The following is a 72,089-nucleotide window of genomic DNA, read 5'->3' on the forward strand; positions in this document are numbered from 1 at the left end:
AGTAAATCAGCTCCTGAACTGAAGCAACTTCCAGATGATATGACCATCACACCTTGGAGGGCGATGCAAGGAGTGAAAGATGAAAAAATTGTCAAAACAATATTATCTCGTGTGAGGTCAGGGGAATTATCATTGGAAGAAATGTCTGAAGAATTTCAAAAGTAAGTTTGCTGAATTATTTTTATTTATTTCTAGGATTATAGTTATCTTTTAAATAAAACATGTTTTTCTTGGTACTATTTGTTATACATATCATTATATTAACTTTTTGTTACTTTATCTATGCAGTCACAAAGTTTACATGAAAATTCAGGAACAAATGGTTAGATTGTTGAATGAAGATAGTTGGGGTGATGTTGTACGCAACTATCCAGATTCAAGTTCTACATCAACATTAAAAGCTTTTTATCTTGCATTTAAAAATGTATCTTGATTTATACATTCAGTTTTATTCATCTGTGTACTATTTTTAATTTAAAACTTACACATATATTCGTTTATTTGATAAAAGATGAGGAAGGAAGATAATGGAGCACCAAACAGTTTCAAGACTTTTATTGAAAAGATAAAGATTGAAAGACTGAGGAAGCAACATATTAAGAATGTTGAACTTGATCCAACTCTTAATCATTTCATTTGGAATGGGCTAAACACTATTCAATATCAAGTAATACATGGCGACTGTGAAGACATTGCTAAACTCATACCAAAAAGGGATTATGCCCTAGTTATTGCAGATATTCCCCATGGTTTCAATATTCCAAACATTTACTATGATAGTGACCCTTATACTTATCAAGCTTTTAATAAAGTGGTTGCGGGATTTGTAGAAGTGACGTCATCACCATTATGGAGATTTGTGACATTTCATTCAGACACACAATTGGAAATGATATTGCCAAGCTTCAAGGGGAAAACAAATTCAAGGATGCAGCTTACATGGTAAGATGTTTAATAGGTATATTTGATTAGTGTTGAAAAATTCATTTATGTACAAGTTAACTGAACTTTTACTATTTCATGTTACAGGCAAAAGTCAAATCTTCTTAACTATGAAGATCAACAATTTATAAATGACTGTGAGTTCATTCATATTGATAGTTGGGAAAAAGATGATAGCCATATGTCTATGATTTTTAATCGGGTGGATGGAAAGAGTCATAGCCAAATACTGACTTATGATGCTGTTGTGAGAAAACTAACATATGAAGACAAAGAAACGAAAGGAGAGATAGTTAACATTTATCAAAAACCACAATTATTGATTAACTATCTTATAGACATATGTTCAAATGAAGGAGATTGGGTTCTGGATTTATTTTCTGGCTCAGGTAGGTTTTGCTATATGGAATTGAATTTCAATATGTTCTTTTTTTAATTAATATGTCACTGTGCTAATTTACTTCATTATTTTTTTTGTGCTTGATAATTAGGTACAACACTAGCATGCTGCCTTCAAAAAGGAAGAAATTGCATTGCAATTGAGAAAGATCCATTACAATGCAATTTCATTCAGCAAAGAATTAATGCTCTTCAATTTCTTCCAGATGCAATGCAAGAAATTGGGTTGAAGAAAGGGGACTTTAGTGAATCACGTGTGGCAAAAAAGGCAAAGGAACCCCAACCACCATTACATGGTATGTTTGGAAAGACATACATTGGGAGATTCGCAGACATCAAAGACCCATTAGAAGAGGAAAATGCGCAAGATGAAGCAGAAAATATTATGGAAGAAGACAATGATGAAACTCTAGAGGACGAAGAGTTTGGATTACGTGACATTGTTGATTAAATTGAAGTTATTCTTGGAAATCAAGTTTTGCAATGTTTTGACTCTGACATTTTATGAAAAGAATAATCAATCGATTAAATTTGTTATGTGTTCAATATTTGTAATTTGTGATTTTTGCATTGATTTTTAAGTTAATTATTATTTTTTGAAAAAAAAGTGATTATTGTTATTTTTTTGACATGAAATTCATTAAAAAAACTATTATTTGACCATTTTTAGTTAAAATTTTGTATAAAAATTGTGATTTTGACATGTTAATTCTAGCAAAAATTTATCAAAACTTGTAGTTTTTTTGTTATTTTTATGTTAAAAATGGTTATTTTTATGTCCATTGTTAAAAAATATTGCTTTTTAGAAACAATTATTTCATGTGGATTGAAAAATTAATTAAGGATGTATAAATATGTAGATTATCTAAAATTCAAACTATCGACTTTCTAATTTAAAAATGCAAAACAATAAAAACCCCACTACAAAAAAAATTAAAATTAAAATAGAAAACAAGAAAATATGAAGAAAACAACCACTTCAAAAACTATCAAATTTAGAAAATAATTATTTACATTTCATACACTAGAAAATTTAAAGTCAAAAAATAGGTCTTTTAAAAAAATGGTGTGATGCGGAATACTCACTTTTTTAAATCAGCATGAAAATCACTACCATTCTAAAATGTAATGCACATGAAAAAAATTAAAGTTCCAAAAACTATGCTCTAAAAAAAACATGTGTGTTATGCATCACCCCTTTTCAAAATCAGGTCATTTTTTTGCTATCTCTACGAAACGGGTAACAGTATCAGTTCCCGTTTCAAAGTTTACATTGTTAATGGTAAAAAGGGTGAAGTATCATCATGAGCTAGCTAGGTTGTTTGTTCTTCATCTTCACAATGACCAAGTGAACCTAGCTGGTGTCTCTTTCACCTTGACACCTGAAACAATTGCAACAGCAACAGGTATCGCTAATGTAGGTGAACAGTGGAATAAGGGGCAACATGTGGGTAGAAAGCATTATGAGCCTTACATCAAGGCTGGTTATCAGAGGTAAATCAGCAGGGTTTTTCCTTTCAAATACTTGTAGGACACTTATGTTCCTCTCATGAAACTCATCATCAAGTATTTCACATGTGAAGGAAGTTTTTCTCGTCTCTATACCTACCATGTCAGATTGTTGATGCATTTCACAAGAGTGAGGATGATGAACCTCCCATACTGTATCTGCAAGAATATTGAGAAGATGGCTCTATATGTGCAAAGGAAACCTTTTCCTCAGCAGTTCTACAGCATTTACCACTTCTCTCTGATCAAAATTGTTGTTTTGCATCAGCTTAGCTTGCTGAACATGCCATAGGATACCTTCTTTGCACGTGAGATTTTCAAAGGCCCTCATGTGATTCCATCGGTGCTTCAAGAAGAAGGAGGGCCTTTTAGACAGCCAGATGCTCATGAGACTGAAACTACAGCTGTGCCAGTGTTTGTCACTTATCAAAAAGGCACCAGGAGACCTTTTGCTACTGCCAAATGAGTATTATCTTCACCAGTGTTAGAAAATTATATATTATGGAGCAATGGAACACATAAAATATTGCAGAAATGTAAACACAGAAAACGCACAAAACAAGAGAGACACAGATATACGTGGTTCACCCAGTTTGGGCTACGTCCACCCCGAACAGCCAGTCCTTCCTTTCTATTATCCAGCAAAATGAAGAGATACAACCTACAACAAAACCGCTGTAATATCCTCTGTTTTCTCTCACAGTCTTACCTCTATGTTTCTCGCTCACCGAATACACATCTATCTCACAGCCTCAAATACAATGCCCTCATATAAAGAGAGGGGTTGCCTTCTAGGGCAAAAAAACCTTAAACTAAACATAAGTTCTACCGTCAGATCATCCGCCTAATGAACAGCCTAGATTGACTAGAAATTACTATACTTTTACAAGGCAATTTTTACAGTTGTTTTTAGCTTCGGGGGCACTGCCCCCGAAACCCCCCGCCAGGGGGGGGCTCCCAAAAGTGACCCCCCACGGCAGCGATTATTTTACGAGCAGCGTTGCCGCCCCATTTTTGAACTGGGGTCCAATATGCCGGTACTATAGAAGATAATCACGCTCCACACCCAACAATCTCCCACTTGGAGACTGATTGTAGCAACTCCACCGCTACTCCATTTGCTGGACAATGACTCCTCTTTGGACCTGGCTGTTTCTCATCTTCATCGTCATCCTTGAAGACCAACTGAAACTGAGCATATTCTCAGTTTCTCCCTGGTTACAACTTTTGTTAGCATATCTGCAGGGTTCTGGCTAGTGTGTATCTTTTCCAGCTTCAACTCTCCATCTTCTAACACTAATCGTATGAAATGGTACTTGAGCTATATGTGTTTTGTCCTGGAATGAAATGCTGAGTTCTTTGCAAGATGAATGGCACTTTGACTATCACTGTATAACGTGCCCATATCATGCTCCTTACCCAATTCACCCATAAACCTTTGTAACCAAATCATTTCTTTACTAGCCTCTGTAGCAGCAACATACTCTGCTTCTGTTGTTGAGAGTGCAACAACACTTTGGATTTTTGAAACCCAACTGACAGTTGTTCCTCCGACAGTAAATACATATCCTGTAGTGCTCCTCCTATTATCTCTGTCACCTGCCATATCTGCATCAACATATCCTTGTAGGGATATGTTTGAACCACCAAAGCATAATGCCTGATTTGTGGTACCTCTCAAATATCTGAGAATCCATTTCACTGCCATCCAATGTTCCTTTCCTGGATTGTTCATGTACCTGCTTACAACTCCCACTGCATGTGAAATATCAAGCCTTGTGCAGACCATTGCATACATTAAACTTCCAACTGCTGATGCATATGGAACTTTAGACATATAATCCATGTCTTCTTGGGTCTGTGGGCACATTTCTTTGCTAAGTTTGAAATGACTAGCAAAAGGTGTACTAACTGGTTTTGCATTTTGCATGTTAAATCTTTTCAACACCTTTTGTATGTACTCATTCTGAGACAATGTTAATTTTCTATTTTTCCTGTCTCTAGTTATTCTCATACCAAGGATTTGTTTTGCAGCACCCAAATCCTTCATTGCAAATGAATTTGCCAATTTTCTTTTGAGAACATTTATTTCCTGCATGTTAGATCCTGCAACAAGCATGTCATCTACATACAATAACAATATAATATAGTTGCCATCATTTTGCTTTTTCAGATAAACACAATGATTAGAGTGACATCTAGTATAACCTTGTTCAGACATAAACTTGTCAAATTTTAGATACCACTGCCTTGGAGCCTGTTTTAAACCATACAAGCTCTTCTTCAACCTGCACACAAGTTTCTCCTTCCCTTTCACCTCATATCCTTGTGGCTGCTGCATATATATCTCTTCCTCCAAATCCCCATGGAGAAAGGTTGTCTTTACATCTAACTGCTCAAGATGCAAATCTTCAGCTGCTACAAGACTTAAAATAGCTTTGATTGAAGTCATTTTAACAACAGGATAAAATATTTCATCAAAATCAATACCTTTCTTCTGTGCAAACCCCTTCACCACAAGTCTAGCTTTGTACCTTTGCTTTCCTCCATCTTCTTCCTTCAGCCTGTAAACCCATTTATTCTTCAATGTAGTTTTTCCTGCAGGCAACCTGACTAAATCCCAAGTCTGGTTATGCATTAAGGAGTCCATCTCTTCTTCCATGGCTACCTCCCACTTCTTCTTGCTTTCAACCTGCATTGCTTCTTCATAACATTCAGGTTCACCGGAATCAGTCAACAATAAATAATATAATGAAGGAGAGTATCGTTCAGGTTGTCTACTTGTCCTGGTAGATCTTCTAACACCACTTTCAGGTGTTTGGGGTGCCTGTTGTTGTTGTGATGGTTGCTATTGTTGTGGTTGTTGATTATTATTATTTTCAGGCACCTTTACTTTTTCAGTAATTTCATCAAGAACTGCGTATTCCTTGTTTTCTTTTTTGTGTTTCTTTTCCTGCAATTGATTCTTATACAAGACCTTTTCATTGAATATTACATCTCTGCTCCTAATGATTTTGTGATTTTCATAATCATATAAGCGATAACCAAAATCATTAACACCATATCCAATAAAGGTACATTTCTTTGACTTTGCCTCAAGCTTTGTTCTATTTTCTTTATCAATATGGACAAAGGTCTCACAACCAAAAGGTTTTAAAATAGAGTAGTTTACCTTTTTCCCTGTCCATGCTTCCTCTGGAACACCACCATCCAAGGAACTTGAAGGTCCTCTGTTTATTAAATAAACAGCAGTATCTACAGCATCTGCCCAAAACTGTAAAGGCAATCCTGCATGCAATCTCATGCACCTTGCACGCTCCATGATTGTTCTGTTCATCCTTTCTGACACACCATTTTCTTGTGGTGTTCTTGGAACTGTGTTCTCTCTGCGAATTCCATGCTCTGAATAGTACCTATCAAACTCTTTGCTGCAATATTCACCTCCATTGTCTGATCTAAGACACTTCAATTTCTTTCCTGTCTCAATCTCAACCAAAGCTTTCAATTTCTTGAAAGTATCAAATACATCAGATTTATTCTTAATACAATAAATCCAAGTTTTTCTAGTTGCATCATCAATAAAAGTAACATAATAACGAGAGCCACCGAGAGATGATACCTGAGCAGGTCCCCATACGTCTGTATGCACAAGCTCTAATTTTTTGTTCTTCTTTTCTTTCCCAACTCTGAGAAATCTGACTCTCTTCTGCTTTCCATAAATGCAGTTCTCACAGAAATCCAAATCAACATTCTTCAAACCTGGCAACAAATTCCTTGAGTGAAGAATCTTCATCCCTTTTTCACTCATGTGTCCAAGCCTATGATGCCATAATGCTGCATCTGCTCCTCTGGAAGTTAAAGCATTAACAGAGTTAGAAATACCATTGCATAAATACAATGTACCAACCTTTTCACCTTTTGCTATTACCAGGGCTCCTTTAGTGACCTTCCAAGCTTTATCTGTGAAAGTTGTCACACAACCTTCACTGCCTAACTGCCCTGTTGAAATCAGATTTTTCTTTAGATCTGGAACATGCCTTACCTCCTTTAGTAGCCATTGGTTTCCATTCTGCTGTTTTACAAGAACCTTACCCATTCCAACGATTTTACAGGGTTTATCATCACCTAGACGAACTTGTCCAAAATCTCCTTGAACATAGTCATGAAAGTATTTCTTATCAGGTGTGGCATGGAATGAAGCCCCTGAATCTACCACCCAGGAATCAGTAATATTTTCGAAAGAAAGAATCAAAGCATCTTGTAACACCTCACCTGTCACATTTGCTTCATGATTGTTTTCTTGTTGTGCATCTCCTTCTTTTCCCTTCCGAGATCTACAGTCTTTCTTTAGGTGTCCTTTCTTTCCACATTTCCAGCACACTATCCCCGATCTGGACTTGGATCTACCTTTCCTTGATTTACTACGATATCCTGAGCTCTTTCCTCTTTCCATTTTTCTTCCTCTAGACTCTGCACTCAAAGCATTTCCCGATGTCTCACCGGAGCTTTTCCGTCGCATTTCCTCGCTAAGGATAGCACCGACAACATCATCAAACTTTAAAGTACTAGATCCAGAAACAGAGTTACTGATGGCCATTACCAAACCATTCCAGCTTTCTGGTAATGAGCATAAGAATAACAGAGCTCTAATTTCATCATCAAAGTTTACCCCTACAGAACTTAACTGACTTGTAATTGTATTAAAATCATTTAAATGGTCTGCAACAGATCCACCTTCCGACATCTTCATATTAAATAACCGTTTCATAAGAAATACCTTGTTCGAGGCTGAGGGTTTTTCATATAGTTTCGACAACGCCTCCATCAAACCTGCTGTCATGGTTTCCTTCGAAATGTTGAAAGCGACTGACGCAGCAAGGCACAGCCGTATTGTTCCGAGTGCCTTTCTATCGAGAAGGTTCCATTCTTCGTCTTTCATACCCGTCGGCATCTTTGTTTTTCCGCCCAATGGTAGGTATAGATCTTTCTGATACAGATAATCTTCCATCTGCATCTTCCACAGCGAGAAGTTTTGGCCGTTAAATTTCTCGACCCTAAACTTACCATCTTCCGCCATTGCTCCCACTCGAACCAGGAACCCTTCTTTCCTGCGAGTTTATCAGCCAAATAGACCTTCGGCTCTGATACCAGTTGTTAGAAAATGATATATTACGGAGCAATGGAACACATAAAATATTGCAGAAATGTAAACACAGAAAACGCACAAAACAAGAGAGACACAGATATACGTGGTTCACCCAGTTTGGGCTACGTCCACCCCTAACAGCCAGTCCTTCCTTTCTATTATCCAGCAAAATGAAGAGATACAACCTACAGCAAAACCGCTGTAATATCCTCTGTTTTCTCTCACAGTCTCACCTCTATGTTTCTCGCTCACCGAATACACATCTATCTCACAGCCTCAAATACAATGCCCTCATATAAAGAGAGGGGTTGCCTTCTATGGCAAAAAACCCTAAACTAAACATAAGTTCTACCGTTAGATCATCTGCCTAATGAACGGCCCAGATTGACTAGAAATTACTATACTTTTAGAAGGTAATTTTTACAGCTGTTTTTAGCTTCGGGGGCGCTGCCCCCGAAACCCCCCGCCAGGGGGGGCCTCCCAAAAGTGACCCCCCACGGCAGCGATTATTTTACGGGTGGCGTTGTCGCCCCATTTTTGAACTGGTGTCCAATATGCCGGTACTATAGAAGATAATCAGGCTCCACACCCAACAACCAGGTGTGGAAGGGGTCTCGTTTTCTTTACTGGATCACAGGCAAATGCTATCTTCACTAGGGGTGAAAGGGGATTTGCCTTCTTCTCCAGCTGAACAAGTACGGGACAAAGACAAAGGAAAGCAAAAGGTGCATGATGAAGGCCCTATTAAGGGGCAAGACAGAGATTTTGTCTTGATTCAGGAGGATGACATTGATTTGGGCCCTCAAAGCTCAAGACTCAAAGATATGATCATCAAGGAGAAGGAGGCTCAAATTCAGAACTTATCACTTGACCTTGAGAGGGATAAATGGATTATTAACTTCCTTGAACAAGAGAATAAGCAACTAGAGGACAAACAAGCAATCATGGAGCTGCACACAATTAGAGAAAACCTGCAAGTGGCAAAAAGAAGAAAAACCAAAATGACACTCCTTGAGCAAGAAATTGAGGCCAACCGGGAATCATGGTTAGAGAGGACAAACATTCACCTGGAGAAATTTCTCGAGAAAGCAAACAAAGAGAAGAAAATGTTGCGTCATATGGCCTATCACTACTTAACCCGAATAAAATTTGCAAAACAAGGGTGAAGAGGTTAAAGGCGAAGCTAAAGAGAGCTTTGAGAAGCAAAAAAGACCAAGATAAGCTCAAGATCTTGGTTGAAGCATCATTGGCCTAGTATAGCACATAAAATGGATCACTCATGCCAAATTTCAAGAAATTTGGTGAAGTTTTTGTCATTTTTGAAATTTTTGAAGCAAAAAACAGGTTTTTTTCAACAGGTGCATAGCGCCACCGGCACTACGCTTTTGATGGGGGCCTCCATTTGCAAAAAAGTTTACATTTTTGGAGTTAGCATGAAAAGTTATGCTTGCTCAGAAATGGATGAGAAATTTTGACAAGTTATGGACCTCCAAAAGGGCTAAAAACACCCAAAAGGTGCCCTCTCTGCCACTTTTTTGCCACATAGGAAGCGGTCTTCGGAGATTCCATTTTTTGAGGGTCAAATGGACTCCAAATCGAAAAGTTCAAGTTGTCCCAGAAATTAAACTCACCAAGATTTCCAATGACCTATTCTACACTTGATTTTGACTTCGAGAAGCCTTCCAAAGCTAGCCTGGAAAAAGCACTATGCATAGGATCAGTGGCACGGTGCATAGGGGGGGAATTTGCCAGTTTTGCCTGTTTGTTCATAATTTCAGACAGTTTGCTGTCAGTTTGAATTTTTCTTCTCTCTTGGTCAATTAATGATGTAATTTGATGTCAATTGATGTACCATGATGTAAATATGATGAAAAATTACTTAAGGAGGTAGATACATTAGCTAGAGTTGGTTTGAGGATGAATGAATCAGTTTCCATAGTTTTAGAGGCAAGCTATTCCACTGCCTATTTTTCAGTTCCTAGTTTAGATCTTGTTGAAACAACTCCTTGACTCATGGATTTGACCCTTGATGGCTAGCATAGGTGGTTTGATGCCTATATCTTGTACTTTCTTAGTCATTTGTCAAGGTTGTACTCTTGTGGATGCATTGAGCTACTTTGTAAATCACTTCTGCAGTTTGGCAAAGAAATGAACCAGGGCTTTGCAGCATTTTGTGGGATTCTTGTGGTAATGTGAATTAGCATTCTTTTATCCTATGTTATTCAGTTTATCTTATGTGTATATGTGCCATCATCTCTCTTTTTTTGCATAACTAAATGAATCAAGAGTAAAGGGTGGAATCCATTGGTGTTTCAGTTCTCTACCTTGGGGTTTATTTAGTTTTAAATGTTTTCTACTGATTGAAGAGGAATCATGAAACTTGCATGCTCTCTCCAACTCCTCATCAGTCTTTAGACTCACCATCACATTCATTTCAAAGTGCTAAAACACTTTCCTACCTCGCCCCACAGAAACCTCTGCAAATATGAGTTGATTTCCTGGACCCAAAGCTGCCTCCCTCATCTAATCCAGCAACCAACCATTAAAATCAATCAAATCCCTCTGAGCATATACATAACCTAAAATTAGTATTCATATCAGTCATCTCTAGCATTACTTGCCATATTTTCTTTGAGATTGACAAGGAGAGATCCCTCTCCTGACCTAGTAGGGCTAGCTACCAGGTTAAGTGTGGCTTGATGTTACCCTAGACCTGCCTTTCTCAGCCTGAGATAGATTTAGGCTATAAAATTTGCATTAAATCTCTTTTGCGGTGCAAAATTTTCTTTCCCATCTGCATGTTGAGGCCTTGTCCTCTTAGGCTGCCATTTACCTCTACCTTTGTCTTTTCCCTTCCATCAATGCTGAGGTTCATTCTTACACTTTGATTTCTCATAGCGATACTTCAATTTTCCAATAACTTCCTCAAGTGACTGAGGATCATCATACTCATTCCAATCTCTAAATTCTAATGGAAAACCACTAACAAATCTTTGAAATTTAGCCTTCTCATCAGTAAGATATAGTACATACCTCAATATTTCCAAAAAATTGGTCGTGTACTCTTCATCTGTCATTGATCCTATCTTTAACTCATAGAAATCTTTAACCTTACTGTCGTAGTACCTTTCTTACAAGTACTTCTTCCTGAAAATCCTCTTGAATTTCCTCCATTTGCAATCATCTATCGTGATGTCTCTAACCCACTTAACATCTTCCCACCAGATGGCTGCTTTACCTTTCAAGCTAAAGATAGCTATTCTAGCCTTCATGTTATCTGTGTACTCATGCAACTCAAATAATTTGTTCATCCCAAATATTCGAGCCTCTACATCTTCTGGCTTCTTCACATCTCCTTCAAAAGTAGGTTATTTTTCTTTCTTGAATTCATCTGGTAAGTATCCCCTATCAGTCCTCATGTAAGTATGATAGTGATGATGATCATGATGTCTATCATAGCCAAAACTAGAATAATACCTTAACTCATTGCCCCTCCATTCCAGAGTGTCCAACAACCTGCCATTTCTCACAATGTTAGATCTATCCAAACTGTGTCTACCAAGAGATCTACTACCATATGCTCCATTAGTCCCATCCTCATGTGCATGGTTGATCCGAAGTGGCCCTTGTCGCTGTAGTTCTGACAAACTCTGAAGAAGGATAGCATTGACCTCTTCTTGCTTCTCTTGTGCTTATATGACTTGATCATTGTCTGCCTTACAACTCCTTATCTCTTCCTTCAAGCTTCTCAATGTGTCAGCCAAATCATAAGTATGCCCCACACCACATTGCTCATCTGACGCATAGGGAGATTCTACGAAATCTACCACCTTGCTAGGCATTTGATCTTTCTCTTCCTGCAATGCATAATATGTAATATAAACTAAATCACAATAAATCAACGTACCTCGGTATAGCTCGAGGAGGATACCTTTTCTGCAAGATCAACAAATCAGCGTGATACATGTATAACATAATCATAACAACATATCGACATACATAAGTAAATGTATCAACACATAAACATCATTGTAACTAGGATCGAGTCATCAATGCAAGGCCATATCAACAATGCATGTTATGACCTCATGCATGACAACAACCATTACTCCATTATACACATTGCTACATGCAACAGACAATATGCATGTGCAATGCCTAGCCAACTACAAATGCACATAAACGCATGTAGTCAAACATAATCGATCAGTTCTTACAATCAACCTACAAGACCAATGCATGTAATCAAAACATTCAAAATGTAACCTACCATATACGGATGTAAGTGATAAATAACCATATATAGTCTGTCACATACTCATGTCAAATATTCTTCACAAAATCAACATCAAATTCTCCATGATAACCATACTACAACCCTAATTCAACAACAATCAAATGCAACAATTATATAAGTGTAAGAGACACACATGCAACTGACATGTATGCATGACTAACACATTCAACCCAATCCAGTCCAAGAGTTGAACCATGCTCTGATACCACTATTTAACACCTGCCTCACACATCCACCCACGTAACCATGCCAACCAAGGTAAACATAAGACGAGAGGTTACTATGATCAGATTCGACCTCCTAGGTAACCTTAAAGAAGTGGAATCAATGGAACATCACACACAATCATTTAACATCATCAACAAAACCCCCAAGAGATAAGTCAACCACTTAGACAGCATGTCCCCAGGTCCCACTATTGTTTTGGACCTCTTAGGCCATAGTCGCTCTCATGCTCTAGGAAAAATGGTGACCAGAGACCTAAAGCCACCCTCATAGAATTACCTGTCAGCAGCTATGGACCAAACTTGCTAGTTCTATGCCAGCGACCCTGGGAATTAAGCCATTTTTTCAAGCCCAGAGCCCAGGCCACTGCCCAGAATAGAATGAAATCTCATAATCAAGTAAAGTACAGGGAAACAATGATGCAAAAGTAAATAGTTGATCAAGACCGTAACCAGACCTCTACTAGCCATGACAAGAATTTCATCAAACGTATTGTCAACATGCAGGTGTAAACAAAAGAATTAAGTGTAGGGATCTCATACTTATCTAAAAATCACCATGAATCATTGTTTCCTTGTGTCTTTTGTTGCCTTATCACTTATTAGGTCATAGATATAATATACATTCAAATACAAGTAAAAACATGCTGAGAGCCAAACATAGCAACTGCCATAAAATGTACATATAACCAACATAATAGGAACATAAATACAATAAACATATCAGCGATCAAAATCCATATATACAACAGTACATTTACACATGAAAATCATTGGAATGAATTTCTCATTAATCAATGAAATGAACGAACCGGAGATGGGACTACCACGTTCCACCCGATCATAGATTGGTTGAGCCAAGTCTCTCTTCATCCAATCACCCCTATGCCATATTCCAAGCAAGAATGTGGGACTCATAGAACACATCAAAAACACTAATCGATGTTGATGCCACCGAAGGTCTCTGCCTACATCGTGAGGAATTTGAGTGCCTCTTAGTCTCTCAGGCTTTACCATACATCCGTAGTCCAATTCAGCGATCACTAGGCCATACACCGAGAGATACTCTCCAAGCTTTACCGTGCATTCCATCTCGAAATCACTAGGCCCAACGGAGAGAAAATGCACCTCTTGGCTTTACTATATATCTTGTCATTCATCGAAAAGGATTCCTAGGCCCACCGAGGTACACAACTTGGATTTACCGTAACCCGCAGTCTACTTCGGGGGATACTAGGTTAGTGGCTTCATGCATCTTTAGTCTAGTTCAAGGACCACTACCACCATGTGTTTGTCAATTTGGATATCCATGCCACTCAGCTTCGAATCCAATCTGGCCATCCCACATAAAAAAAATTAGAGAACACATCTGATCAAAGCTATTAGGAAATGGCAAGTCTAGGTTGAAAATAATTTCACACCTGGAAAAACCCATGCCATGGTAGAAAAGAAACACATGCAATCCCATGCATGACAAATCTAGGAAGGAAAATACACATGAAATTCGATACCTACAATGAAGCCTGTTGTAGCTGCTTGATACTGTATTTCCCTACTTGATATTGACTTCCTCTTGCCTTCTTTTCCTTTCTTGCTCCAATGCCAAAGCGCTCCAAGAAAAATCTAAGTGTCCAAGAGTATGAGAGAGAGAGAATAATGAAAGGGTTCCAACACTAAATTGACAAAAGGTTACCAACTAATCCTCAGAAGCCTTTTTATGAATGAGACCTCTATTTTCTTCATTTTCCATTATTTTCCTTCATTTTCCTTCTAACATGCAACCTGTGACCTTTCACTTCCTTTTTCTCCTAATTTCCAATATTTTCATAAATGATTGTGCCAAAAATTCCATTTTTCCTTTTCAAAGCCTTAGTCATTGCCCTTGCTAATTTCCTTAGCCATAAACAACCAAATGAACACCCACTAGCATGTCTTCCCCAACATTCAGCTTGGAATAAGTGTCCCATTCCCTCGTGGTTATTGTTTTTAACTTTTATTACATGACATTTTCACCAGGTCCATTACAGTGCCCTTGATTCTTTGGATTTACATGACCAAGATCCAATCCAATATCGGAAGCCCCCTCCATCAAAAAATTTCAATAACCATCTTTTCTAGAGTACTGATATCTTAATCCTATGATATGACGTCATTAATCCATGTGGCATCTTTATAGCAATGACACGTGTCACCTTGATCTGGCACACTAGGGAAACCAATATCGTTGAATTAGCCGGCCACGTGTCCTCATGTTGAAGTCAAATAACACTGTATCTTATCGGAACCAATATCATGGTGCCATATTCCCTACTTGGAGGAGAGAGAAGAGGGTCCGCCAACCCTAGGATTTGCAACAAAATCCTTTGTTAATATTATTTGGCTATCGAAACTTCTTAGTGTACCACAATTGATAAGTTCTGATACCGTGATGTCACTGTTCTCCGATGTATAGATGGAGTTGTGTAAATCGGTTTTATGCAGTGCTATTTACATATGTTGTTGTGTATATGTTTTTTATGCAATGCTATGTATAGATGGTGTTGTGTACATGTTGTTTATGCAGTGTTGTGCATAGATGGTTTTGTGTGCATGTTGGATATGCGGTGCTATGTACATATGGTGTTGTGCGCATGCTGGATATGCAATGTTCTATACATATGGTGTTTTGTGCATGTTACATATGTGGTGTTGTGTACCTATGCCATGGTGTGCATATTGTACATATGGTGCTATGTACATGTGATGTTGTGCATATGATTGTACATGTGGTGTTGTGTGCATGTGGCTCCATGTACATGTTGTATATGGGGTGATGTGTGTAGGTGGTGTTGTGTAGAAGTGGTGTTATGTACATGTGGTGTTGTGTACATATTGTATAGGTGGTGCTATGTACTGGGTATTTTGTACATGTTGTACATGTGGTACTATTGTACATGTCCTATTGTGTGCATGTCGTACATGTTGTGTTGTGCCCATGTTGTATTTTGTGCATGTTGTACATGTTGTTTCGTGTATGCATGGTACTATGTATGTGCATTCCATATTCATGGTATCGTGACATGTGTATTTGTTGTGTTGTACGTTGTGTATATATATGTATTGTATTGTACATTGGGTGTAGGTGTATGTATTATGTTCTGTTGTACACCAGGTGTAGGTGTATGTGTTGTGTCATACACCAGATGCAGGTGTATGTGTTGTACACCAGATGTAGGTGTATGTTTTGTATGTCACGTGTAGGTGCATCTATTGCATGGTGTTGGGTTTATGTGTGTGATGCACACTATGTGTATGTGTACATGGTTGAAAAGAAGGCATTGGGTGTTTGTCGGGTGTGGCAACTGATCTGGTGTGCATACATAAATGTTCGATTAAAGGATAAGTATCAGTATTTTATTTCATTTTTATTATGCATGTGATCTATCATTCTGGTTTATGATGATTACATGTGATCTATGATTCTAGTTTATGATGATTACATGTGATCTATGATTTTTATTATGATTGTTTCTTTTTGAGCTATCTGGATGTGATATGTTTATACATGATGATCTTATCAAACAACTAGTTTGACTTGTTTTGACAGGAAGTAAACATAATTGTAAGTGTACCTTATTGACATGTCACTGATGAGGTATGATGTGAATTATTTCATTTTGTTTTGAATCTAATGGAAGATATGTGTTTGGTACAGGACAGCATGAACATGCCCAGTTGGGTGGCTAGAATTGATTGCAAGAAAGAATTAGAAACAAAAGTGAAGGGAAATGGAACATGCAGCACTATGATGGTATAGCACTTTAGGATCAGGGCCATTGTGGGACATTTTTACCTAATATACCTTTGTTGTTTGACTTTCTGATGTGAGGAATCCTTGCCAAGGGATGGATCACCCAGGATAGGGGATGTCAATGAACTTGAAAGGTGAGTGACTGCATGAAAGGTGATGACTGAATTACCCGAGGGACTATGTAGTAGAGAAGGGAAGGTCGGGGGATTGGATTTTTTTTTTGTCTTTAGCACTTCCATATGGAATCAAATGCGCATTGGGAGTGTTCCCTCGAACAATGAGTTAGTAATTGTTCACTGAGAGGACAATGATGCAAGACTGTAGTGCTAGACATGGGATGCAGAAATTGACTTTGGCAATGGATTCTGGACTTCCTGGGAAAGAGGTTATTCCTGCTACAACTTTTGAGCCTGGAGGTGTGAACCTCTGGATTCCCTTGTTGCAGATACAAAAATTGTATCCTTTTATTTGTTGGTTAGAGAAAATGTGTATATGTGTATATTTTTGTAAACACTGTATCGAGTTGTATTTATAAACCTCCATAGACACTACAGTTATTTTCCGGTTGAAGCAAATGTGCATGAGCATATATGTGGTTACTATTATGAATATTGTAATGAGTTGGTTTATAAAGCTCCAGTAAACGGTATGATTGTCATGTTCTCAGCAGGTTGATGATTGTAAATATTGCAACAAGCTCTGTTATAAAGCTCCATGAGCAGTATGCTTTGTTTTTTCAACAATCTTGTTGGTTATAGTTTTCATTGAACACCGTAAAAAGTGTTCTCCCAAGGGGGAAGCTTTTATAACAGCCCTAGTAAAAAATCCATGTAAAAAAAATATAAGACCAAGGTCATGGGACACGTATTCCAAGCTTAATGTTGGGAAAAACATCCTAGTGTGGGTGTCCATTTGGTTTATTATGGCTAAGGAAATTGGAAAAATCATTGGCAAAGTCTTTGGAAAGGCAAGAGGCATTAATTGTCATTTTATTTGAAAACAATGGAAATTAGGAGAAAAAGAAGGTGAAAGTTCACATGTTGCATGTGAGAAGGAAAATAATGGAAAATTGAAGAAATTAGATGCCTCATTTATGAAAAGGATTCTGAGGATCAGTTGGTAGATTTTTCAATACACCTTTTTGTTAGTTCAATTTTGGAGCCCTCTCTTTCTACTACCCCTCTCTCTCACTCTCTCACACTTAGATCATTTTTGGAGCATTCTAGCATTGGATCAAGGAAAATTAAAGGAAGGAGAAATAAGGCAAAGGGAAGAAAAGATCAAGCAAGGAAGAGTAGGATCAAGCAACTACAACAAGATTACTTGCAGGTATCGATTTGCATGTGTGATTTTTTTGCTAGATGTGGCATGCATGGTACATGCATGTGTGTTCTTGGTTCTCTTATTGTCATTCGCATGGGCTTTGCCAAGTGTGACAATTTTCTTCATTCTTTCCTTTCCATTTTCGGATAACCATGGTGTGGTGGGTTCTATTTTATTTGGTTGAGTTGGATTGTCAGATGGACTCGAAGCTGAGTGGTGTGGGATACACAGTAAATCATGGTTGTCACTAGTACAAAATGGCTAATTAGTTACTAAAAAACAACTAAAATTTGCATACAAATGACCATTTTTTAGTGGATGACCAATAGTAGCTAATTTATAGTATCGTATAATGCGACCAACTTTTACCCATATTTAGCTTAATCATTAGTTGGTTGTCTTAATTTTATCATCTAGTAGTATATTTAATCATAAATTTGGTCATTAGTTTAGTTAATGATTTAGTCATTAATTGCCACAATTAATGGCCAAATACACAACAAAATATATTACTACACGATCACTCGAGAAAACCAATTAATGACAAAAGAAACATGACTAAAATATTTGTCATATTATAAGATACTATAAATCAGCTACTAATAGTCATATATATGCAAATTTTAGTCATCGTTTGAAACCAATTAACGACCAAAAAAATATGACCAAATTTTAGTTGTGTTATAAGATACTATAAATTAGCTACTAGTAGTCATATGTTTGCAAAATTAAGCCTTCATTTATAATCACAAATTTATCATTTACAGTAGTCATTTATATTTTTTTGGTAGTTTCATATTCAACATATAAATGCTTGATTTAGTAGTTTACATTCATTTCCTTTAATTTCATTAACAATCATTATAAATGACTAATTTAGTTGTTCTATATTCATTTTATTTGTATTCATCATTAATAAATATAAACTACTAATTTCAAAGTTTTAGATTGATTTTGTGTTCACTATTAAACAACATAAATTAATTAGTACAATTTTTTGACTAAATTAAAAAAGAATTGATACAATGTGCATGTTTATCTAATATGAAAATGAAAAGTTACATATGTTAATTAAAATACTAAATAATATCAAGTAAAATTATAAATAATTTCAACCACACAAATTAAATTATATGATATGTCAAGTATTACAATATGAGTTTCTAACTTAATATTGGTTGGACTAAAATTTACACACAAATAGTGTTTCATCACTTCAAAAAATTATCATTATATTGCCAAGGAAATTCAAATTAATTCCCCAACTCAAAAAAATTAACCATCAGTCTGTATGTGAGTTGGGTGCGGGATCCCCCAAGGGTAGTTTTGGGGCTAAAATCACATATTTTGGTCAAATTTTGTAATCCAAGTGTAAAGACTCTGCATTTTGTGGTCGCGTAGCGCATAGATGTTAAAGAGTCATAGGGTTGTAAGCCCTTATTTTGGAAATTTAATGTGATCTGTAAAAGATCTACCCATGGTCTGCGGACCATGAGATTGTATAAAAAGAGCTAAGCTCTAAGTAGATAGAAAAGCAATGAAGAGGAAGAGAGTCATAGCCTAAAGTAAGAAGTCTAAATCTTAGCACAGGTAGAGGTTCTATAGATGAGTGTGTAGAGGCCTAGGGTAGAAGTCCACAGCTGAGTGCGAGGACCCCTGCAGTTGAGTGTGCAGACCCCTGCAGTTGAGTGTGCAGGACGGGTCAAGTCTGTAATCGTCCGGAGTTATCAATAAAGAGAATTATTCTACAATTTTTACGTCTTTATTTCCTGTTCATGCATCTTACTATGTTTGGTATGAATTTCACTTATAATGCTTATATGATGCGCGAATGTATGTAAATGTGTTGGTTAAGTGAACGTAAGTAAGAACATCTGTTCCCTGGATGCGGGTAACCATTAATGCGTTAATGGTGAGGAGACGGGACGACGGCGGACGGGGTGGCCACTTGGCCCTCAGCAATCTTCCCAAGACCAGAGTTAATGATCCTCAGGGCACCTTGCAGGCAGCATTAAATGCCTGCTACAGTCGAGGCAGAGCCATGCCCTGTTTAACCATGGCGCCTAATCACATTCAAAGCATTCTACCCCTGTTCCACTGCGCTTGCCCTCTGTAGGCGATAGAGCCAACTGAGAGAACCAGCACGGGGCGCCACTGCTAGATTGTCTGTTGCCTTGATTTGGGCAATGGTTACCACCATTCCCAAATAAATCTCTGCAATTCAGCTCCTGTTCTCCAACATCCTGCTACCTCTGCGTGAAATTCCCTTGTCTATTCCCCCTCTGCTTCCCCTGACTCATTCTCTGCTCCCCTTTCCACCATGGTTCGCCACCGTATGCGTAGCAGATGCGGCGGCACGCGAGAAGGCAACTCTCATTCTCAGGCTCGGCATCGAAGCATTTCGGATTCCCTGACTTCTTCGGTAGAAAATCCCTACTATCCGAACACCCGAAGCGGCCGGGGCAGAGTAGGCCTCCACTGCTCTATTCGCGATGATGCGGCTGTGCGTACTGCTCCCTTGCCTTTTCCCTTGCACCAAGTATCCTACACGACGTAGTTTCGATTCCGCAGCTCTCTAAACTGCCCGGTCATTGTCGCCACCATCTCCATCTCCATTACTGAAGAAGTTGAGCAAAACATCCCTATGACAATTCCCATGGAGGAGACGCACAGTGCTGGTCCAAGTCAGAACAAAGGCAACGACGAAGAACAAGGTGGTAATGGTGGTCGGAACAGATGGCATGGGAAGGCCGTTGCTGGCAGCTCGCATGAGGACTTGGGCCTGCAAAGTGACACACCGGAAATGGAAAGCTGCATGGAGGACACGTCGGGCCTGTAGTTGGAAGCCAGTAGCAGGGAAGGAACTCAACAGGCAGTGGGCCATGCTGAGTCGGACAACCCGGATGACTGGGCTTGTCCGATTGTGGAGGAACCTGCCACAAAGGAATTCGTTGTGGGCATCACGTCTGCCAGGTGGCACTTCACTTAGTTCTTGGTTTATTCTATTATGTCTTTTGTAGCCTCAATTTTTTTTAGGGTTGGCGGTCCAGTGCGGACGCACTGTTGGTTTCTGGGTGGGTTTGCAATGTTGTTTTTTGGATCTCTTCAGAAAACTATGGTTAAATCCAGTGTCTTTTTGGACCTCTTTTTCTCTTTCAGACTGGTTTCCCCTCTGTTGGGTCAATCTCAGATTTTGTTAATGGCAGCATGCTGATTTAGGCCGGGTCCCTTTCCGGCCAGGACACTCTATAACTACGTTTTGTATTATATCAATAGATTACTCTTACTTAGAAAAAAAAAAGAAGTAAGAACATCTGTTTACGCGAAGCTTACTAAGATCGATTAATAAGATAAGTAAAACACTTAGCCTAGTTTGGGAGATATCTCAGTTCACTGCCCTAGCAGCATGAAATTCCCTGAGCCATAGGTTAGGGCTGCACGAAAACCAATTGTACCCTTTCGCGAAGGTACTGAAGGGTGGAACAGAGGGCTAAGCAACCTACGCGAAGGCAGGTATAGCTGGAATAAACTAACATCACATCCATCTCAAGGGTGTGGAAACTTGGTTCCAGCATCCCCCCATACTACTTTGGATCAAACTTCAGTCCGCGCTCCACGAATTGATGACGAAAGGGCCAGTAGTGTAGGGATTTGTTTGGCTAACTAACGTTGAACCTAGGTTAGGCCCCCTCAAGCCAACAAATGGTTCCATTGCCAGGACCGTAATCTGCATAAGAAATGTGTGATGTCGTATCATTGGAATCCAACTAAGAAAGAAATCGAAGGTTGGTTGGACAAAAGATCCACGAGTTCGTAGAACAAGAGAACATAAATCTGCAACTAACAAAAGAACAGTGGCTAGACAGGTACCTGTATACAAAGATCCATGAAATCTTTTTCGCCTCCTTTCCAGTTGAGCTGTATGAGTGGATCGCGCAGCTAGCAAATAACCAAGCAAAGTGGAAACTTGATTGTCCTATTGCATGGACCCCAGAGTTAGTGCGAAGGTTGGAAGCATCAGAGGATGAGATCGCCCACGCTGTCGATCATTGGCTCGATTGCGTCATAGGAGGATTTGTGACTGAATTCGCGGTCAACACCTCAGTTAGCTATAACGAAATGGAGTGATGCTTTTTCAAAGGACCGCGAGATAAGTACGTAAAATATTTGAATACTTGGATTAAAATGTTGTTGTGCAAAAAATAGGTTATGCAGCTACCTTGATGTTCGAGACTATGCGAAGTGGAAAAACTTACAGAAATGAAGGAAATAAGGGTCCAGAGTATAGCCCCTTGATTTCACCTCCACGAAGGGACGAAGAAGCAATAGCAAAGGTTTCTCCGCAAAGTGCTATGCAATTAATAAGACAAGGATTCCTGCGAATACCACCTCTGCCCACACCACCTCTGACTTCACCGCCATCGCCTCCAACTTTGCCTGTACCAGCTCCGCCTCCATCGTGATTCAGTATGGAAAACACAGTGAAGTTGCCTTCGTTCAAAGGCATGGGAAATGTGGACCTAGACCAATTCTGGTTCGTTGTAAGGGCTGTATGGGAAGTTCAAGGTGTTACAGATGATCATATAAAAAAAGCAACACTAGTTAGCGCCCTGCAAGATCGCGTGCTAACTTGGTATTTTAAGTACTTTAATGATAACCCGAATGCTGGAGTAGCAAACATCCAAGAAACACTAAATAGGGAATTTAGCACACCTAAATCTGAAGTGTAGTCCATTGTGGGATTCAAAGAAATCATGATGCACCTAGGTGAGACGCCTTGGGAACTAGATTAGAGGCTAAAATGTACGATTCTCAAAGCCAACATGAAATTTACAGATGGACAACATTGTGACTGGTTTGTGGCTTCGCTACTACCACACTTAAGGAGTGCGCTGTCACAACAAAAGATAACAACTCAGGCAAAGGCCTTGGAGATTGCCATGAGACTACATGAGACTCTGATGTAGGATCCTAATCTAGGAGTCCAGCAAATCCATGCGTAGCTGAAAAATCTCTTCCTTGAGATGCAAAGTCTGAAGTAGGATAGGACGGTTCGACCAGAGGTACGTGAGGGGGTATGGTGCTTGAAATGCAAGAGTCAGGGTCATGACAAAGACCATTGCCCAATATTTGCAAATTACCTTGCAGGAGGAGGATTGATGCCTTTAAGACCGGAAGCTTAAGAAGGACCTAGTGCGACACTTGCTTTATGGTATGCTATCTGTTAGATAGCCATAAAACATGCCACTGATAACTGTCACTTGCTACAGAATTATGTGCAAGCACCACAATAGTTGTTTTGCAACTTTTGTAGGTCAGTAGGACATGATGAGCGTACTTGCAAGAGCTATGAATTGATGATGGATAGAACTCCTGCCTACAAGGTTTAGGCTGAAACGCGGCCCCTTGACCAAAATGCAAGGATGGCGCGAACAAGATTTTAGGGGCACGGATGAGGCTGAGGCAGAGGAGGACCTGGTAGAGATCGTTGACAGTTGATTTGCTACAATTTCAGAGGACCCGGACACTATTCTCACGATTGCACTAATCCAATGCGTCCATTGTGCAAGTATTGCACGTTGTTTGATCATGAAATGAAAGATTGTCCTACGCTGATAGCTAGGATACATGACAAAGGGGTGCTACCACCTTCCCTAACTCAAAACCTACAAATGATGAGGTTTGAGCTGCGTGAGGAAGACTCGAACATAAATATAGTGCTCCGGAGTGGAATCGCGACGGGAGATGACAAGGGGAAACAACCGGAATATAGTACATGGGTTCGCAAGGCCCCGGTGAAAGAGGCTGAGTTTGATTTAGAGCACGCTTGGGAAGCCTTCATGGAAGCTAAGAAGAGCTTCACTGAGGCCTCTACTTCAGAAAGCAAGGATAAGCTTGAGCTGAAGATGGACCCCTCTATGCTCACAACTTTCTTGGAAACATGTATGAAGTTACTGTGCGACAGTAAGGCTGTAAAAGGGCTACAATAACTCATCAATAGATGCGTTGGGACCGAGCCAGGTGAGCTGTGTGTGGTATGAAAAATTGGCACCCATAAGACAAGGATGGGACATGAGATGAGGCTAACTGCACAAATAGGAGAGCATGAAATGGATCAGGTCATTTTGGACCTGGGGTCAGACATGAATGTCCTACCAAAGCAAATTTGGGAGCGAATGGGGAGACATGTGTTGCAATGGTCTCTGATTCAGCTAAGGATGGTGAATCAGCAGAAAATCATACCCATGGGGCAGCTGCAGGGGTGACCGTGGATATTGAGGGAGCGAGCGCGCTGGCGGATTTTGAAGTAATAGAGATTGTGGATGACAACAATCCCTACCCTGCGCTCCTAGGAATTGACTAGGCTACTGATATGAATGGGATAACCAATCTGAAGAAGCAAAAGATGATCATTGAGAAGAAATCACTGCACGTAATAATACCCTTGGATCATGTTGAAGGATCACGCTATACTGAACCAGTCTGCGATTATGAGAGTGATGACGATCTGGACTATATCTATAAGATAATAGTGCGAGACCAAGATTGGGTGAATCCCACCATGGATGGATGGATTATGTGGGATCGTGAGAGTTCTTGCACTTTCAACTCCGACGAAGAAATAGAACGCTAGAAGAATCGGTTACATGAGGTAACTACGCTGAATTGCAACATGATGACCTAGTCACTACGTTGTGTGTCATCAGAGGTAAGAAATCTACCTATTTACGATGGTCTAAATGAGGTAGATATCTTTTTGGATGCGTATGAAAGGGAGGTGCCAGAAAAGTAGTGCTTCCAGGCCTTGGACTGGGCACTGCGTGCTATGCCCGCTAGATGGTGGGGTATGCACAAGGGAATCTTTGATGATTGGTGCGAATGTAGGAGGATGATGCGAGCACAATTTGGGAATCCTAAGATGTGACTTAAAGACAAGTACAATGGACAGAATGATCCACGCACGCATCTAGCCAAATGGACGCTCTGGCCAAATGAACACACGGGATATTACAGGAAGTTTATCAAAAGCTATGCCCAGATCACTACGCCAATGGAAAAATTGTTGAAGAAGGATGTCACGTTCTGCTGGAACAATGACTGTAAGAAAAGCTTGGATATATTGAAAGAAAAGATGGTTACCGCGCCAATTCTAGTCTTCCCGAACTGGAAGAAAGAGTTTCATGTACATGTCGACGCGTCACGTATAGCATTGGGGGGCAGTACTAACACAAAATGGTGGAGAAGGCTTGGACCACCGTATCATGTTTGCAAGCCGCAGGTTATCCAAAGCAAAAAAAACTATTCTACCATTGAACGCGAGGGGCTAGCTATGGTGTATGCGCTCCAGAAGTATCGACACTACTTGCTAGGAGGCCACTTTAAGATGTATATGGATCACTCCGCGCTGAAGTACCTAGTCAATAAGCATGTGTTGGGGGGGTCGAAGCTACAGATGGCTCTCATTGTTCCAAGAGTACGATTTTGAAGTTGTTGTGAAGCCTGGACGATTGAACGTGGGACCAGATCATCTGTCGCGCCTAGAAACAGGGGAGGAACCTACTAACTTGGAAGAAGGATTGCCTAACGCGCAGCTATTTGTAGTGCGTGTCATGGATGGTCATTTCGAGAATATAATTCACTTCCTAACAACAGGAACCAAACCAGAAGGATACTCTGTCTAGCAAAAGAAGGAATTAGTGGTGCGCGCGGCAGATTTCTCTGACATTGCTGGGCATCTATACAAGATGGGGACTGATGAGATATTGCGACGATATGTACCTAATTTTGAATGAAGCAGTATCCTCATGGATGCTCGTGGGGGAGCCGCGAGAGGACATTATGCAGGGAGAGAAACTGCACAGAAGATTCTACACGTCGGGTTGTGGTGGTCGATGCTTCATCAGGATTCAAAAGCATATTGAAAGGCATATGATGTATGTCAAAGAACAGGTAGGCCATCGTGGTGGGGTGAAATGACTTTGAATCCACAAATTCCATTGCAGCCCTTCGAAAAGTGGGCAATAGATTTTGTAGGACCCATTTAGCCATAAGTGAAGACAGGGGCGAGGTACATTATCACTACGACAGAGTATTTGACTCGTTGGGAAGAAGCGTAGCAGTGAAGGATTTCACAGGTGAAACTACCATGAAGTTCCTGTTTGAGCATGTATTGATGTGATTTGGATGTCCAAGGATCTTGATGAGTGATCATGGTACGCACTTCCTGAATGAACAACCAGTGCACTAACAGAGGAATTTTAGGTATATCACCAAAAGAACACACCTTATCACCCATATGCTAACGGGATAGTGGAGGCAGTCAACAAAGTGCTTAAAAAAGCACTGACCAAGGTTTGTAATGCTTAGCAAAGTGATTGGGACCTACCCATACCTGTAGTGCTATGGGCTTATCGGACGACATGCAAAAAAATTAACGGGACAGACACCCTTTAGGTTGGTATACGGTGTTGAAGTGGTGATGCCCATGGAGTACATTATGCCTAGTCTGCGGATAGCAGCGCTCATGGGTGTGATAGATCGCAGAGCCCTGGAAGAGAGGCTCGTGCAGTTGGATGAGCTTGAAGAAGAGATATTTTTGGTTGGATTTCATCAACAGGTCCAAAAGTAGCGCGAAAAAGCATGGCATGACTAACATATTAAGTTGTGCACCTTTAAGGTGAATGACTTGATGCTGTTCTATGATAGTAAGTTTGATAAATTTCCAAGGAAATTTAGAATGCATTGGCTGGGGCCCTATGTTATTAAGGAGATTACCGACTGTGGCATGGTCCAGTTGGTTAAGTTGAATGGAGATCCCTTCCAAAGAAAGGTGAATGGCAATCAATTGAAGCCATATACAGGTGGCCCAACCATCTGACTCTGCAACAAAAGCATATTCTTACTACTCCAGGCAGCTAAAAGGACGCACGGGACTATAAACTACATTTCCTAGATTGGGGAGCTATGTGATTTCAGGATTGTCCGAAGTAGGGAAGTGTCATAGGGTTTGCGATAGCACGAAGGCAGCTGCGCTACTCGTGGAAATAGTGCGCAAGTCCACCGAAAAGTGACCGCTAAAGTCACTGTTCACTATTTGATGGTCGGATTGTGGCCAAATGGAGTGGGCGGCAGACATTTAAGGCGAAATTTATGGATTAGATTCTTGAAAATTTGCCGCCAATCTAGCATTAATGGGTCGAATGTGGGGGGAATGATCGAATTTGAATTCAAAAGGCCCTATAAACCTCAAGTGGCTGTCCAGGGAAAAACACATGGCATTTTGAGAATTGAATTGTTGCACGCTCAGGTATACATGAACTGAGACCTATTTGAGACTCTAAAAGTGAATTCATTGTTTGAGCAACTACCAGAGACACTCCAAGAATTGTGGAATATCGCCATGTCAGCACCCGCAGAAGCCATGGGCACAAAAGTGGTGACAGCCGAGGAAGCCGTGCAGGGAATCGAGGTAGTGGAAGCTGCCCCAAAGAGTGCTAAAGCGGTAGTCGAAGTCCATAAATCACACAGGACACCAAGACCAAAGAAGGATAAGCAGACTATCCTACCGGTGCACATCTCACCAAGAAACCCATAAAGGACCAAGCTCACTTTGCAAGAAAATGAGAAGGCCATTAATCTGGAGGTAGACGAGGAAGAATCTGAAGAAATCCTGGCGGATGAGGAGGATTTGGACATGGAAGTTGAAACCCATGGTACGGACCCTATTACTAGGTCACCAGAATATGTTCCTCCATGCAAGGGAAAAGCCAAGGTGCCAAAGGACATAGACGAGAGCAAGAGCTCCCTGCAAACTCTGTTGCTTTCGAATGACATTGTTTTTGAGGGGTCGCGCTTGGGGTGGGTTTCTGTACTAAAGTTCGAAGATTGGGACCTCGCAAATCATGAGAAATTCATGCATTTAGCAACTGAGTAGTTAATGCACTGACAGATTGATATGACTGCCAGAATGATCGAATTAGAGTCGTGAACATGGCTCAAGGGTGTCGAGAAAGTCGGGTTGCTCAACCTTCTCTGGGTACCGCATTACCACCGTCCCCCAGTAACTGTCTTCGTCATCAGGAAGCTGCTCTGATTGGTGGATGATGGGTGTTTGAGGATGGAGGAGCCCATTCCCATCACAGACCACTTGATCCATCAGATCACACAATTGCCTCACTCAGGAGAGGATCCATCCAATATATCAGAAGGAAAAGGTGATGAGTTAGCCCTCGTGGAAGCTATGAAGAAGAAATTCAAGTTGGAAAAGAAGAAGCAGGGATACGCTATCTCCAGCCTTAAAAACCCTACAATCAAGGTAGTAGCACAAATATTAGCAGGGAAAGTGATGCGGAAGTGCCGTGCGAATGAGGTGCCCACGCCTGTGATTGCACTAGCAGCTGAATGCTCTGAGGGAGTTTAGTTCAACTGGGCAAATTATCTATGCGGCTTGTTCCTTGCAAACTATTGCGAGGCATAGGAGCAGGGTAAGACGTTCCACTACTTGTGGCTCTTGCTGTCAATTGTGCTGGTGGCATGGGAGCTGCCAGAAAATAGCCAATTAACTTTGGTCGCACCGGACCTTCTAGAGGAAGCGAAGTACGCTTCGTTGTGGGAGACCAAGGACGCACAGCACATAAAAGAAAGCAATAACTTTTGGATCTTGATGGAGATGATTATCCAAATGGGGATTAATCACAAGCCAGGATTGTCACCCACAGTATATGCTAGTTTGTAGAGCTTTGCAGAGTTCAAAGCAGATTTCCACCATGTATTTATTAGGGTGTGGAAGGACCCTACAAAGACATGGCATAACTTACCATATCTGGCGACTGATGATGTTGTCTTTGAAGTCCTCAAGTCTTGGCCACCGGAGTGGCGTGCTGCAATAGGATTTGTGGTGGAAACGGATAAGTCCGCTATGCAGCGTAAGAAGGAAGAAACAAAACTCCGAATGGTGTAGCTGGCTAAGAAGCACAGGAAAGAGGAAGCGGATGCTAAGACCAAGGCAGCACGTGAATCCACAAAATTGGTTGAATATCAGAAGACAGGAGGAGGACAGCGCGAAGGACAAAATTCACCTTCGCCCGGGACTGAAGAAGAAATAGAGGAGCCAACAGAACAAGGCGGCGTGGACCCATAGACGATGTCCACCCAACTCAAGTGTTAGTGACTGCAAGAGAAGGCAGTGCCATGAAAGAAAACCAAGGCGTCAAAGACATCCTTTGACCCAATCACCCTCACTAAGGTTGATTTTCACGATATTGGAGAAACAGTCAGGGATGTCACCACGGATGTTGTGGGGAAAAGTATCCGACTCGGAATGACCCTATCCCTACTCTAAGGGTGATAGTTCCTTAGCAACAACTGAAAGTAAAGCTTTGATATTTTTCCTTTATGAAAGTACAGAGAAGGAAGAAAAGATTGACCAACCGATGTCTTTCGCTTTTGTCGATCCTGTCTTCTCTCTTTGCCTCTTGTTCCCAGCTCCTTGCTCCCTTTGCCGGCCCAGCTACACAAAGATCCTGCAAAAACAAGAGAGGGAAACTACAAGAAACATGTACTCATAACTGATGCATGGATTAGAATGAATCAAATATACAGATAAAAACAATACATCATTGCAATACAAGTATATAGGAGAACATCAAAGCTTTATTGATAGAAGAAAAAGGTTCTGAGAAGGTTACAACCATAAATGGCTCCAATCCAGCAGCACCTCCCCAGCAGCAAGAAATCTCCTCTTCCCCTCTATAAAAGCAATCACCCAATAGCTCTAACTGTAAACCAACAACACTTCCTTGCTTTGCACAAAATTCCAGCCTCCCTAGACCTCATAGAAGAGCTCTATATATAGGAGATTTGGAGAAAGGATGAGTCAGCTTGAGACTGACCTAAAGCTGCCTTGTGTCCTCTCCCTCTTCAGTTAAACTTCAGTTCTTGAGTCCACTTGGAGATCCTTGCTTCCACATGGAGATCAAGTACCTCTTACTCATCATAGGGCGAATTCCTTGAACCAAGTGTCAGTTTGGAAGCTTCCTGGGCAGTTGACACCTTGCAGAATGACTGTGCCACTTGGCCAATCTCGCCCAGCGCAGGTAGCCTTCATTGGTTTTGACTTTCAGCGCAGGTACAAGGAGGAGCAGTTGACATTCAGCGCAGATGCTCAGTGGAGCAGCTGACATGATCCAAAAATAGCCTGTTTTTGAGTGTTTTCAGGTGGAGAACTGATAGGAAGTGCTGTGGTTTGCTGACCTTGTTCCTCTAGGGGTAAGAACAACATGTTTAGGGACTGAGGATCCCTGTAATTATTGACATTTCATGCTCCATGCTGCGAGGCACAAAAATGTCTATAACAGTTGCCCCCTAAAGTATGAGGTCGTTTATCGGGTGAAATGCTTTATCCAGAGGGTCCGAAGTTCATTCAAGTGCTGAGAGGTGCCCTGTAATACAATACAATACAATACATTATTTTTCATTCTGTTTTCATGATCTAGCTGAGGCGGGCATTCCCATGCTCAGCTTTATAAATACATTTTGGTACATAGAACAGACGATCGTCTGATGGTAGACTGATAATTCTCTGCTGAAATTATCATCCTTTGAGTAGGATGATCATCTGCTGCAATGATGTACATGACAAATGCTTTTATATTTCCTGAATATGTATCGCAGCCCGGATGGATGAAACTAGATCCGGGGTCTTCAAACTCGTTCGATCTTCACTCTAAGTACAGGTCGATCCATGTGAGAATTTCGCTGAAGTCGAACATGGAAAGACATCGCTTGATTACCGGTCAATGATGAAAAACCGTTAACAAGCGCGAGAGGAATCACCGATAATGATAATGACCCTCAAGGTACTGCAGTACAATTCACGTGGCGTGAATAAAGGACTTGGCGTCGAACGCCACGCAAAATCTTCTGGTCGAAGGTCATTGATGTATACCTGTCGCCGGAAGTGAGAAACTTGCCATTGAGGCATGCAAGCTTCAAAGTACTGATGGGGTTGTTCCTAGATCAACTTCTTGGATAATGAGCTGAAGTCGACAAGAAGCGATCCGTCAAAGGAGGGCCTTAATGAATCCCACATCAATGACACGGAACGGAGCTAATGATTTTAGTGGAGGTGAAAACAAACTGTGACATATGATTCAGGGTGGCGATCATGAATGGATGAAGGATAATGTATGGCAGTGGATGGGACACGGTTGACACTTTCAGAATGACCTCTCTTGAACATATAACGACACTGATGCGATGGATCGGTAGCATTACCCCAAAATGTGGATGGTTTGGCGAAGACCATGGTGATGAGACCGGTGAATGAAACAACCCAACCCGATGTGGTACGGAAGAAAAGTGTCATGTTCAAGAGCGACTTGCTACCATTAAGCTTTGATGTTCTCCCAATTTTTCCCCAGTCATTTCTGACCAGTACCTCTTTATTTTTGTCAAGCTTGAGGAGGATAACATATGCTTGTTCTATAACCTGCCCTTCGGGCAAGCCCATCGCTATGATTTAACGAGCTTAGCGATAGGGAAACTCGTTCTCGTCTAAAGACAAGTTTGTCGCTATTTAATCATTTTAACGAGTCTAACGACAAGGAAAACTCGGTCCTTTTCATTTTTAGAGAGTCTGAAAAGGTACAGAAAGTTAACTCCATAATTCCTTTTTCGTCATCTAATCCCTTAAGTCCGAAAAAGTATAAAACAATACAGAAGGGATGGGTGTTCGGTACTTTTAACGAGCCGAACAAGACAAGCGCTCGATCTTTTTGTGTAATAATCCCTCAGGTCCAAAAAGATTAAAGTCTAAATGAGGGATAGCTCCTCCGGTCCCTTTAACGAGCTGGAAGGCCAAAACTCGGCAAACTTTTCATATTTTACGAGTCAGAAAAGAGCTCAAAGATGACTCGTCTTTTGAGGAACGAGTGATAAACAGGTATAGCAACTGATTCCAGGTACAAGTTGGAATTTTCCAATCACGGCAGTGTCACAAGGATGGCTAGGTGAAATCACTCTTCGCGGATGTTCCTCAAAATGGGTAAACACACAAATGGAAGTGAATGATCGGCCAAATGACGGTGGAGGTGACGGTGCACAAACACGACCAAGGCTTTTATGGCTGATGAATTTACGATCTCAGAAGGTTATTTACCGGGATAGGTTCTTTTTTTAGATAAAAATGAGCTTAAACTCTGGAGGGAACATTGCTCACTGCTTTTATTTATTTTTTAACGAGCATGAAGACCGCGTTAAAACTGCTCGGATCTTGCGTTTATTTTTTAACGAGCATGAACTATGTGCTAAAACTGCCCGAAATACCAGTCATAAAATAAGAATGCCTCCTCTAAGGTTCCATTTTTTATAGAGCTTGCGCCTTACCAAAGCTATGCTCCAACTCATCCTTCCTTTATGTAAGTTCGGAAAACGGTTAATCTTAAAACCAGATAAATAACCGCCCCTAGCTTACACTCCAAAAGGTTTGCATGCCCCCAGGTATAGGATAGAATTTCGAGGCTGCCCCTCTCCTCCCCACTTCTGCTCTTCTTTGGGTGTTCCCAGCTACTTGTCACCTCGCTAATCTAATGTTTAACGATACTAGTCTTCTCGTTATTTTAAGGGGTCTTACGCGGTACTTGTCTTCCCGTCGGCCCAACTTTTAACGAACAGCTGTTTGTGACAAGAGAAGAACACTTCTCAAAGACAAAACATTGGTGTTATTGAAGGAGGCTTGCCTCTTTCTTATTATCCAAAGACGGTTCTATTCGCTGCTGCAAATCAATCTCTTTCTTTGGCGATGTCTATCATTAGGTTACTCAAAGATGGTTACCCTATGTCACAACAATAGAATCTCTTTCTTTGGAGGCTGCCCCTACTTATCCTTCAAAACATTTGTTTTAATGGGTGAGGCTTGCTTTTCCCCAAAGATGGTTACTGCTTGTCGCAATAAGGGAATTCCTACTTGGGCATTGCCCACTTCTTTAGACAAAGGTGAATGACTCTTTTGCCAAACACATAACTTTAACAAAAGAATACTATTCCAGAACAACCCCTCTTCCATCCACGGACGGGGTACGGACTAGTCATATTCTTCTGCGGAAATTCTACCTTATACCCAGGGTTTCTTCTGCCCGAAGCAGACCAGGGTGCATGCCCCCTGGGTTCTAGTCTTTCTTTCCGAATCACTCGCACTCATCGGGAAGGAGGACTAGGGGTGGAGGCATATCTTGAGTGAACAGACCATTTAGGATTGGTATTTGACTATTTGCGATGCGAGATCCCGGAAATGAAAGTTGGTCTACGAGCTTGACCATCCTTCCTTCGTGTGGAAAACACATTACTCTAAAGAGTGAGGAGACTATCGCTCCCATGCAATAAATATAGTCACGTCCAAGGAGTAGGTTATAATCCAAGGGTCCTTGGACGACCATCACGTTCAAATTAACGGTCTTCCCTTTCAATGTAACAGGCACATTGGGGAGGATTCCTAATGGTCGACTGGTTCCTTTATCAAAACCTGAGAGATTTCTTAACTCAGGTAAAAGCGCCGGGGAACCCAGTGCTTTCCAAGCAACAGAGGAAAGGATACTCACAGACGCCCCTTCATCAATGATAGTACCAGCCATAATCATTCTATAGATCTGGACAATGATTCTGAATGGTATACTAGCTGGTAACCGGGGTCTGCCTAGTTGATTCCAATCAAAGGATACAACCAGGTTGCTTGGTGGTGGGACCGAATATACGGCCAGGTATGACCCTGATGATGTTCCTTCCTGCGATAAAGGAATGGGCGCATTGCCCTGACGCTCATCAGAGTCGGTGCTAATGAAAAGAACCTGGATGGTGTCATCCTTATTCTCTTCAGTGAGGGTGTCGCATGAAGATGACTCTTCGGCGACGGTGTCATTTGAATATGAAACTTCTGAAGGTAGAACCGGGTCAACTGCCATATCGACCTTTGGACTTTCGTCCGGTCTGGATTCAGTAGGTTCATTTTCAGTGACTGACGCTTCAGCCGACCACTTGAGCGGGCCAGCTGTATTTTCAACCAACGAAGGACTTGGCACGAGTTTTTTGTATCCAGGAGGAAGTTTTACCGGTGAAACCGGACGATCTTCCAAAACTCTCTTCGCTTCGTCTAAGAAGGGACAACGGTGGATGGCATGACTGCCTTCACACAACTTACAGGGGAATCTTACTCCCCCTTTTTGTCTTGATCCTTCACTTTCGCTGGTTGACGGAAAGCAATCAACCTGATTGTCAGAGGTTGATGCCCCCGAATTGTGCAGACGAGGGGACCAGTCCCTTAGTATCCGGGGAATACAGGGACAATCTCTATGGAAATGGTCTCCTCTACATATGACACATGGCGATTTAGGCCCGGTCTGTGCAGTGGGTGGGTTTTTGTCAGATGTCTTTTGCTTGCCCCCAGTCGCCTTAGGCTCCTTCTTCTTCTTTTCTTTCTTCTTCTTTTCCTTCTTCTCCTTGGGAGGCTGACTTTTGCCGGCTCTACCTTGCGAAGACGAAGGATCGGAGGAAGAACTTTTGGAAGTAGAAGGCTGGTGGGCAGCTCTAGACTGATCTAACTGTTGACTCGATTGATCAAGAACCATGGTGGCCTGAACTACATTGGTTGAGAACAGCCAAACTGGCAGGCCTATTGTCAGTCCTGGAAGCGACAATGTGGCCATATGGGGCGCACCAACTTCTCCCCAAGAGGAGAAAGGACTAGGACTTCCATCTTGTGGACTTCCTTGGTTGGGGCGTTCCATGTTCTCAACTTACAGATCAACGCGGGAATAAGAGGTGATTATGTTCCGTTTAAAATGAATTTTATAACGACGCTTTATTAGACACAACTTTGCTTTTTCATGTTTTAAGAGTCGAGAAAAAGCTAAAGATGACTCTAGTCGCCTTCGATGTATTAACGAGCCCGAAGTGACAAATGCTCGGTTGGACTTTTTCAGTTATAGAGTTTGAAAAAGGCCAAAAGAAACTGCTCTGGAGATCTAGGCAGAGGGTGTGCCAAACCTTTCGCGAAACCACAGAATACGTTTTACGGTACGGGTGGTCGATCTTCGTGAATGCTGTGTTCACTGCATCGCGATCAGTAGGGCGGCCGACACGGCTTCCTAAGGATAAAGGCTTTATTCCTATAGGGGTCTCCCAATATACTCGACGGTACGCGGGAGCACAAGTCCGTATTGATACTTATCGCTTCACCGTGGAGGAATCACCCAACCACTCAACGCTAAGATATCACGTTTAACGACGCCGGAACACGTCTCTAGCTTAGACCTCTATGTGTTTGCGTTATGTTTCAATGCGTTGTTATGTAAATTCAATTCATTTTAATGTTGATCTTGCTTAGCAGTTTGCCTTTAAGGATCACCATGAGATGTATATATACAACTTCCTAAATGCAATCTAAGATGAGAAGCAAAACTTTTCAATCTTTCAACTTTGAAAAACTTTAATCTACTGAGGGAAAAGAAAGACATCAACTTTTCACACAGATCATAGAACACACACTAAATGCAATTTTTCCTAAATCAACATGCAAACTGTCAATAATGCATATGCACAATGCAGATATTTCTTTTCTTTATCCTTAATGTTGATGTAAGACAAAAAGGAAACTGTTGTATAACTTTGAATCTAATTTCAAGCGAAAGTAAACAAGCTTGTCCAAAATCAAAAGACACCTTAAGATTGACTTGTTTCGACACTGGAAATGTATAGATTCAAACCATAAAATGAAAAACAAACAAACTCAAACAGCCATGAACAGTAATAAAACTAGCTCTTAAGATCACAACACTTTTACAGTTCAGGATCTAAGAGGCCACAGCTATACTGGTTTGCTTTTCACAATGGGAAACTGTAACTGAAACAAGAAATACTGAAAGAACAATCACAGTTTCATCACACAACTGAGGCGGAATAATGTCAAGGAAAGTTGATTTACAGCAAGTACAAATGACAAGCAATCAGCAGCAAAATAACAGTGAAAACAGGGCCAAGACTTAGTGGGAAACCTCAGGAAGACATAGCCTAACTGGTTCAGCGCAGGCTCTGGTCTGTAAAACTGACTTTCAGCGCAGTTCCCGAAGGGAGTACCTACGCTGAAATGCAGACTGCCTTTGGACAGCCTGCACTGAGACACGAGAGTTGCGTTTACAAGGGTTTCCGGGTCATAAAAAGCTGAAAAATTCACTGTTTTTGCTGAAATAAAAAGCTATAGGTCAAGTACAAGCTAAGGGATGATCAAGAGGATGAAAATCTATCACAAAGAGCACAAGAGTCCTTGTGGATCAGCTCTTCAAATCATAAACTTGCTCAGAAACTGAGCCAGAGCAGCTGCCCTCTACTTTGCAATTGAAGGACTCAATTGCAGTTCGATTTGGTGCTCTCCTTGTTTATGAGATGAATAGCAAGAAACACAATAAACCAAAAAGATACTAGGTCCCCAGTGGAGTCGCCAGTTTGTTGTGGGGAAAAGTATCCGACTCGGAATGACCCTATCCCTACTCTAAGGGTGATAGTTCCTTAGCAACAACTGAAAGTAAAGCTTTGATATTTTTCCTTTATGAAAGTACAGAGAAGGAAGAAAAGATTGACCAACCGATGTCTTTCGCTTTTGTCGATCCTGTCTTCTCTCTTTGCCTCTTGTTCCCAGCTCCTTGCTCCCTTTGCCGGCCCAGCTACACAAAGATCCTGCAAAAACAAGAGAGGGAAACTACAAGAAACATGTACTCATAACTGATGCATGGATTAGAATGAATCAAATATACAGATAAAAACAATACATCATTGCAATACAAGTATATAGGAGAACATCAAATCTTTATTGATAGAAGAAAAAGGTTCTGAGAAGGTTACAACCATAAATGGCTCCAATCCAGCAGCACCTCCCCAGCAGCAAGAAATCTCCTCTTCCCCTCTATAAAAGCAATCACCCAATAGCTCTAACTGTAAACCAACAGCACTTCCTTGCTTTGCACAAAATTCCAGCCTCCCTAGACCTCATAGAAGAGCTCTATATATAGGAGATTTGGAGAAAGGATGAGTCAGCTTGAGACTGACCTAAAGCTACCTTGTGTCCTCTCCCTCTTCAGTTAAACTTCAGTTCTTGAGTCCACTTGGAGATCCTTGCTTCCACATGGAGATCAACTACCTCTTACTCATCATAGGGCGAATTCCTTGAACCAAGTGTCAGTTTGGAAGCTTCCTGGGCAGTTGACACCTTGCAGAATGACTGTGCCACTTGGCCAATCTCGCCCAGCGCAGGTAGCCTTCATTGGTTTTGACTTTCAGCGCAGGTACAAGGAGGAGCAGTTGACATTCAGCGCAGATGCTCAGTGGAGCAGCTGACATGATCCAAAAATAGCCTGTTTTTGAGTGTTTTCAGGTGGAGAACTGATAGGAAGTGCTGTGGTTTGCTGACCTTGTTCCTCTAGGGGTAAGAACAACATGTTTAGGGACTGAGGATCCCTGTAATTATTGACATTTCATGCTCCATGCTGCGAGGCACAAAAATGTCTATAACAACGGAGGCCTTCCAATAGTTTGGAGAATAGTAGCAATTGGTATTAGGGGCTCTTCGGATAGAGCTACAGGAGTTACAGGCTCACACTCCATAGGCTGGCATAGTGTCCACCAGCCTCGCAATCGGCACTTCAGCTGCCGCGAAGATATTGTGCACAAGGGTGACCAACGTGATAGTGCTACCAAATGGGGCACTTACTACATAAAATGAGGCCAACAGGCCCATGATTAGCAGCCTAAAAGGGGTGGGTTGAATATGGCTATGCTCCCTCAAAAGATTCTCCGGCTCTTGTAGGATGGAGTCACCGCAGAACTTAGGGCCCAGGAGAGTCGCGCTCTATAGGTGATGAGCGAGCAGCGCATCAATATCGAGCAGTTGGACCTGCAGCACAACGAGGCAGTGGAACAGAATAAGCAAATCATGTAGGTAGTGGAGGAGGCTTGCTGAATGGTCCTGTAGTTGGACATTTAGGTAGAAGAACCGGTTGAGGTGTGCGTCCGCAAGTTGGCCACAGGGGTGCGCGACGCTTAGACAGAGATGGCCAGGATTCAGCTAGAGTTCAACCTTCAGATCGCGGAATTGCAGTTGAGGGATCAACCTTCAACTCTGTCGGAAGTTAGGGAACAACATTCCACTGTTGTTACAACAACAATAACGGCGGTTGACAATGCAGTAGTAGACTGCACGTGGCTTTTTGAACAATCATTCTAGGTCCTGACCACCCTACAGGAGGACCCAAATGTAGAGCGCTTAGAAACAAAGGCGCACGAGCTACAACAAAGGTATGACGAGGTCAAAGGGACCATGCAGATGGTCACCCTTACACAAAGGCTCGCATGGATGTAGGAGGCAAAGGTGCTTAAGGAATAGGTGGATGTCACCCGACACAAAGAAGCTGTTCTAAAAGCGCTCCTACAGCCATGGATAGATGAAGCATATACGATCACAGCTTCCATTGAAGGAAATCTCATGACACTACAGGAAAATCAGTAGAAGATTTATGGTATTAGTTCAGTGGCAGTCACAAAGCAGAGAGTGGAAAAAGTCCAGCAGGCGGCCGCTCAGTGCGTTGTCGAGGTTGCAGTCATCCAAATAGAGCTGGGAGGTCTTCACGTTAAGATCTCCATGCCTATAGAGTGACTCGAGGGCGAGTCAAGATGTTTGTGTTGGGGGCCTGTTGGGCGCGGGATCCCCCAAGGGCAGTTTTGGGGCTAAAAGCCCATATTTTAGTCAAATTTTGTAATCCAAGTGCAAAGACTGCGCATTTTTTGGTCGTGAAGTGCATAGATGTTAAAGAGTCATAGGGTTGTCCACCCTTATTTTGGAAATGCAATGTCGGTTGTAAAAGATCTACCCATGGTCCGCGAACCATGGGATTGTATAAAAGGAGCTAAGCTCTAAGTAGATAGAAAAGAAATGAAGAGGAAGAGAGTCATAGCCTAGAGCAAGAAGTCTAAATCTTAGCGTAGGTAGAGGCTTTGCGGCTGAGTGTGCAGAGGCTTAAGGTAGAAGTCCACAGCTGAGTGCACAGACCCCTGCAAATGAGTGTGCAGGGTGGGTCGAGTCTATAATCGTTCGGAGTTATCCATAAAGAGAAGTATTCTACAATTTCTGTGTCTTTATTTTCTGTTTATGCATCTTGCTATGTTGGGTATGAATTTCACTTACAATGCTTATATGATGCGCGAATGTATGTAAATGTGTTGGTTAAGTGAATGCAAGTAAGAACATTTGTTTATGTGAAGCTAACTAAGATCAGTTAATAAGATAAGTAAAACACTTAGCCTAGTTTGGGAGATATCGCAGTTCGCTACCCTAGTAGCATGAAAGTCCCTGAGTCGCAAGTTAGGGCTGCGCAAAAACCAATTGTACCCTTTCGCGAAGGTAGTGAAGGGGGGAATAGAGGGCTAAGAAACCTATGCAAAGGCAATTATAGCCGGAATAAAACGACATCACATCCATCTCAAGGGTGCAGAAACTTGGTTCCAGCATCCCCCCATACTACTTCAAGTGAGACTTTAGTTCGTGCTCCGCGGGTTGATGTCGAAAGGGCTAGTAGTGTAGGGATTTGTTTGGCTAACTAACGCTGAACCTAGGTCAGGCCCCCTCAAGCCAACATTGTGTGTGTCGCATGCGAGATATTGACTTTAAGGGTATAATTAGACCGGTTTTCCTCTCTCTCTCTTTCTGCATTTGTTACTCCATTGTTATTGTTCTCCTTTTCTTCAATTCATGCTTACTACCATCAATACTGAGTTCCTCTTCTGAAAATGAATGAATATACAATGAAAAATATAATACATGAAAGATGATGAACACTGGAATATGAACTAAAGTATACTATAAAGGATTTATACAATATATACCTCAACATCAACAATATCAATGCCATTTTTCCCCAGAAAAGCAAGAAACTTGACAACTTCTCTTCATTTGGGTGATAGTGGAAAAAATGTTGCCATATGACCTATATAAAAAAATAAATAAAATGTCACCATAGAAATGAACAAATTAACTTAGTATTCAACCTTACTTGAAATAGAAAGAAACAACAAAGGGAATACCTAAAACATGGAAAGGAACCAAATAATAGACAATACAGGAATGATTCCATTACCAATCAAGAGGTAATAAAGTTTGCAATTTCATGAAGAGTGAACATGGTTTAAGAAAACACACACACACACACATATATATATAGATATATCTATATATATATATATATATATATATATATATATATATATATATATATATATTATATACACACACACATATATATATATATATATATATATATATATATATATATATATATATATATATATATATATATATATATATAATTGCTTAAACCATGTTCACTCTTCATGAAATTGCAAATCACAATGTGGCATCCAGAATATGAACATGATAAGAACATGTCATATTAAACAAATCACTACAATAATGCTCTGTGAATCATTGATCTTGTTGGACATGCATATTTACTTATATGTAGGTATATACAGTATGCACCCATACATATAAGCTCAAACTTTACATACATTGAAAATTTCTTTTACAATATGAATTACTACACGAAAAGCAGGTTGATTAAATATTCAAAAGAGACTGTTGACATATACTGAAAAAGAGGCGTTGGGGTAACTAATTAAGAATGCATGTCAATAATATGATACAGAAATAATATTCACAAATTCAAAGAAAGCTTACAGTGATATATGAGGTCAGTTTTGACCATATCTAGAAGATGGATGCATCCTGGCATTATTGTCAAAGACAATCAAGCCTGAAGAATAGAAATTACTCATCTGCAACACTACTAGAATTGATATCGACATTTAGATCCAATACTTGAAAAAACAAAGGAGATAGAGGAAAAAAGCAAAGAATAGGAATTAAGGGTAGGCACAAAAATCAAGATTGTTAAGGGCAACAACTAAAATAAACTTGGAGAAACATAAAAGAAAAAGAGATCAAGTGTAAATAGATAGTAAGTTTGGAACTCTACCTTTCCTCTGATTTTTGTGTACATAACAAGCACATATTGAACCGTTTTCTCAAAATGTGTAGTTGCATCATAGCTCTACAAGAAAAAAATCTCTACATTATGGTACCTTCCTAAAATTCATAATAGCAAGTTATCCATTCATAAAAGAAAAAATAAAGGAAAATATGGGAAGAAAATTTACTTTTGATACGAAGCAATTGTCAAGAGATGGTTCTTTAACAGGTTCATATATATCATAAGTGTCAAAAAACATCTCATCAACTGCTCCAAGCAAATTTAATCCTGGTTGCAATTATTTCTCACGTTGGTCAGTCTATGCTTTTGTTGAGACAAATGAAATGTATTTTTCTTTGAGAGAAATATTATGTGAATGGAAACAACAAAATACATACCTAGAAAATGAAAGGTGAAGAAAAGTCATGTAAATTACAAAGTAGAGGGTACTATAAAAACCTATAATCTACAATCATAAATCTACATTGATGCATTTACATGTATATCGTGGATAAATTTCCATGGAAAAACCTTTTTATTAAGAAACTATGGTTTGTAATGAGGGAAAAATATGAATTCCTCCTATTCATCCAAAAAAGCACAAGGAAAAAAATACGATTTTTGAAAAGACAATATGATATCAGAGGATATACATATCATGTTTGTGTCCAAGTTGCTTTTGAGACAAAATAATCTATAGTGTTTGTGAATCATTTGTATTTGGAATGGGGTGGCTCATGATGAAAAATTCTTGAGAAACCTTACCAATCTTCTTAACCGAACTCAAAAAGACATGTCAGTTAGCATGACATAGGAATATTATAAACAATGCTATAATAAAAATAAAAGAAAAAATGATCAAGTGTAAATGGCATGGATCATGATATAAATTTCGCGAGAAATCTTACCTACCTTCTTAACCTGACTCAAGAAAACATGTTATGTAGAATGACATAGGAATATTATACAAGTATGTTATAATAAAATTTCCTTTAATTTTCAAATCATGCAAGTAAAATTACCTTGTTAGGTAGATATGATGGATCATAAGCAACTTTTTTACATCTGGAAGTTTCACCTTTTGATGTCACCCTAATCGCTTTACCTTCTTCATCAAATGTCATGAGTGCATTTACCAAAAAAAATTATAAAAAGATTATAAAATCAAAATAATTCATTTAGTGGGAATGAAAAATGTGGTTTTTGTATTTCTTAAAAATTATGAAATGGTTAAATAAAATCATTCAAGGAATTACACAATGACCCAAATTGAAAGTTTGTAAAATACTTATATTATTAACTATGGGAAATAATATCTCAGTGGCACAACTAGTTCTCTAAGAAATCAGTTTACATCCAAGTCACCTATGACATCTAATGGGAAATCAAAAGGTCAAAATTCAAAAAGCATATGTATGTCTCCAAGATGAAGAAAACTTGAAATCTCATTTGCCAATCAAATGGAATTTTAGATATTTTCTTACTCATGTATTTAGATCAACACTTGAAAGACTTCTTTTCTGAGTTTTCCCTCATCTCATTTCCATTAGATGTAGAAACACATTTTTGCTACCCATATTAGGGTTAAATAAGATGCATAGACATTAACTAGGTCACTAGAATATTTTTTTCTTTTAAACCCAAATGACTAATGATTAAATTAAAAAAAACTGCAACCAAACTGGACAACGAGTTAATCAAATCATAAATTTTTTATTTTGGGTCTGGAAAATGTAAAGAAAACAAAATAAGAAGGAGGTCTATCTAAATCCCACCTAACCTTTAAAGTCTTCCTCAAACACACTATAGCCCTAGTACCATAAATTATTTCATATTGGTCTAATATAAACTTAAATTTGCAAAACATAAAACCTAAAGAGATTTAGGAGTTGTCCATTATACAAATGCTACTTGTTCTTAGATTAATTCTTCACCTTAGCCTTTTCTGTTGCAATGGGATTATGTACCTAGTAAACTGTTTCAAGTATTCACATCCTATGAAATCACCCATTTCACTAAACACTACAAATGTAGGAGAAAACCACCATACATGTTGCACCACAAAAGAGAAGTCATCTTCTTCAAATCTCTAGTTTAATGGGCACAATGATAGTCTTTCAATATTGATGACTTTGCTCAATTGTTGTTGTATGGTATCACACTCCTCATTAGGGACAAGCTTTTCTATTGCTTAGATGTAACCACTTTCAATATTTGGATCCATGTGTGGTTTTCTCTTCACCCCACAATGTTTCCAACCATGACGTAGCAAAGCATTTTGGTGTAAGGACATATGCTAAGGAATCAAGTGGAAATTTTGCTTCACCCACCATTATTCCACCTCTACGTAGAATATAGTCACACAATTTTACATCCCTTAGCTCAATAACGTCCTTAAGATGACCTAGCATGGTGTCCATCTGTTCATAAACTGACCCAACCATTGGTTGATCTAAATTTGCAAAGAAAATCATGTTATAAATTGGCTTGGTGAACAACAAAACATATTTAACCTATGCCCAAACATAAGGATCAATATAGTGTCTTGCATTGTAGAAGAACAATCTCTATCTAATGTAATATGTATCCTCAGTTGCTGACATAAATCACTCACTATCATATCAAACAATGCTCATCCATCATTCAACAGGTGCCTAAAGGAAAGCTAAAAGCGACCAAATCTAGTCCTTGCAATTTTAAGTAGCTACAAGTAGAGAGAATTTGGTAAATATAGTGGACAAGAATATAAAATACGATTAAGTTCATGAAATATGTAAAACTTGATTTTGATCTGGTGAAGCTTATGGATCAAACATAACTCCATGCTTAATAGGCACCCAAGTTCTCACCAAAGGGAATAGAAACTTCATGCTAGAAATGATTGAAAGATATTTTTATGTTTTAGGTAAAGCCATAATTTATTTACCAGATTTATACATGCTATACAATATATTATAGTAATATATGATGACAATAGAAGCATCTAGCATAGTAGCAACTGGAAACTTAAACAACCTAAAATTTTCTTAGTTATCACGAGAAGATTTAAATTAGGATCTTGTGAATTATACACCTTTTAAAAAGAATGGCATTCCACCAACATGGAGTGAGGTCTATCATCCTTGAAAACAAAAAGAAGGTATCTTTATGAGTTAAATGTAGGGAAAGAAAGAAAGATTCCAAGTAGCATTTAATTCCATTTATAGCATTTAACTTGGAGAAGAAATGTGCTTTTGATATGGTGCATCTTCCATACTTGACAGTTGCAAGTAGCATACGTAGCTATCATGTGAGAGATGTCATGAAAATTTCTATGTAGTGGAATACAACAACTAAACTTGAAAGGTATTACCCTTGTTGGATCTTTCTATCCTAACTATAAATTAGTTTTGCAAACTAAACCTTCTCATCATACTTGAAAGTTCAAACAATGCTTCAAAAAACTTACCTTATAGGTTTTGAAATTATGGAAAATTGTACATGATGACCCAAAACTGTCTTAAAATTGCGCACACTGTTTTGAAAAAAAATGAACATCTTAAACAAATTAATATGCATGACTCCAAAACCATATTCAAGCTTGTCAACACTTGCTAAAATACGATACAAAAGAAATAATTGAGTAAAAGATTCCAACATAAGATAATTACCAATGGATTGTCTGATATGAAATCGTTTTCCTTGACTAGTCCCTACAGATAGGAGCAATGATCAACATAGTTATCATTGATAAAAGAAATTAGAGAAGAAAATGGTCATCTATCCTTTTATTGACTAGATGTAACATGAAATTCAATTCACTTTACAGAGTACAAATTGAAGAGGGACATAAGTGTTCATCTTAGTAGGGGAAGAACAGTCTAGTTGAAATAACGATCATTTATACAATATTGGTTACAAGGAGGAGGAAGCATTGGATATAACAATGAAAATAATTGTGAAAGTTGGTAGACAACTAGAATACTATTGAGAGTGGTATAAACTTCCATTTCACTAACCAGAGTAAAGAATTCTCCACAAAATGTATAAATAATGGGATTCTTCAATTGGGTCTACAACTCATTAAAGAACAAAATCAAATACAGGTAGATTACAAATTGGTTTTATTTTAAACAGCCTTAAATGTGATACTAACATAAGAAGGATAACATACTAGCGGGTCGTGAGGTATTTGAGGTTGAATTTGTGTACATGGCTCAAGATACACTGACTCCAAGAATCCTCCCATGTATGAAAAGGTCCAGAAAGGCTTGGATGTAACATTAAACTGACTTATTACTAAGAAAATATTTTGAAGGGAGCACTTTGAATGCCTTCTATAGAACCTACGGTTTTGATTTCATCACTGAAATTTCCCTTAAATGTTATCCTTTCTATATCTAGAAGAGGATTTGGATCATATCTATCATCAGGACGATCACCATAAAGCCCAATAAGAAATACCAATGCTCACATTCTTCACTATAACATTGGATATGTAGACATCCTTAACACATCTGCCCCTATCTGGGGTTGCTTTTATTCTCAGTCCTCTCCTTGAGTTGAAAATACGAAGGTCTTGAGCATGGACACCTTTGACGTTGCTAGACATTTCATTACCGAAAGAAAGACTAGAACTTGTATGTGTTTGTCCAGTCACACAACAGATAATCATACTTCAGTGCACGTTTCACTAAACTATAGATGCCCTGGTCCCTTAGCTCAGCCCTTGTCAATGCACGACATGCAAGTCAACTCACCACACTAGCACGTAGGTCAGTCGCTCAACACATCAGTGCGTAGGTTAGCCTCTCACCATACTGGTTCACTACAATCACTCCTTCATTGCGTTCACAACAAGCAACTAGAGATATGATCGTAGCTCTCCTCCTAACTATTAGCTTTGGTGATATTTTAGCCTACACCAACTACAGCCCCATTTTTTACTTCAAACACATAGGCTCACACAACCTACATGCAACATCAACACACTGGTTCACATCATCTCACACTAGCTCATAAGTTGGTGCACACAACAAGACATGGCTCACACCCAAATGGCCGACATACTACATGCAGTAGATCGCTCAGATCTAGTAAAAACAGGTCAACTCTCGAGCATCCACCAGTGCCACACGCAAGTCAACTCTTGCCTCTCTAGTTCAATGCCACATAGATCACCTCTCTAATTAATGCCATGCAAATCTACGTAGCTGGAGTTCATGAATTTTTTAATACCTTATTTTGATCTGGTGAATCTCATGGCTCAAACATACCTCCATGCTTAATAGGCACCCAAGCTCTTAGCAAAGGCAATAGAAAAGTCATGCTGGAAAGGATTCAAAGGTCTTTTTATGTTCTATGTAAAGCATAATTTGTTTACCATATCCATACAAGCTATACAATTATATTATAGTAATATAGGATGACAATATAAGCATCTAAGATAGTAATAATTGGAAATTTAAACAACCTGCCATTGTTCGGCTATCACCACATGATTTTAAATTAGCATCTCATGAATTACACACCTTTTAGAAAGCATGGCATTCTAGGAGCATGGAGAGAAGTCTATCATCCTTGAAAACAAAAAGAAGGTATCTTCTATGAGTTAAATGTATGGAAAGAGAGTAAGCTCCCAAGTAGCATTTAAGTCCAATTATAGCCTTTTACTTGGAGAATAAAAGTTCTTTTGATATGGTCCATCATCCATACTTGATAGTTGGAAGTAGCATACGTAGCTATCATGTGAGAGATGATATATTTCATGCAATTTTCTCTGCAGTGGAATACAATGACTAAACTTGAAAGATATTACTCTTGTTGGATCTTTCTATCCTAACTATAAATTAGGTTTGCAAACTAACCCTTCTCATCATACTTGAAATTTAAAACAATGCTTCAAAAAATTACCTTATAGGCTTTGAAATTATGAAAAATTGTACATGATGGCACAAAACTGTCTTAAAATTGAGCACATTGATTTGAAAAAAAAAATGAACGACTTAAACAAATGAATATGCATGATTCCAAAACCATATTCAAGCTTGTCAACTCTTGCTAAAAGACGACAGAAAACAAATAATCGAGTAAAAGAATCCAACAGAAGAAAATTTCCAATGGATTGTCTTATATGAAGTCATTTTCCTTGACTAGTCCCTGCATATAGGAGCAATGATCAACCTAGTTATCATTGATCAAAATTTCTAGAGAAGAAAATGAATGTCTATCCTTTTATTGACTAGATGTAACAGGATATTTAATGCACTTTACAGAGTCCAAATTGAATAGGGACATAAGTGTTCATCTTAGTATGGGAAGAACAATCTAGTTGAAATAAAGATCATTTATACAATATTGGTTACACAGAGGAGGACGCATTGGATATAACAATGAAAATAATTGTGAAAGCCAGTATACAACTAGAATGATATCGAGAGTGGTATAAAATTCCATTTCATTGACCACAGTACAAAATCTCCACAAAATGTATAAATAATGGGATTCCTAAATTGGGTCTACAACTCATTAAAGAACAAAATCAAATACAGGTAGATTATAAATTGGATTTATTTTAAACGACCTTAAATGTGCTACTAACATAAGAAGGATAACATACTAGTGAGTCATGAGGGATTTGAGGTTGATTTTGTGTACATGGTTCAAGATACACTGACTCCAAGAATCCTCCCACGTATGAAAAGGTCGAGAAAGACTCGGATGTAACATTAAATTGAATGATTGATAAGAAAATATATTTGAAGGGAGCATTTTGAATTCCTTCTACGGAACCTATGGTTTTGATTTCATCACTAACAATGCCCTTAAATTTTATCTTTTTTATATCTAGAAGAGCATTTGGATCATATCTATCACCAAGATGATCACCATAAAGTCCAATAGGCAATACCATCGCTCACATTCTTCACCATAACATTGGATATGTTGACATCCTTAACACAATTGCCCCTGTCCAGAGTTGTTTTTATTCTCACTCTGCTCCCTATGTTGCAAATACGAAGATCTTGAGCATGGACACCTTTGACACTGCTAGACATTTCATTGCCTAAAGAAAGACAAGAACTTGTATGTGTTTGACCAATCACACAACAGATAATCACACTTCGATGCACGTTTCACTAAATGATAGATGTCTTGGTCCCTTAGCTTAGCATTGGTCAACATACCACATGCAAGTCAACTCACCACACTAGCATGCAAGTCAGTCGCTCAACACACTAGTGCGCATGTTAGCCGCTCAACATATTGGTTCACTGCAACCTGTCCTTCGTTGCATGCACAACAAGCTACTAGAGATATATCGTAGATTTCCTCCTAACAATTGACTTTGCTGATATTTCGACCTACACTGTGATTATGAACCCATTTTTTACTTGAAACACGCAGGCTCAGACAACCTACATGCAACATCAACACACTGGCTCACATCGTCTCACACTAGTTCATATGCTCGTACACACAACAAGACATGGCTAACACCCAAAGGGTCGACATACTACATGCATGAGATCGCTCAAATATATTACACAGAGGTAGTCTCTCAGGTCAATTCTCAAGCCTCTGTCAATTCCATATGCAAGTCGGATCTTGCCTCTCTAGATCAATGCCACACATATCGCCTCTCCAATTAATTTCACGTATATCTATGTAGATGTAGTTCATAAAACCTTTAAAACCTTATTTTGATCTCGTGAAGCTCATGGCTCAAATATACCTCCATGCTTAGTAGGAACTCAAGTTCTTAGCAAAGGGAATAGAAACTTCATGTTGGAAAAGATTCAAAGATCTTTTTATGTTTTATGTAAAGCCATAATTTATTTACCAGATCCATACATGCATACAATTATATTATAGTAATATATGACGACAAATAAAAGCATCCAGGATAGCAACAATTGGAAATTTAAACAACCTGTCATTGCTAGGCTATCACCAGATGATTTTAAATTATAATCTCATGAATTACACACCTTTTAGAAAGCATGGCATTCTAGGAGCATGGAGTGAAGTCTATCATCCTTGAAAACCAAAAGAAGGTATCTTCTATGAGTTCAATGTAGGGAAAGAAAGGAAGCTGCCAAGTAGCATTTAAGTCCATTTATATCCTTTTACTTGGAGAAGAAAAGTTCTTTTGATATGGTCCATCCTCCATACTGGACAATTGGAAGTATCATACGTAGCTATCATGTGAGAGATGATATATTTCATGCATTTTTCTCTAGAGTGGAATACAACTACTAAACTTGAAAGATGTGACTCGTGTTGGATATTTCTATCCTAACTATAAATTAGGTTTGCAAACTAACCCTTCTCATCATACTTGAAAGTTCAAACAATGCTTCAAAAAAATTACCTTATAGGTTTTGAAATTATGGAAAATTGTACATGATGGCACAAAATTGTCTTAAAATTGAGCACATTGATTTGAAAAAAAATGAACAGCTTAAACAAATGAATATGCAAGAATCCATAGCCATATTCAAGCATGTTAACTCTAGCTAAAAGATGACAGAAAATAAATAATTGAGTAAAATATTCCCAGATAAGAAAACTACCAATGGATTGTCTGATATGAACTCGTTTTCCTTCACTAGTCCCTACACATAGGAGCAATGATCAGCCTAGTTATCATTGATCACAAATTTTAGAGAAGAAAATGAATGTTTAGCCTTTTATTGACTACATGTAATAGGAACTCCAAAGAACTTTACATAGTACAAATTGAATAGGGACATAAGTGTTCAGCTTAGCAAGGGAAGAACAATCTAGTTGAAATAAAGATCATTTATACAATATTGGTTACAAGGAGGAGGAAGCATTGGATATAACAATGAAAATATTTTTGAAAGACAGTAAAGAACTACAATACTATTGAGAGTGGTATAAAATTCCCTTTCACTGACAACAATACAAAAATCTCAACAAAATGTATAAATAATGGGATTCCTAAATTGGGCCTACAACTCATTAAAGAAAAAAATCAAATACATGTAAATTACAAATTGGCTTTATTCTAAATGACCTTAAATGTGCTACTAACATAAGAAGGATAACATACTAGCTAGTCATGAGGGATTTGGGATTGAAGTTATGTACATGGTTCAAGACACACTAACTCCAATAATCCTCCCACGTATGAACAATTCTAGAAAGGCTCTGATGTAACATTGAACTAAATGATTGATAAGAAAATATATTTGAACGGATCATTTTGAAATTCTTCTATGAAACCTACTATTTTGATTTCATCACCGACAATGCCCTTAAATGTTATCCTTTATATATCTAGAAGAGCATTTGGATCATATCTACCATCAGGATGATCACCATAAATTGTAATAGGCAATACCAACACTCACATTCTTCACTATAACATCGGATATGTAGACATCCTTAGCATAATTTCCCCTGTTTGAGCTTGTTTTTATTCTCAGGCCTCTCCTTGAGTTGAAAATACAAAGATCTTGAGCATGGACACCTTTGATGCCAAACATTTCACTACCCAAAGCAAGACTAGAACTTGTATGTGTTTGTCCAATCACAAAACAGATAATCACACTTCGGCGCACGTTTCACTAAATGATAGATGCGATGGTCCCTTAGCTCAGTGTCAGTCAATGCACCACATGTAGGTCAAGTCACCACATTAGCACACAGATCAGTCGCTCAACACACCAGTGCATAGGTTATCCACTCAACACACTAGTTCACTACAATATCTCCTTCGTTGCATGCACAAAAAGCGAATAGAGATATGATCATAGCTCTCCTCCTAAACTATTGGCTTTGGCGATATTTCAACCTACATTGTGACTGCGGCCCCCTTTTTTACTTCAAACACGCAGGCTCACACCACCTACATGCAACATCAACATGTTGGTTCACACCATCTCAGACTAGCTCATACGCTGGTACACACAATGAGACATGGCTCACAGCCAAATGGCTAACATACTACATGCAGGGGATCGCTCATAACTATTACACGCAGGTAGTCTCTTAGGTTGACTCTCCAGCCTCCGTCAATGCCACACGCATGTCAGCTCTTGCCTCTCCAAATCAATGCCATGCAGATCACCTCTCCAAATTAATGCCACACACATATCTACACAAAGCTCAGCCACATCTACACACAGATCATAAAGCATTCATATGTCAATATCGGTTCTTCAGCTCTACACCCAAATCGAAAACCATTCATGCTCTAATACCAATTTGAAAATGGAAGACAAAACTTGATGAATGAACCTACAACTCACAGGTGAGATGAGCTACATGTGGAGGTTGCCAAAATAGCACTATCAATTCCTCATTGGTTAAACAATCAAATATACATGCATTTACATGATTACATTCAGTTAGGGAAATCAAACAAACTCTTGTAAAATAAGATCTAAGTCCTAAATAAAATAAAAATAAAAATGCCTAACAAATACTTTCTCCATTATTTCCAAATTCATTTATTTAATTAATTTTAGTCTACCTCCTCAACAGTTTGAACAACAATATCCCATATAAAAATTAATTGATGTAAACCTCAAGTATTATGTCAATCCACTATATCATTTATTTAATTATTTTTAGTACACCTCCTCAATAGTTTGAACCCCAAAAATTCTAACCAATAAAAATTAAGCCCCATGTAAAAATTAATTGATGTAAATCTCATGTATTTTTTGAATCCAATTTTTCAATAACATGAATGTGAATGGGGACATTTGAAGATGCTATCTGGTCTCCATGCCACAAATACGACCTTAACAATACATTTCATGTGATGCAACATTCACATTGGACCCTGCCTTGACTTTACGAGTCTATTTGTATTCTTAATATATATATACAAGTCAAGACTAGGTCCAAGCTCTAGTGCAATAAATACAACCTTCACAATACATCACATGTGATGCAACTTTAACATTGTCCCATTCATCACAAAGACTGTGCCACGTCTTGACTTCCCAAGGACTTCTAATCACATTCTTAAAATATAGACAAGATAAGATGAGCTCTTAAAATATGGACAAGAATATACACTGCGATGAAGTTCATGAAATATGTAGAAGTTTTTTTTGATCTGGTGAAGCTCATGGCTCAAACATAACTCCATGCTTAATAGGCACCCAAGTTCTCACAAAATGGAATAGAAATTTCATGTTGGAAAGGATTCAAAGATATTTTTATGTTTTAGGTAAAGCCATAATTTATTTACTAGATTTATACACGTTATACAATTATATTATAGTAATATCTGAGGACAATAGAAGCATCCAACATACTAGCAATTGGATATTTAAACAACCTAAAATTTTCTGAGCTATCACAATAAGATTTTAAACTATCATCTCGTGAATTATACACCTTTTCGAAAGCATGGCATTCCACCAGCATGGAGTGAAGTCTATTATCCTTGAAAACAAAAAGAAGGTATCTTTATGATTTAAATGTAGGGAAAGAAATAAAGCTGCCAAGGAGCATTTAAATCCATTTATAGCCTTTAACTTGGAGAAGAAAAGTGCTTTTTATATGGTGCATCTGCCATACTTGATAGTTTCAAGTAGCATACATAGCTATCATGTGAGAGATGATATCTTTCATGCAATTTTCTATGTAGTGGAATACAACGACTAAACTTGAAAGATATTACTCTTGTTGGATCTTTTAATCCTAACTATAAATTAGGTTTGTAAACTAACCCTTCTCATCATACTTGAAAGTTCAAACAATGCTTCAAAAAAATTACCTTATAGGTTTTGAAATTATGGAAAATTGTACACGATGGCACAAAACTGTCATAAAATTAAGCACATTGATTTGAAAAAAAAAATTAACGGCTTAAACAAATGAATATGCATGATTCCACAACCATATTCAAGCTTGTCGACTCTTGCTAAAAGACGATACAGAAGAATAATTGAGTAAAATATTCCAACATAAGAAAATTACCAATGGATTGTCTGATATGAACTTGATTTCCTTGACTAGTCCCTCCAGATAGGAGCAATGATCAACCTAGTTATCATTGATAAAAAAAAATTAGAGAAGAAAATGTCTGTCTATCCTTTTATTGACTAGATGTAACAATGAAATTCAATTCACTTTACATAAGACAAATTGAATAGGGACATAAGTGTTCATCTTAGTAGGGGAAGAACAATCTAGTTGAAATAAAGATCATTTATACAATATTGGTTACAAGGAGGAGGAAGCATTGGATATAACAATGAAAATAATTGTGCAAGTCGGTAGACAACTAGAATACTATTGAGAGTGATATAAAATTCCATTTCACTGACCATAGTATAAAAATCTCCACAAAATCTATAAATAATGGGATCCCTGAATTGGGTCTACAACTCATTAAAGAACAAAATCAAATATAGGTAGATTACAAATTGGCTTCATTTTAAACAGCCTTAAATGTTATACTAACATAAGAAGGATAACATACTAGCAAATCATGAGGGATTGGAGGTTGAATTTGTGTACATTTCTCAAGATACACTGACTCCAAGAATCCTCCGACTTATGAAAAGATCCAAAAAGGCTCTGCTGTAACATTAAACTGAACGATTGATAAGAAAATATATTTTAAGGGAGCATTTTGAATGCCTTCTACGGAACCTATGGTTTTGAGTTCATCACTAACAATGCCCTTAAATGTTATCCTTTATATATCTAGAAGAGAATTTGGATCATATCTATCATCTGGATGATCACCATAAAGCCTAATAGGCAATACCAGCGCTCACATTCTTCACTATAACATTGGATATGTAGACATCCTTAAAACAACTTCCCCTATCCGGGGTTGTTTTTATTCTCATTCCTCTCCTTGAGTTGAAATACGAAGATCTTGAGCATGGAAACCTTTGACGCTGCCATACATTTCATTGCCCAAAGAAAGACTAGAACTTGCATGTGTTTTTCCAATCACGCAACAGATAATCACACTTTGACGCACGTTTCACTAAACAATATATGTGATGGTCCCTTAGCTCAGCAGTGGTCAACACACGACATGCAGGTCAACTCACCACACTAGCATGTAGGCCAGTCACTCGACGCACTAGTGCACAGGTTAGTTGCTCACCATACTAGTTCACTACAATCACTCCTACGTTGCATGCACAACAAGCGACTAGAGATATGATCGTATCTTTCCTCCTAACTACTGGCTTTGGTGATATTTCGACCTACACCAACTGTAGCCCCATTTTTTATTTCAAACACTTAGGCTCACACAACCTACATGCAACATCAATAGGCTGGCTCACATCGTCTCACACTCAATCATAAGTTGGTGCACACAACAAGACATGGCTCACACCTAAAGGGCCAACATACTACATGCATGAGATCGCTCTAACATATTACACACAGGTCGACTCTCGAGCCTCCGCCAATGCCACATGCAAGTCGGCTCTTGCCTCTCCAAATCAATGCCACGCAGATTGCCTCTCCAATTAATGCCACACAGATCTAGCAGATGAAGTTCATGAAATATTTAAAACCTTATTTTGATATGGTAAAGCTCATGGCTCAAACATACCTCCATGCTTAATATGCACCCAAGTTCTCAGCAAAGGGAATAGAAACTTCATGCTGGAAAGGATTCAAAGGTATTTTTATGTTTTATGTAAAGCATAATTTGTTTACCAGATTCATACAAGCTATAGAATTATATTATAGTAATATCTGACGACAATGGAAGCATCCAAGATAGTAACAATTGGAAATTTAAACAACCTGCGATTTCTCAGCTATCACTAGATGATTTTAAATCAGCATCTCGTGAATTACACATATTTTAGAAAGCATGGCATTACGCGAGCATGGAGTGAAGTTCATCATCCTTGAAAACAAAAGGAAGGTACCTTCTATGAGTTAAATGTAGGGAAAGAAAGAAAGCTCCCAAGTAGCATTTAAGTCCATTTATAGCCTTTTACTTGGATAAGAAAAGTTATTTTGATATGGTCAATCTTCCATACTTGAAAGTTGGAAGTAGCATATGTAGCTATCATGTGAGAGATGATATATTTCATGCAATTTTCTCTACAGTGGAATACAACGACTAAACTTGAAAGATATTACTCTTGTTGGATCTTTCTATCCTAACTATAAATTAGGTTTGCAAACTAACCCTTCTAATCATACTTGAAAGTTCAAACAATGCTTCAAAAACTTAACTTATAGGTTTTGAAATTATGGAAAATTGTACATGATGGCACAAAATTATCTTAAAATTGACCACATTGATTTGAAAAAAAATAAGAATGACTTAAACAAATGAATATGCATGACTCCACAACCATATTCAAGCTTGTTAACTCTTGCTAAAAGACGACAAAAAAGAAATAATTGAGTAAAATATTCCAACATAAGAAAATTACCAATGGATTGTCTGATATGAACTCGTTTTCCTTGACTAGTCCTTGCAGATAGGAGCAATGATCAACCTAGTTATCATTGATAAAAAAATTTAGAGAAGAAAATGAATGTCTATCCTTTTATTGACTAGATGTAAGAGGAACTTCAATGCGCTTTACATAGTACAAATTGAATAGGGACATAAGTGTTCATATTAGTAGGGGAAGAACAATCTAGTTGAAATAAAGATCATTTATACAATATTGGTTACAAGGAGGAGGAAGCATTGGATATAACAATGAAAATAATTGTGAAAGCCAGTAGATAACTAGAATGCTATCAAGAGTGGTATAAACTTCCATTTCATTGGCCACAGTACAAAAATCTCCACAAAATGTATAAATATGGGATTCCTGAATTGGGTCTACAACTCATTAAAGAACAAAATCAAATACATGTAGATTACAAATTGGATTTATTTTAAACGACCTTAAATGTGCTACTAACATAAGAAGGATAACATACTAGCGAGTCTTGAGGGATTTGAGGTTGAAGTTATGTACATGGTTCAAGATACACCAACTCTAAGAATCCTTCCATGTATGAAAAGGTCCAAAAACGCTGAGAAGTAACATTAAACTGAATGATTGATAAGCAAATATATTTGAAGGGAGCATTTTGAATGCATTCTACGGAACCTATGGTTTTGATCTCATCACTGATAATGCCCTTAAATTTTATACTTTGTATATATAGAAGAGCATTTTGATCATATCTATCATCAGGATGATCACCATAAAGCCTAATAGGCAATACCAATGCTCACATTCTTCACTATAACATTGGATATGTTGACATCCTTAACACAATTGCCCTTGTCCGGGGTTGTTTTTATTCTCAGTCCTCTCCTTGAGTTGAAAATACGCAGATCTTGAGCATGGACACCTTTGACATTACCAGACACTTCATTTCCTAAAGCAAGGCTAGAGCTTGTATGTGATTGACCAATCACACAACAGATAATCACACTTCAACGCACGTTTCACTAAATGATAGATGTGTTGGTCCCTTAGCTCAGCGTTGGTCAACGCACCACATGTAGGTCAAATCACCACACTAGCACGCATGTCAGTCGCTCAACACACCAGTGCATAGGTTAGCCACTCACCATACTGGTTCAATGCAATCTATCATTCATTGCATGCACAACAAGCGACTAGAGATATTATCGTAGGTCTCCTCATAACTACTGGCTTTGGTGATATTTCGACCTACACTGTGACTACGGCCCCATTTTTTTCTTGAAACACATAGGCTCACATAGCCTTCATGTTGCATCAACATGTTGGTTCACATCATCTCACACTAACTCATATGTTGGTACACACAATGAGACATGGCTCATATCCAAAGGGCTGACATACTACATGCACGAGATTGCTCAGATCTATTACACACAGGTAGTCGCTCAGGTCGACTCTCAAACCTTTGTCAATTCCACATGGAAGTCATATCTTGCCTTTCTATATCAATGCCACACAAATCGCGTCTCCAATTAATTCCACGTAGATCTACACAGATGAAGTTCATGAAATATTTAAAACCTTATTTTGATCTGGTGAAGCTCATGGCTCAAATATACCTCCATGCTTAATAGGCACTCAAGTTCTCAGCAAAGGGAATAGAAACTTCATGCTGGAAGGGATTCAAAGGTCTTTTTATGTTTTATATAAATCCATAATTTGTTTACCAGATTCACACACACTATACAATTATATTATAGTAATATCTGATGACAATAGAAGCATCCGGGATAGCAACAATTGGAAATTTAAACAACCTGCCATTGCTCAGCTATCTCCAGATGATTTTAAATTAGCATCTTGTGAATTATACACCTTTTCGAAAGCATGGCATTCCACGAGCATGGAGTGAAGTCCATTATCCTTGAAAACAAAAAGAAGGTATCTTTATGAGTTAAATGTAGGGAAAGAAAGAAAGCTGCCAAGTAGCATTTAAGTCCATTTATAGCCTTTAACTTGGAGAAGAGAAGTGCTTTTGATATGGTGCATCTGCCATACTTGATAGTTTCAAGTAGCATACATAGCTATCATGTGAGAGATGATATCTTTCATGCAATTTTCTATGTAGTGGAATACAACGAATAAACTTAAAAGATATTACTCTTGTTGGATCTTTCTATCATAACTATAAATTAGGTTTGCAAACTAACCCTTCTCATCATACTTGAAAGTTCAAACAATGCTTCAAAAAAATTACCTCATAGGTTTTGAAATTATGGAAAATTGTACATGATGGCACAAAATTGTCTTAAAATTGAGCACATTGATTTAAAAAATAAAATGAACAGCTTAAACAACTGAATATGGAAGAATCCACAACTATATTCAAGCTTGTTAACTCTTGCTAAAAGATGACATAAAATAAATAATTGAGTAAAAGATTCCAAGATAAGAAAATTACCAATGGATTGTCTGATATGAACTCGTTTTCCTTTACTAGTCCCTACACATAGGAGAAATGATCAGCCAAGTTATCATTGATCACAAATTTTAGAGAAGAAAATGAATGTCTAGCCTTTTATTGACTACATGTAATAGGAACTTCAAAGAACATTACATAGTACAAATTGAATAGGGACATAAGTGTTCATCTTAGCAAGGGAAGAACAATCTAGTTGAAATAAAGATCATTTATATGATATTGGTTACAAGGAGGAGGAAGCATTGGATATAACAATTAAAATAATTGTGAAAGCCGGTAGACAACTAGAATACTATTAAGAGTGGTATAAACTTCCATTTCACTGGCAACAATACAAAAATCTCAACAAAATGTATAAATAATGGGATTCCTAAATTGGGCCTACAACTCATTAAAGAACAAAATCAAATACAGGTAGATTACAAGTTGGCTTTATTCTAAATGGCCTTAAATGTGATACTAACATAAGAAGGATAACATACTATCAAGTCATGAGGGATTTTGGGTTGAAGTTGTGTACATGGTTCAGGACACACTAACTCTAAGAATCCTCCCACGTATGAACAGTTCCAAAAAGGTTTTGATGTAACATTGAACTAAATGATTGATAAGAAAATATATTTGAAGGGAGCATTTTGAATGCCTTCTACAGAACCTATGGTTTTGATTTCATCATCGACAATGCGCTTAAATGTTATCCTTTGTATGTCTGGAAGAGCATTTGGATCATATCTATCATCAGGATGATCACCATAAATCGCAATAGGAAATACCAACGCTCACATTCTTCACTATAACATTGTATATGTAGACATCATAGTGACTCAGATCATTATTCGTAGCTGTGTATGGTTATTTTATCCGAATGCCCCGTGATTAGGTATTTTTCTATCTTAAATTTTGAGGCTTGTCAAACAGTGAATCCACGAATTGCATTGAAAGTATGAAGTGTCCATTACGTTTATTGTTTAATTATGTATGTAGCAACACCAGTTGCGCTGAATGGAAACGTACTTCACGCCCCAACCCAACCTTCTTTTCTCGACTGTAACACTAAACTGATCCATTCGAAGTCTTTCCGAGTATACAAAGTCAAGACTGGGTCCAAGCTCTAGTGCGATAAATACAGCGTTCACAATACATTGCATGTGATGCAACATTAAAATATAGACGTGCCCCAATCTACTTGCGTTCTTAGAATATAGACAAGATAAGATGCTCTCGAGTATTGATATGAAACGCGACAATGGTCACTGTTGCATCACATCAAATAATTCATTATGAAATGTATTGTACCATAAAACTGGTGGTACCATATAGACAAGATAAGATGCTCTCAAGTATTGATATGAAACGCGACAACGGTCACTGTCGCATATGGTACGATAAAGCTGGTGGTACCATATGGACAAGATAAATACAGCCTTCACAATACCATTGTCGTTAACATTGTCCCGTTGGTCTTGACTTCCCCACTACTTCCTATTTCTATTGCGAGTGTTGACATCATATCAATGACGTGGTCGTGTGGACGCAAGAAGGTATCCTTTCTATTGCGAGTGCTGACATCATATCAATGACGTGGTGGTGTGGACGCAAGAAGGTGTCCTTTCTATTGCGAGTGCTGACATCATATCAATGATGTGGTGATGTGGATGCAAGAAGGTGGGGTTGGGGCCTGAAGCCGGTCACTGTTGCATCACATGAAATAATTCATTATCAAATGTATTGTACGATAAAGCTGGTGGTACGATATAGACAAGGTAAGATGCTCTCACGTATTGATATGAAACGCGCTAATGGTCACTGTTCATTTTAACTATTAATTTATAAAATATTTACTAAAATTAAATAAATTTAAACAACTAGAAAAATGATTATATAAATATTTGATATATATGGACTAAATATGATGTGTAATACTAGCAACCAAAAAAAAGTAGCATAACATGAACAATAAGTTGTTAATATTGATAAAAACACTTAGAGGTCTTCTTGTGATATGTGTTTCTTGGGGTGGGGAGTTTCTTTCTTTTTTTGGGTTCTATTTTTCTATTGTCGGATTCTCGCATATTTTACTTTCCAATTTCCATGTCAATCATCTCAATTTAAGTCTTCGTTGGCATTTTTCTTCTCGAGTTTATTATGGCGAGTATAACCCTTAAAGTGGGCATGCATCCCCATCCCATGAAGATTTATTTTTATAAAGGATCGCCCATTGGTTTCACCTCCCATTCACATGACAATGGAAGTGTCTCACTTTCCTTAAGGCTTATTTAATTTGTCATTAAATCATGCAAATAACGCACAACATTTGGAGGTTCCAGGCCTGATTCCTTCTGCTAAGCATGCTTCGTCTCTAGATATAGCAAGCCCTAATCGTAATAAGCATCATGTGACAGCCTATAAAGCAACAAAATTCAAATATTTAAATGGTAATAGAGGATGATATTCCGCTTTGATACATTCTACAACTTATGTATAGTGATCTAATTGGTCGGTTTGCTAGGAAGGTGGTTAAACCTTCTTCTCTACCACATTGGATCGATTCCAATTGGGTTCTTATTATCAATCTTTTTTGCAATTCCACATATTTCCTAAAGCTTAATTATGTGGTATCGTCAATAAAGTAGATGAAGTGAGGACTCTCCTATCCTCCGACTAATGTTGGTGAAAATCTAGGTTGATGCTTCAAAAATGGAATATGGATTTCGACGCTTCGCTTAGCCCCATGTGAATGAAAAAAAATGGGCCCTCCTCCCATATTTGTCAACACCATTCTAGAACAAATCAGTGTTGGAAAAAATAGGAAATTCATATTGGCCAATTTATTTGTTGGGAGGAAGTTTTCCTTTCAAAGCAAGATGGATGAGTGGCATGGAAGTAAGTGGAGATCAACCCCAACGAAGGTTTCCTAGAGGATATTGAATTGGTATTCAACGAGGTTGCATGGAATCAAAAGATTGATTATTGGAAGTTTCTCTTTCATTTGTTTCCTTTCCATGAGGTAGGTCACCTCGTCTCTAACTGCACACGAAAGAAAATTTCTAATCATCTAAAAAATTTTATATTAGGAAACTTTTGAACATGTAGATTAAGGCCTCAGGACTGAGGGAGAATGATCCTCTAGATTCCAAATTCGAAGACACTCACGACGATCATCCTCCCTCCTTAGGTAAGTGGTTTTAGACCCCCTCATTTTTTCCTATAAAAAATAATGATAAAATTCTTCATGATGGTAATACACTTGGGAAATTTTCCAAAGTTATGTCCCTGATAACAACGTCTCCAGTGCCTTCTATTCAAGGTCTCTCCCTCTATAAAATGTTGCCACATGTCAAGGAGAATGATGTCTTTCCAAATCTGATTTTTCCTTATGGTTCCAACTCTTGTGGGAAACCTCCTTCTGTAGATTATAAGGTCATTCGTTCCTCATACGAGCTCTATCTTTCTATTGACCTCCATGTTAAGTGAAATGCTCTCTATTCATCTTCCTTGATGCGTGAATATGTTTTAGCATCTGGTGGTCTAGCCATGGATGCTCCTTCTGTCAGTGATGACAATCACAAATCCTTGCTTTCTAAGGCCCAATCTAAGGTTAGGGAAGACATTCTACGTGGAAAAAACACCATAATATCCAAGTTTCTTAGAGAAAAGGCCCCTCCCATGAAGGAAAATGAAGGTCTTGTCTCTGAATATTAGGGGGTTTAGGGCCAACCCCAAAAAAATGACTCTAAAGTGGCTCATTCGAGTCCACATCCTGGATGTTATAATGACTCAAGAAACTTTGTCATCGAGTGCCTATGTGGTTTCAATTTTAGAAATATGGTGTAGGAATTAGACTTTCTTCTCATTAGATTCAGAAGGTTTTTTGGGTGGCTTTCTTATGGCTTTGCAGCCTGATTCGTCGTTTTACTTTTATCGATCTCTTCCAAACATATAGAAATTGATTTCGTTTCAAACAAACTGGAAGCGGTGAGTCATCACATTATTCCAATTACAAATTATTATGATGCATTAAAAAAGTCAAAATATTTATTTGACTCACTCTCATAATTGGAAGTAGTTCACAAATTAGACCTATGATGCATGATGTGGAAGCCATTGGAATTAAAATGGACATCCCTATCATAGCCTTTGTCAAGGCCCTCTATCCTACATATTATCACTATATTCAATCCTTACAAGTTAGTTCCCAACTCAAGGATGATACTTTTGACACTCTTGTGGAGGCATTTGCAAGAAGGGAGAAAGCTTTTGGGAAGAGGAATATAGCTTATCAATCCCATGAAGAATTTGTGTGCCTTGCACAAAAAGAGAGGAATCAGTCACAAGATTCTTCTAGAAGAAGAGTTGGTAGAATAAGACATGGAAGGAAGAATAATAGAGACAGTGGGGATAAATATCATCAAGGAGGAAAAGATGATCTCCATTATATTTGTTTAAAGATTTATAAACCTTATGTGATTTAGTTAGCAAACATTTGGATAATATTTAATATGTTATTGAAAATAAAAATAAGAATAATGAGTTGGAAAAATGGATGTGTGTTTATTTACATAGGTTGACCCAATAGGCTTTTCAATCGTAAGCTAAAACCAAAGAATCCGACTCAGTAAACATGTAGAGGAAGACATGTATATCCACTAATTATTTTTTAATATATATTCCTATTACGTAAATTAATAACCATGCATAGTGAAGACCCTTGGGCATATGCCCTTTATGCAAAACTTACCAAATAGTACCTAAAAGACCATATGGGGTCAAGGACACCAGAGAGAATGCATGTGTCATGGTTGGACACCTTGATCATAGTGCCTAAAGCCTACAATGTTCATTTTCTTGTGTAAGGCTCCTATTTTCCTCTTCAACCATGGCTTAGGCCCTCAGACCCCTCACTACTATCCAAAACCAATTAATTGTAACGACTTTCCACTTAAAGGCTAAAGATCTCCTAGAAAGTTCGTATGTGGTGTTTCAATTTATCTTTCATCATGCTTAAGCCTTGGAAGCTTGGATAAATTCCTAAGTCCCTTTTTATGATTTCCTAACCATTCATAAGTTATAAAGACCCATCATGGTTACTAAAAGCATCATAATATCCCATGGTAAAGCACTCATATTTTAGACTCATGGTTATCAATTAGAGGTGTTTTCCATGTGATTGAGACTAGAAAGTATCATTTTGGGCATAAGGTTGTTATTTTTAACTCATAACCTTGGTTAGGACTATATACCCATTTTTGGTGCGCAATTAACCTAATCACGGTGTCCATTAGACCCTTGGAAGAAAATGGTATCTAGCAAAGGTCTAATGTGGTGGTTCAATTACTTACCCATGGTGCTTGAGGCTGATAATAAATATTTATGGCTAGATGTTCTTATTTCCTTCCCTTATGTTAGGGTCCCACCCTAACCCCCTTATTTATGTCATGGGATCACGTCATAGTCAAGAGTCAATAAAGCCCATATTAATATTTGTAAGTGGTTAACCCGCAATTAATGACGGGACCACAGTTAGTTGCAAATGGGCCGTAGTATTAGATAGATGGTATTAATAAAACCCATGGTATTGGCCCGTGGTATTGCATGTATGAGTCATATATAAAGGATAGAGACTCCCTGCGAGGAGCATCGTGTCTTATTTTGTAATCGAGCTCTGCTCTATTGGAGGTTGCCCCCTCGAAGAGGCATGTGAACATTGCTCTTTGAATAATAAAATCATTGCTATTCTGTGTTATGGGTATCTTTTCTTCGAATATTCTGTGTTCTGGGTATCTTTTCTTCGCATATTCTGTATCTGGGTATTATTTTGCAGGTTAAGAGCATAACAAGTGGTATCAGAGAACTTTCCAGGGCTCGGTGGGATCTCCAATTTTTAGCAATTTTTTTTTTTTGGCTAGAGACGTGTTCCGGCATCTTTAAACCATGGGATCTGTCGTTAAGCGCATAAACCTGTGGATTTGGGGAGGCATGCACGCAGGAAATACAAGAGGTGGTCATGTCTGTTGGACTCCCTTGTAACCCCTGTGGGTACCCCTTCGAGTAGTAGCGCATTAGACAGAACCGCGCATGGACTATCTTCCACGTACCCTCTGGGTATATAGGAAGCCCCCTAGGCTCCCTTGAAACCTCGCCATAGATAAACCTTCGGCCGTCTTGTGGCTACAGTACACCGAGAACAGCACTCGGAGAGATTACTCGCCCGTACGATAGGGTAGTCGGGTTGTACGGCTAAGGGTACGGTCGATCCTCCTTAGTTAGAGCCCTGGAACATTGGGCCGAGTACTACTGGCAGACCCTTATGTATATTGCGATCTGTAGCACCTGACACTCCTCTAGACCATAGTTCGTTTTTCTATCAGGGATCACACATCAGATCTGCGTGTGCAAAGACGTGCTGCAGCAGCAGACATTAGTCCCGCAGCTCCATCAGATCCGCAGCAGCAGTAGTTCCACCATTCAGATCTCTCAGATTCACCAGATCGGAGTTGTTGTGCAGGGTTCCTATACAGGGGAATACTTTTCGCAGCACTTTTGGCAGCATTGACATTTTGAGGATTTGGCGATTGCAGTATTGATCAAGGAGGAGTAAAACTCCGTTAGGAATTTTTCAAAAAAAAAAAAAAGTCTGAGATCTTCCAGGGCGCTTATTGGTGATCTAGCCCATCAGAATCAGGACGACAAGCTGAGCAAGGTGGTACCATTCAATTTATTAGTAAAAAAAATTTTTAGGCGGTCTCAATTTTTCATCAGGTTGGTGTATGGTAGAAACTCGCGCTCAAGCGATGGCCAATGAAAGGATGGACAAAATTGAAGACACTGTGACCTCCATCCAAACTAAGATGGACAACATCGAAGCTGATATTCGCGGAATAAGTCTCCAGGTACAGCTAGCACTCTCAAAGGGCAAGGAGCCCGCCCACGAGGCGGCGTATAAGGGCCATGAATACCATGAGGGTGAGTCTAGCCACTCTCCTCACGTCTGGCACACCCATCCACCACCCAGTCAGTGACCTCCCAAGTTGGATATGCATAAATTTGACGATTCTCACGCGTCCGCATGGCTAGCACAAATGGAGCAGTATTTCCAATTGAATCATATCCTAGATGAGGGGACTAAGCTTATGGTGGGGACCATGTACTTGGACAATGAACGATGGCAATGGGGGGAACGGAATCAGCGTTGCAATGGAGCTTTTCAGAATTGGGCCCAATTTACCAAAGCTCTTCGAAATCGCTTTGAACAGGAAGACTCTTTTTTGGGGCGTCTCACTAAGCTCCGATAGACGGGTACAGTGGATGAATATATTACCGCTTTTGAAGCCTTAGCCTTCCGCACTAAGGGTCTCATAGATGAGTTCTACATGGAATGTTTTATCAGCGGTCTTAAAGAAGCCATCAAAGCTCAAGTTCTACTCCACCACCCTCCCACGTGGACAGAGGCTTGCCAGGTAGCTCGTAAGGTGGAACGTGCATTAACAGCCCAATCCAGCCGCCCCAACTTCCCCGCTAAAGGTCATCCCCCATAGGCTCCCAACACGACTCAGACACTTAAGGTTCAAAAGGTGTCACCTGCAGAAATGGCCGAAAGAAGGAAGCAAGGACTATGTTACCACTGTGATGAAAAATATTCCCCGGGTCATAAATGCAAGGAGCCCAAGTTTTTTCAAATAGATGCCACTGACTACAGCTCCACCGAGGAAGATCCACCACTTGAGGAAACGGAGGCGATCGAAGAAGACAACCAAAAGGAGATTGTATCTGATGAACCAGTTATTTCGTTCAATGCGTTGGCAGGAATTTCTTCCCCTCAAACTCTCAAAATCAGGGGTTTTCTTAAACATCGCCCAGTAGTAGTCTTGATTGATAGTGGAAGTACCCATAATTTCATCCATCAAAAAATTGCCGAAGCAGCGCATTGTTTTGTACGGGCAGTTTCTAACTTCCAAGTCCAAATTGCAGATGGGGGCACAATGAAATGTGAAGGCCGTTGTGAAAATGTCAAACTTCAAATGGGGGATTATCAGTTGAAAACCCACATGTTTGCCATACACATGGGGGGTTGCGACATTGTCCTAGGCGCTGAATGGCTCCGCAATCTTGGGCCAATCACAATGGATTTCCAGGAGTTATATATGAGTTTTAAGCAGAACAACTCCACACATACCCTCTGTGGACTCTAGGCGGGAGCCCCCTCTATCATCAGCTCGCATAGGATGGAAAAATTGTTAAAAAAGGGCCATCATGGAGTGGTAGCTCAATTTAATGCCATCCAGGTAATCGAAACCATGTCTCTGCCAATTCATCCTGAGATGCAGCAGATTTTAAAAAACCATCAGACGGTCTTTGACAAGCCTCATGAGCTTCCACCCTCGCGAAGGGAACATGATCAGCATCACCTTGGTTCTAGGGGCCCAACCCCCAAATGTGCGGCCATACAGATATCCATTCACCCAAAAGAATGAAATAGAAAAAATCATCAAGGAATTGTTGGAAGCAGGTGTCATTCGTCCCAGCATTAGTCCTTATTCATCCGCAGTGGTCATGGTCCTCAAGAAAGATGGGGAGTGGCGGATTGTTGGAAATAATACTGAGAGCGGGGCTGAATCAGTATTATCAAGTTCTTTTAACAAATCTTCCTTATTTATACTTTGAATTATTTTTGCATATCAGTACCATAAAATAATGAGCATGAACAAGAAAAACAGATAGTCACACCAAAGAACACCAGATGTAAGGTGGAAACCCAATGTGGGTGAAAACCACCTGTTGAAATATGTCTCTATCTTCTTTCAAATTAGAAACTCCTTTTACAATGATTTTGTACTGGTGCAGTCCTTTACCAGTACACAGGCTGCAACCTGCAGAGAGCTACAACTCTCTCTCGTTTTCCAGTCTTTCCTGGAAGGGAGCTACAACCCCCTACTTCTTTTCTTACAAGGACCACTTTTCATAAATTTTCAAACTGGATCCAACAACAACATTGAAGCTCATAATCAAACAACCTTCTGAATCACCCAATCACCAGATCCATACATATACAATGATATTATGAGAGTTATCAACCAGATCTAGTACATAAAGATAAGTCATTAATCATGCTGTTATCTGAACTCAATACCAGTAACCAAACATCAGTTATGCACCCAAAACCCTGCAGAATAGTTAAAGGCAGTTAAAACAAATTTTAAGCAGGGATCGCAACTTCACTGGTATAGATCTGCGGATATCTGTACTACCTCCGCACCTGCGCCTTCTGTGGCGCCGCGACCACCGCACCTGCGCCTTCTGTGGCGCCTCCGCACTGCACCTTCTGTGGCACCTCCGCACTGCACCTTCTATGGCGCCTCTGCACTGCGCCTTCTGTGGTGCCTCCGCACTGCGCCTTCTGTGGCGTCTCCGCACTGCATCTTCTGTGGCGCCTCCGCACTGCGTCTTCTGTGGCGCCTCCACACTGCGCCTTCTGTGGCGCCTCTGTGGCGTCTCCGCACTGTGCCTTCTGTGGCGCCTCCGCACTGTGCCTTCTGTGGCGCCTCCGCACTGCGCCTTCTGTGGCGCCTCTGTGGCGTCTCCGCACTACGCCTTCTGTGGCGCCTCTGCACTGCGCCTTCTGTGGCGCCTCTGTGGCGTCTCCGCACTGCGCCTTCTGTGGCGCCTCCGCACTGCGCCTTCTGTGGCGCCTCTGTGGCGTCTCCGCACTGCGCCTTCTGTGGCACCTCTGTGGCGTCTCCGCACTGCGCCTTCTGTGGCGCCTCCGCACTGCGCCTTCTGTGGCGCCTCCGCACTGCGCCTTCTGTGGCGCCTCCGCACTTCCGCAGCTGCAGCGCTCGAGAGATCACCCTTCACTGATTCGCTTTCAACTTCCCTTTCATAGATTAAACTTTTAAAACAATAACCCAATATTTCAGATCTTAAGATATTCGATTTGCAAGAATGAATTAGCCAAGTGATCTCCTTTGCTTTATATAGGCAAGCTTCTTCCTAAAATCATGGATCAATACCATAGATAACCAATACAAGGGGCCCAAAAACATGGGGCTCAATAATACCAAGGACTAACCACCATGGACCAAAGGTAAGTTCTCCAACATATACACACTTTTGACGAGGTACCATTGTCCAAAACCATAGGTTCAAATACCAAGGACTAACTACCATGGACCAAAGGTAAGTTCTCCAACATGAAAGTGCGTGAACTTTTTCTCTAAATGAAATAAACTTTTCTCTACATGAAATAAACTTTTCTCTGCATAAAAGTGCGCGAACTTTTCTCTACATGAAATAAACTTTTCTCTGCATATAAGTGCGTGAACTTTTCTCTACATAGAATAAGCTTTTCTCTGCATATAAGTGCGTGAACTTTTCTGCACTATAATTTATCATCTGAGATGAGTGGGTTGCCATCAAGTACAACATATGTATCATAAAGCCATACCAGAATCATAATGCCAACAATCTCCCCCTTTGGACTTGATGGCAACCTCAAAATCTTCAGCTCATTCTCCCCCTTTGACATCAAGGGCAAAGGGTTATGCTCCCCCTAAGAGCATGCTCCCCCTGAATATGAACCAGATCTGTAAAGAAGAAACATAATCCACCAAACACCATAAATGACCATGAAAGAGATAGAGACATATTGCAGTAATATTCAGATCCACAACCATGATCGCCTTCTGTACATCCTCCATAATGCCAACAATGCATTATAAGCTCCCCCTGAACCAGTGCTATTTGATCTTCAACCAATCCGCAACCCAGCACATGTACACATATTCCCGTACAACCAACAATCAGAAGAGATTCAACAACAAGATGATGCATCAAAAACCCCCAGCTTTTGCCTGAGGTATTCAAAAGTCTCCCTAGGCAATGGTTTGGTGAGTATATCAGCAACTTGTTCCTTAGAAGGAACATACTCCAACTTGACCTTCTGTTCAAGCACTTGTTCCCGAAGAAAATGATACTTGATTGGTATGTGCTTGGTTTTTGAATGCATGACTGGGTTCTTTGAGATGCTGATTGCACTTGTGTTATCACATAAGATGGAGATAGGTGGTGTACAAGTGATTTGAAAATCCTGCAAGGTCTGCATCATCCAAAGGAGTTGAGTGCAGCAAGATGCAGCATCAACGTATTCTGCTTCAGCTGTAGATAAGGCAATCGAACTCTGTTTCTTGCTGAACCAAGATACTAGTCTGGAACCCATAAAGAATGCGCCACCACTTGTGCTCTTCCTGTCATCCACGCTTCTGTCCCAATCGGCATCTGTATAAGCATGAAGTGTGAGATTTGTATCTCTAGGATACCATAAACCATAATTTTGAGTCCCTTGAAGATATTTGAAAATTCTCTTCACTGCCTGAAGATGAGTCTCCTTTGGATTTGCCTGAAATCTTCCAACTATTCCAACTGCATGCATGATGTCCGGTCGGGTACCTATCAGATAAAGTAGACTTCCAATCATAGATCTGTAGGTTGGTTGATGTACTGCTGCAGATTCAACATTTGCACTGAGGCTACATCCTGTGACCATGGGTGTACATACTAGTTTTGCATCTTCCATGCCATATTTCTTCAAAATCTGTTTGAGATACTTGGTTTGAGACAAAAAGATTCCTCCTTCCTTTTGTTGGATTTGCAAACCAAGGAAATATGTCAGTTCTCCCAACAAGGACATTTCAAATTCTTTCTGCATGACCAAGGCAAAGCTTTGACTCATAGCTTCTTCATTGCTGCCAAAGATAATGTCATCTACATACACAACAAGTATTAGCAATTTGTCATTTTCAACTTTTATATAAAGATTGATATCTGCTGATCCTTTTGAAAAACCTTGTTGATGAAGATATTTGTCCAAACGATAGTACCAAGCCCTTGGAGCTTGTTTGAGACCATAGAGAGCCTTTTTCAATCTGAATACAAGATTTGGATCATTTCCAAGAATGAAACCATCTGGCTGCTCAATATATACTTCTTCTTCTAAGTCTCCATTCAGAAAGGCTGATTTCACATCCATTTGAAATACTTTGAAGTTTTGAAAGCTTGAGAGAGCAAGGAACTTTCGGATGGCCTCAAGTCTTGCAACATGAGCAAAGGTTTCTTCAAAATCTATTCCTTCTTGCTGCGCATACACTTTACAAACAAGTCTGGCCTTGTTTCTAATTACTTCTCCATTTTCATTCAATTTATTTTTGAAGACCCATTTTGTTCCTATAACATTCTTATCTTTTGGTCTAGGAACCAACTCCCAAGTGTTGTTCTTTTCGATCTGCTCAAGTTCTTCATCCATTGCTTTGACCCAACATTCATCTTTGCATGCCTCTTTCACATTTTGTGGTTCAGTGGAAGAGAGTAATGCCAAATAGCTTGAAGATTCTGCAATTGTTCTTCTTGTTTGTACACCTGCTTCTTTCTGCCCCACAATCTGAGATTCTGGATGATTCTTCTAAACATATCTAGATGGAGTCTTCTGTTCTATTCTTGTCTGCTCCTCTGGTTCTTCTTGAGGTTCTTCTTCTTCATCATTCTGTCTTTGAGGGTAGCCTTCATCTTCTTCGATGTCTTCATGATGTACTTGCCTAGGAATGTATCCCTTCTCATCAACCACTACATCAATGCTGTCAACAATTCTGCCAAGTCTTTTATTGTAGCACTTGTATGCTTTGCTATGTGGAGAATAACCAAGAAGAATGCCTTCATCTGCTATAGGTTCAAGTTTGCCAAGTTGCTCATCAGTATTCTTAATATCACATTTGCTCCCAAAGATTTTGAAGTGCTTCACCGAAGGAGTCTCACCACACCAAAGCTCATGAGGGGTTTGAGTGCTGTTAACACGGGCATTTGTTTTGTTGAGAATAACATCCGCAGCATGTGCAGCTTCACCCCAGAAAGTTGTGGGAGTACCCGACTCATCAAGCATAGCACGAGCCATTTGTTGGACTGTTCTGTTCATTCTTTCCACAACTCCATTTTGCTGAGGAGTTCTAGCTGTAGAGAATTCTCTTCTTATCCCATGTTCTTCACAGAAATCGAAAAATTCATTTGAGGTAAACTCCCCACCTCTGTCGGATCTGAGACACTTAATTTTGTGTCCTGATTCATTTTCAACCAAGGCTTTGAAGGATTTGAATTTTTCGAATGCTTCATCTTTGTGCTTCATAAGTCCTAACCAAACAAACCTGGAGAAGTCGTCAATGAATAATATCAAGTATTCTTCTCCTCGAGGTGTCCTTTTCCTAAATGGACCACATGTATCTGTATGAACTAGCTCAAGAGGCATGCTAGGTGATCCTTCCTTCTCTGGAAAGTTAGTTCTGGTTTTCTTTCCAAACTGACATGATTTGCATATGGTGTTGTCTGGAATTTTGATATCTGGAAGATCGCGAACTGCCTGATATCTGCATTCTTTCCTTATTTGTGAAAAGCTTAGATGCCCCAACCTCTGATGCCATAACCAATGTTCATCATCCTTGCTCAGATAGCATTGTTGTTGTCCTTCTTCAAATATGTATAGATTATTTGGAGTTCTTTTACCTTTGATAACTGTTTTACCTGTATCAAGATCACGAACAAGACATCCATTTGATCTGAATATCACCTCGGTTCTTTGATCACACATCTGGCTGACACTTAGAAGATTATGTTTCAATCCATCAACATACAAAACATTTCCAGCTTTGACATTTTCTTTTAACTGAGCAGTGCCTTTTCCTTTTATAGTTGCAGGAGTATCATTTCCGAAAGAAACTTTCTTTCCTTTTTCTAGAGCAGAATATGATTCAAGTTTTTCTTTATCACCTGTCATATGCTTCGGACATCCACTGTCAATGTACCGTAGATTTTCCTGTCCCTCTGCATAAAATGCTATCCCACATCTTTCTGGTTGTGGTTCCTTTATTCTCCATGTTTTGGTGCTTGAGGCTTGTTCCTTTGTCTGCTGAAACCTGCTCCTGCATTCAGAATCTTCATGACCAAAGTTATTGCAAATAGAACATTCAACTTCATTTTCAAGAACCGAAAAGTTGTTATAGGTCCTTTTTGTAATCCCGGTCATACTTCTTTGTTTTTGAGCTTCTCTAGTCATGATCGTTTTATATGCAACACATTGAGCTGCTTTGTGACCAAAGTTATGGCAAGAAAAGCATTGTCCATTGAAGAAACTTCTGCGGTTATCAAATCTACCGGCCAAATGATTGTAATTTCTATTGTCATCCATTCTTGAACCAAATTGAGAAGATTTTACCTGTGGTTGGTTGTAGCTTTTGTTCACCCTTAAGATGGATTGCCCCTGATAGTCTCTGTTTGCAATTCGTCCCTGCTTTACCTGATGGTCTCCATTGTGCTTTTGCTCATTTCTTCTTGCTGCATCAAGATAAATTTTTGAGGTGGATGCTTGATAAGTTTCTCCATTATAGCCCAGACCTGTCTTGTTTAGTGGAGAACGCTGTACATTGATAATCTCATCCAAAGTTTCAGATCCTTTGACAAACTTAAGATTAATAGCTTTTTTTTCTCA

At 39.2% G+C, this 72,089-nt stretch overlaps 1 pseudogene; it reads right to left on the minus strand.

Annotated features, from left to right (window-relative positions):
- Positions 1–40,491: 40,491 nt before the first annotated feature.
- LOC149231010 (guanosine nucleotide diphosphate dissociation inhibitor 1-like) lies at positions 40,492–41,817 on the minus strand (annotated as a pseudogene).
- Between the last annotated feature and the right edge of the window lie 30,272 nt (positions 41,818–72,089).

Source organism: Pinus tabuliformis, chromosome J (genome assembly GCF_031772625.1).
Source record: "Pinus tabuliformis cultivar Carrire ecotype Pingquan chromosome J, CPIR1, whole genome shotgun sequence".
NCBI classification, from domain to species: Eukaryota; Viridiplantae; Streptophyta; class Pinopsida; order Pinales; family Pinaceae; genus Pinus; species Pinus tabuliformis.